Source organism: Dermacentor variabilis, chromosome 5 (assembly GCF_050947875.1).
Source record: "Dermacentor variabilis isolate Ectoservices chromosome 5, ASM5094787v1, whole genome shotgun sequence".
In the NCBI taxonomy this organism is placed as follows: domain Eukaryota; kingdom Metazoa; phylum Arthropoda; class Arachnida; order Ixodida; family Ixodidae; genus Dermacentor; species Dermacentor variabilis.
Window position 1 is genome coordinate 144,094,105 of NC_134572.1, and position 72,089 is coordinate 144,166,193.

A 72,089-nucleotide genomic window follows, 5' to 3' on the forward strand; every position below is an offset into this window, starting at 1 on the left:
GGCTGGCTGTAAGCGTATGTGCAAGTTACACAGATTTAATAAAGGTTTCCATCTGTGTATTTTAATATGTAGGAATGTCATACCAATGTGCAGCATTACTGTGCGCGGTTCATGGCACTTGTCGCAAGTTGGCGGGTCTTCTTTTCGCAGTAGAAAATTGTGTGTAAGATATCTGTGCCCAATTCGATGTCAACATAAGATCACGTCGTAGAACCGTTGCTGGTGAGTGCATGATTTCCACTCACCAAGCAAGGGTGTAGTTACGTACCTGTGACTAGGTTATTTATGCAACAGCCCATTTCACTTCGCGTGACAGACAGGCGAAGTAGGCGCAGCCGAAAGACTTTTGACCAATAACAAGGGCTAATGGCGAAAAGGCGTCGATTCGGAAATAATTATTTTTTCTTTTGCTCGATCTAGCCATGCATAACCAGTGTGTACACGTCATATCAGATTAACTATACGGTTTTCGTGATGTTTGTGACGCGAAAAGCTGAGACGCCTGCTGGCCTCTTCGCTCTCTTTCTTGCTCGGCCTTTCGGTTTGATGGAGTATGCACACGTGGGCGAACTCATAATTGATGTACGCCATGGATACATCTACCTACTGCTTCATTTCCTGGTGTCCGTAGATGACTTGGGAGCCAGCATAATCATATGGTTCTTCCCTATTTGTTATAAACCGCCATGTTTAAGATATCGCCGAGCAGTGGTTCACGCACAGAGTGTCAATTCAAAGCGCCGAGTGTACATAACCAATCGTTATAAATGACAGTATTGTTCTGTTTGTAGGTGACAATACTTTTTAGCCGGCGTCCATATCGAACAAACTTGGACGGTAAAGAGTGAAGCAAAAGCTGAGTCCGAATACTGTTTTCCCAATGTTTTGTTACGGTTCCCACACGCACGAATTTTTGTGTTTTGGAACCATCTGTGCAAAATTCTGTCTGATCGTTATATTCGTCTTGAATAGCCCGGAACTCTTCAATTATGAGTTCTTGTGGGGTGCCTTTTTTCTTTAGACGTGTTAGCGTCCAATCGCATAGCTGTGCAAGATCGCGCCATGGGGCCAGTCTTTGTGGCCTTTCAGCAACTTGCAGGACCTCACGAGGAGTATCATATATCTGACAGTATTCCTCGTGTCGTCAGACAAGTGGCCTAATCATGTTCGGCTTATTTGTGCAGTGTAACCGTGAGTTGTATTGTGCTACGATGCCGTAGCACATAAGTTGTGGTGATGGCTGAATCCTCAGTACATAGGAAATTGTAGCTGATGCCCTGCAGTGTTGTAAAGAAGGCTCAGTGCAGTCAACGTATAAGCTTTGCACAGGCGACGGCATTTAGGCATCGCTCGCCAATCGTAGGCCGATATTATGAACTGGACCAAGTCGTTTAATGTAAGATTGACTAGCTTTGCCATAAACTTCACTACCGTAGTCTAGAATGGTACGCATAAGGGTCCTGAATATACGCAGTAGACATGTTCTGTCTGATCCCTAGTGCTTGTGTGAAAACACCATTGAGAATGTTTAGTGCTTTATTTCCCTGAATGATTGCGTTGCTAATGTGGGCCAAGAAGTTCAGTTTTGTGTCAAAAGTAAAATCTAAAAATTGTAGTCCTGTTTCGCCGGTCCTGTTGCATTATTCAATTTCAGAATTGAATAGCAGTGTAACCCTCGCTCCTATTGTTAAAGGGACACTAAAGGCAAATACTAAGTCGATGTGGACTGTTTAAATACTTTCCAGAAACCTCGCGACACTTGTTTCATGACAAGAAAAGACTTAGTTTACGAGAAAATTGTATCTGAAAAGTCCGAATACCTTTTTCCAAATTTCCCGCCACCCAACCGGGGGAATTGTGACGTTGCATACGCCATAGCCGGCCTTTGCTGCCGTCGGTGAGTAAAGCGGCACCCGACAGACGGCGGCACCGAGCCAAGACAGAGCGGTGGATTTGCCGCTGCAACTGCTTTTTGGTCAAGTGACGCAGACCGTTCGGGCACCTCGCAACATCACGTGGAAGTTGAAATCTCTGCTACTTGTAGTTTGAGCGAGTTTCGCGAGGCAGCACAACCAGCGCAGCACTACGTGATCAGGAAAGTACTGAAACGCGAAAGCGTTTAGGCGGCGCAGAGACGAGTGAAAACGAAACCTTTCGACCACCCGCGTCGTTGTCAACGGTAATTCCAACGAGTTATTTTTTCTAAACATGAAATGGAACTGGACAAGTAGCATTTTATTTCATCTATTTCATAATACGACAATGTTTTTTTGCAAGGAGTAGCTGAGTACTAGTAACACGATTTAACTGAGGAGTGCTTTCGTCAACGGGCAAGTGTTTGTCCCGGGAGAGTCTCTAATCATGTCCTGCACTTAGCTCGATTTCCCGATTATTAAGGCTCTGTTCGCGATAGTATTGACACCACAGAGATTCTCGAGCACTAATCTATCACTTCAGCTCGCCTTAGCATTTGTCTTTAGTGTCCCTTTAAAGAAATTGATGGCTTACTGGAACATGGGCTTGAATTTTGGCGCGATAACGCCGGACAGTCGTCGGGTTTCTCGACCAATGAACCATCTAAGGCTTTCACTTTAATAAAGCTCAGCTTAGTGTGCAGTTACGTCTACACCAATACGCATCTACAGCAAAGCCAGTAGTTGTCAGGTCACAGTAAAATTCGACTACACGCTTCAGGAATGCAGCCTCACTTCGTTATCGTACATACCATGGAATCTTGGAAGTTGCCCATGCGGCCATCAAACTTCACCGCAATGCACCAGCGTAATTCAGTAGCCATAGGCAGCAGGTTAAAAATGACCATATTAAAAGGCCACCCAAATTCCCACAACTTTCAGTAAGGTCGAGAAGGAACGCCCTTCTAATAACATGTTTATTTAAGACACTTAATCGTATCTTTCTGCTTCGTTATAGCACTGTTTTCACACTGTTTTCGTAAAGCAGTAAACGCAGTGTGTTTTCATAACGCAATAAAGATGATACGACTAAGGGCCGTGCACAAACTGGTAATAAAAGCTCCTACCTTGTCAACGATGCTAACTGAAAGTTGGTGAAATTCAGGCGATCTCCTGAAATATTTCTTTAATGCTGCCCCATGAGTTACGCTGGCGCAGTGCGAAGAAGTTCGACATATAGCAGAAAAGATAATGCCCAAAATTCCTAGACATGCAACTGTCTCTCTTGCGACGACAGTTTTCATAGCAAACAAGTTGCCCTTAAAGCTAAATGCACTAGCAAACCTAAATCAAACCAAAGGTGTCCCACCCAGCCCCGATCCTTCTTTTCTTCGTCCTCCTACACATAATGATATTCCCGTATTAAAAAGTCACTGAACATATCGCTTCCTTCAGTTGTGTTTAAAATAGAATGAATCTTCAAAAGGCGTATACATACAAAAGCTCTAGCTGGCTATCTAATCCCCAGAGCAAACACGGGGGTTTCGCGCAGTCATAATATTATTGGTCGTTCGAAACATAAAGGAGCTTAAACGGAATTTCCCGACTTGTCGATTTGCGTTGTTCGCATTTTGCCCGGTTTCCGGCGAAAACCGTTGCGAAACAAGCTGCCCACTGCGGTAAAAGCAACGGCAAGACACGGGTAAGAGGGCTTCACCTTAAAGCTCCATTTCATGCAAGCCGCTCTCCCAAGAGCAAACATTATTTTCACCGCGACGTGGCGTTTAGGATGAAGCGGTCGCCCGCGGACGCTGTATTAGAACAACGCTCCATTAGAATCATTTCCCCCGGGTGTTTGTCGGCAGAACATGTCGCGATCGTACGTTACCCAACAACGCGCTTCACTGTCAATGTAAGGACAATATTAATGGCCACATTGTGTCTTTTTCTTATGCTTTTTCTTCTTTAGGAGGTGCGGGTGCGGGGGTCCGTACCTGGCACTCTGAACCAAAATGTAAAACAAAAATGGGAGAAGGTCCACCGAACATGTGGGAATCTAATTAGGAGGTTAATAAATCTATAGTGACTGAATTTTGAGGATGATGACCATGTTGACAATACCAAGTATTATGGATTAAGTAACATCAATACACCCTTCACCCTCAAGTGGACAAAAAATAGGCTGATGATGATGATAATTAGGTAATGGCATTTCCCTATGGGAACGCACACAGCTGGCATGCATACTTTAAATTTAAATATAGCTGCATAATAGCGTATGCCTCAGGAAATCAGTTGCGTCGGGGTCAGCACAGAAGCAGCATGCATACTGCAATGCCAAACGTTTCTTGTTTAAAAAAGTGTCTTTAGAACGCTCACTGGGGCGCGAATAAAATTATTATTATTATTATATTATTATTATTATTATTATTATTATTATTATTATTATTATTATTATTATTATTATTATTATTATTATTATTATTATTATTATTATTGGCAGTCGCCGGCAATTCTTTGCCACAATCTCACGTTTGTCTCTGTCCAGGCAACAGAAGGAAATTCGGAGAACCATGCGTCGTCCAGCCCGGTTCGTACAGCGATCGTCCGCCAGCTTCCAGATGCGATAACCGCGGTATCAAGCCTGCAAAAGCAAGATCGCGTCCCCTTCGACAAGCCAGGGCACCAGAGGGCTCCTAATCGTTTCAGTGTCACCTTTAAAACACGGATTGATTCACAGCCTTCTGCAGTGGGCGGCAATTATTTGCCACAATCAGACGCTTGTCTCTGTCCAGGTGAGCTAAGGCTCCTAACTGAATTGTTTACTTTCTACGTGCCGTCAATTGCTCTAGAGGGTTTGATATTTTGTGCATTAGAGTTTGTGTATGTTCTTTTGGCAGCGCTATGCCAATGTCGTCCTGTGCCGCTTGCTCTGATCCTCTTTCTGATGGTGGCCGTTTCATGTGTTGCAAAGAGTGTAAAGAAGATTTTCATTTAGGCCCCCTCATGTTCAGGAATCGCAGAATCAACATTCATTTCGATGGGTTCGTCCAAACGTGACACATGGAAATGCCGTCATTGTCGACAGGGAAAAAAACAGACCCGCGGTTACAGATGCATCTGTTACTGATGAACTTGATGTCCTGCAAAGCCAGATAGGAGATATAAATCAAAAGCTCGGCGGTCTTTCTTAGACTTCATATCAATTCAGTGTTACCACTTCCTGCTAAAATTTATCAGCTTTTGGTGTTGACGTGAATCGCCGATAAGCTCCAGTCTCCTGTGAGTGATATTCAGAATTCAATTACATTCATGTCAGGTAAATACGGCGATTTTCTGGCTATCATAGAAACAAGTGAAAAAGGAATCAAACGAGCCAACTCGGAGGTTTCGTCCCTCACGCTCAAAGTGCAGGAGCAAGAGATCGAGATCCAGGCTTTGAAAACTGAAATGAATAAACAGGAGCAGTACAGTCGCCGTTCAAACCTGGAAATCTACGGCCTTCCTGCTACACCTAATGAGGACTTGCGCGCTGTTGCGGCGAATCTTGCCAAAAAATTGAGCATCAAAGACTTCGACAGCTAAGGCATTCTTGCACCCCCCCCCCCATCTATCGCTTACCGAGCAAAAAAAAAAGATACAGTTCCAGTCATTCTCGTTAAGCTTGCCTCTGTATCCGTGTATCCCCCCCTCTGTATCCGGGGGGGCTCCGACTGTCAATATGGTTTTATTGAAAAAATAGGCACTCAGGGTTTATTATAAGAGTTGAGGGACCATTCACTTTCTTCACTTGAAAAAATCTTGTATGTTTGCACTATTTTTAGATGTGGCAAAAGCGTTTGACACGGCATGCCACTCGATTTTGCTAGATATTAGGTTTTCGAGGTCCTTTTTTTCCGGTTCTTACACAATTTCCCTACGGATCACTCCCAGATCGTCCATTTCAAACATTTGCACTTCCCGCGTTTTTCTGAAGGCCGGTGTGCCACAAGGTTCCATACTGTCTACCTTAGTTTTTACTTTATAGATTAAGGGCATGTGCAATGTGCTATTCATCTGCAAGTTATTTCATTAAGCAGACAATACTGCACTTTTAGCCACACATGTGAATTTCCCAAACGGATTCTCAATGCTTCAGAATGACGTTAGAATATTAATGGATTTGTTTGGTACAAATGTCATTGACACCAATCATTCTAAATCAAAGTTGGTTTGCCTCCATAGCCCACTCAAGAGTCTTTCATTTTCTTGTTCACTTTATCTGCACCACTCTCGATATATAGCATATGGTTTGATTCAAGCCTTCTCTTTTCTACTCACTTAGCTTACATATGTGCCAAACTTCGTAAAATCATCTGTTTACTGTGCCACGTTTACTGTTCCCGACAGACAAATTTTTGGTTCACTCGCTAGCCTACAGTGTGATCAGATATGGGATTACCACATTTCTTCAATGTTCTGCTAACTGGCATCAACGTGCAAATATGTTGCTAAAGTGTATGCTAAAAAGCGTTACTTATGGTGTATAAAGACCACAAGATGCGAACCTTTTTCATATGCTAAAAATGCCGAACCTGTGATCACTGTTTGTTCAAACAGTGGTACTGAAACATTTCTGGACAGATACCTTTAAAGTCCCCACTGTGCTTTGCCGTCCTTTACGTCATGCACCCGCTTTTTCAGTTCCTCCCACACGTACCAGATTTGGCAGATATACTCGCGCCTTGTTTCAGTCATGTTCAATGCCCTTCCCTCTGAAATTATTTTCTCTGAGTCTATACGCGATAATCACAAAAGTCTAAAGGAATTGTTCATGGAATGATTATAGGCGTCATATTTCCTTTCCTTTATCATTGTGAAATGTGTCTTCACTTTCTCGCAGTTTCTTATTTATTTATTTTTGCATTGTACTTTATCACTTTTTACCTTGGGTTTCAATGTCATTTTTGTTTATTATTTCCTAAACACGTCCGATTTTTGTGGCTGAGCCTTGTTGCTGACTGACGGGTTTCGCGTGACAAGCCGCTGTGATCGCTTAGGCGAACCTGATTTCTCTGTTTGTACTTGCAGGTTTGATAATAAATTATTATTATTATTATTTGCGTTTGATGTCAGTCACGCCATGTGGCTCCCAAAAATCTGCGAAACCGGTTTTTCCGTTCCTTTATTGTTCTTGCTGCACGACTACTTGCCAAATCGACAGTGCTATAACAGGGCCAACGGACGGTACTCAAGCACGTACGTAGCTACCAGTGGTGCGCCACAGGGTTCTGTCCTTGGACTGCTTCTTATTGTGTCTCCTTGTGAATGGTGCATCCAAAGCCATAAAAACTCAGCTTTCTTTCTTTCTTTCTTTCTTTCTTTCTTTCTTTCTTTCTTTCTTGATGCGGACAACATAAAGATATTCAAAGAAATTGGCAGCCTTCGAGATTGTACTCTACTTCAACAAGACATTTCCGCCTTTGCCATTTGGTGCGTGCAAAACAAACCAGTGATAAACGGTCAAAAGATTAATGTAATAGTTCCGTTTCCCTTACCTCCTGAGCAAAGACCCACTCGTTCTGAAGTGCCAAGTTAGCGACCTTGGAATCATCCTTCATTCCAAGCTCAGCTTCTTCCTGCTCACAAAATGTGCCACTAACCACGGCCTGCGCGCCCTGGCACAGAAAGTCAAACCTCGAGGGAGCTCAGAAGCACGGGTGTATTTCTCAAGCTGCGCACATCCCTCTGCCGACCTCTCCTGGAATACCGCTGTCGTTCGGTACAGTGGTTGCCGGTTTATTAAACATGAGTGGATAGAGTTCAAATGAAATTTATCTCTATACATCGATAACGGTGCTCCAGGCAGGTCGGCCGTGAACAACAGCCTCGCTTTGAGTGCTCGCTCGGTCTAGAAGACCTGGGCTGCAGACGCACGAAAGCTGACTTAACTTTCTTATTTAAAGTTGCAAGTGGTCTCATTGATCGTACAGAAATATTGGATAACGCTTGTAAAAGCATTCTGCGAAAAATGCCTAGGTTCTCTAGACCTTTTCATGCATTTACTTTTGGTGTCTCAAATAATCGTTTGGCCAGGATTCTGCGGGCCTGCAAACAACACCCACACAGAACTGACATGTTTAACGTACATTTTCCGACGTTCCAAGCATGACTCGGATCCATTCCACGGCCTATTTAGATAAATGTCAATGTTGTTTTAGTATGTGGTGGACCGTTGTTCAAGGACACGCATACTCTTCATTCCTGTTTCCTGGTGTGTACGGGCCCGCCTTGTTCCATGTGACGGTTACCGTGTGCTTCGTCTGCAGACTTCCAGGAATACCAATCAACAATTTGTTTAGATCTTATATCCTACAATTTGTTATGTCAATGCATGTTCTAGTATGCTATGTAGTGTTATTCCATGTTGCGTTACTTCAAATATGTTATATTTGTAAGAAGCAACCGCATAGAAAGTTCACTTGTTATTCCTGTTTGTTCATGTGTGCAATATATATATATATATATATATATATATATATATATATATATATATACATACATATATATATATATATATATATATATATATGTGTGTGTGTGTGTGTGTGTGTGTGTGTGTGTGTGTGTGTGTGTGTGTGTGTGTGTGTGTGTGTGTGTGTGTGTGTGTGTGTGTGTGTGTGTGTGTGTGTGTGTGTGTGTATGTCATCCCATTCCTCACGTGCGCCAGTACCAAGACCGCCCGGTTGTCCCTGAAAACGTTAATGAAGTTCACTGATTGATTGGTATATTAACATAACTGAGGGCAAGCATCCGTGCAGTCATTACCACGCCTGTGTTCTGATGGAAAAGGCTCTGCCGAAACTTTTTTTGCAATTGTTTTTTTATGATAAAAGCAATATTACCAATACTCAACAACAAATTGGAACATCAAGACCACGTGCCACCGCAAAAAAAGCCAAAGATTTTGAACGTGGCGCGAGAAGGAAACTGCGCCATCTTTGTAAAACAGGAGGAAGTCCTGGAATAGTAGTTCGAGTAATGGCAATAGATGGCGTGAGGTTCCGGAAGGCGCCATCAGCAAGGCCCGTTTAGAGAAGGAGAGCAGCACTGTCGGGCTAACATATTATTGATTTTCGCAAACATTGTCTTTTGCACATAACAAGACACAATATTCACCTACAAGAACGCAGACAATCAAACAAACAAGTTTTCTTTGCAAAAAAGAAAAGGGTAAACTACCCTTCTGCCGCCTATGCAGTAGCAGAAGAGTGTTTTAGGATGAGCTTTTAGGTCAGCAGCACTAGATGGCGCGCAGTAACGCGTCCCCATCATTTTGGTTTCTTATTTTCACTGTCTGGGCATTCACAAAGATGCCGATATTTCGTGCCATTCAGTCATTTGCTGCCTCGCATGCAACCTTCCTTCCTTCATTTGTATTACCTCTATACACACACACACACACACACACACACACAAACATATTTATTTATTTATTTATTTATTTACTCATTTATTTATTTATTGATACTGCGGTCCTGTTTCCAGGACCTTAGCAGGGTGCATACAAAGTGCAGTTGAAAAATATCTAAGTACAAAATACATCGATACATAACATCGGTCACTTGCGATGTGCAAATGCAAGAAGTTACTGAACCACACACAGTAAATCACTCGCTACATAAACATAGGTGCGACTCAAATAATGGCAGTGAGCATTGGGTTACAACGTCATCAGTAAGATTATTCCATTCAACAATAGTTCTAGGAAAAAGGCAAATAAGAAAAATTTGAAGCAGTTATTTTTAGTAATTAACGGTGTTAGTGTCTGTGAGTGTCGATGACGTGCAGCATAACCAGTAGAGAAAGTGATAAAGCGTGATGTATAAATGCTGTAGCGCCCTTTTATGAGCTGAAATAGAAATTTTAGACGGCATGTACGGCTCCTTTGTGTCACAAATGGCAATCCACTTCTCTTGAGAAGCTCTGTACCTAAAGTGCGGCCCTGTGAATTTATATATATATATATATATATATATATATATATATATATATATATATATATATATATCATCATTATATGACTACTTCATCTTCCTCATCTGTATATATTCATCAGCATGGCCAGCGTCATCGTCTTCAGCGCGCGACCTGCGAAATAGACAGTTGCGGCTTAACCGCTGTCTCGCAAGTGGTGGATGCTGCTCTCGATCTCTTGGTCCTCAACGCCTTCGAATTTCCGTGGAGCTTCGTTCAGGTCGCCGCTTGCTCCGCCTTTCCGCCAGGATGCCCCAGGAAGATCCTCCAGGAACCTCCGGCATCACCGTCTCTGCCCCACCGGCCGTTCCTTCATGGACCGTCAGCACGCAGTAGCGTGATCCCACCATGTTCGCCGGCCTTCGTAGTGATGATGTCAACGACTGGCTGAACAATTATGACCGCGTGAGTGAGTCTAATCGGTGGGATGATATGCACAAGCTTCGCAACGTCGCATTCTGCTTCAATGACGTTGACAGGACTTGGTTTCTCAACCACGAGAGTACCTTGCCTGGCTGGGCGGCATTCAAACACCAGCTTCAGCAGATTTTTGGCGCTCCCAACGTCCGCTCCGAGGTCGCTAAGAAAAAGCTTGATGGACGTACGCAACTTCCCGGGGAAACATACACTTCTTATATCGAGGACGTCCTCGCCCTTTGTCGCCGTGTTGACGCCACCATGACGGAATCTGACCGTGTTAGCCATATCCTAAAGGGCATTTCCCACGTTGCGTTCAACGCACTGGCGATCAAGAATCAAATACCGTTAACCATGTGATCGCGACTTGCCAACACCTGGACGCACTGCAGGCCATCCGTTTACAACCTGTAGCCAGTGACGCGCCTCCTTCCTCGGATACGGACCTGCATATGCTGATTCGGACTCTCATACGCGAAGAACTCCAAGCGTGTGGCCTGCTCAAACCTCCCGTTCTCCAGCCTCAACCTTCGGTTCCTGGCCTGCGCGACACCAACAAAGAGGAGCTGTCCTCCATGACCTGCGCTGCGAGCTGTGCCCCTCCTTCGCCATCCACCTCGTATGCCCAGATTGCAGCTATGCAACCAGCGTTCATTCGGACAGCGCCTCCTGCTCCTCCTACTGCCCCCAACTGGCGACTCTACCACCCCGTCCGCCTGCCACAGCATTTTACACTACCTGGCCTACGCCTCGTCCCATTTGTTAGTATAGCGGTATTCGCGGGCACATATCGCGTTTTTGCCGAAGACGACAACAGGACGAACGCCGCGGCTACGATATTTATGAGAGAGACCCGTTGCTTCCTCCGAGTCCTTACCAGCGCCGGCTCTTTCCCCGCTCACTTTCTCCACCTCCCAAAGCGCCTCGCAACTACCGTCCAGGGCGCCGCCACTCGCCTCCCCTCTGCAACGCTCGACATTACCCCTACAACCAGCCACGCGCACTCCTGACTACGGATCGGAAAACTAGATGGTGCAGTTTTTGGAGGGAAAGCTGCATGGCTCGCACAGACTACAATTCCTCCAGCGCGCCCGGCCAATACTGTATTCGTGTGTGTCGAAGGTGTACCAGTTCTAGCAATGATTGATACGGGAGCAGCTATTTCTATTAATCACGCTGGCTTCTGCTCTCGTCTACGCAAAGGTTCTACACCTTACAGTGGAACTCTTCTTCGTGGTGCAAATAATGTTGTGATTCGGCCATCGGCGCAATGCACCGTTAGAGTTTCGATCGACGGGATGCGCCAACATATCCAGTTCGCAGTGTTGACTTCCTGTGCTCACATGCTTATACTACGGTAGGACTTTCTCTCTTCGGCGTCTGCTTTTATCTCGTGCCGTCAACGCCTCGTTAACTTGACAGAGACCGACGATTCCGACGACGTGCACGAACTGCGCCTTCAATTACGAACTGCTCACAATTGTGCCCTGGCCGCGAACAACTCCTTGTAGTTAACTCTGACATCGCCGATGGTGATGTCAGATTGCAATGGCACCCAGCCTTGTTCGCTTCACTAACGGCACGGCCACTTCGGCTGTACTCAACACAAACACTGAGCCAGTCCTGCTTTATAAAGGCGCCGTTCTCATGTGCATCTTAGACACTCAGCCTGTCTCTGTGCTTACCTCGACTACTGCTGTTTCACAACCACCCACAGCTGCAGATCCAGTCCCTGCTGTTCTCGCTAGTACCCTCAGCGCCGATCTAACGCTACAGTAAACGAGAGAGTTACTGGCGTTGTTATCCAAGCATAAAGACCCCTTCGACGTCCACTCTCCTCTTCTGGGACAGACTTCTGCGACGGCTCACCGCATACACACAGATGGAACTTCCATGGTGCGCCGACGGCCATATTGCGTTTCTTCCGCTGAACGCCAGATCATCGATACTCACCTTGCCGACACGCTGAAACGTGGCATAATCCACCCATCCTCAAGCCCTTGGTCGTCACCTGTCATGTTTTGGGGCGTAAGAAGGACGGCTCAGTGCGATTTTGCGTAGACTACCGTCCCTTAAACAATATAACCCGCAAAGATATATATCCATTGCCCCGAATTGATGATGCGTTAGATTCATTACAAGGCGCGGAGCATTTCTCCAGCCTTCATCTACGCTCCGGATACTGGCAGATATGCACGAAGCAGACAAAGGAGAAAACCCTGGTAACAAACCCCTGGTAACAAACCAGCCATCGGACGTGTTTAATGCAATAAGCATTCTTCAGCTGCTTCACCCAGTTTTCGGTGGGTATGTCTAATAACCTCTGCCACGCCAAATTGGATCACTGGGTATATACACTGGGTATGTACCGTTCTGCAATTAACACAATTCATGCCAACTTGAGTCACTCCACATGTGCCACAGGACAAATGCCGCTCTTCAATAAGCTTTCTTGACGGAAACTTAGTAACCTGATATGTGTCACTGCGATTGGGCCGCTCTTCAATGAGAAAAGCCTTTGTAAAAAAAACCTAGTGATGAAATGGGTGCTCCAATCATAGAACATCGCCTAATACTCGAGTAAAGCTGTTACCGCCGTGGCAATGGCAAGCCGCTGAATGCGACACACCATTTGTAGATATTAGAAAACCTGCTGCATATGCGTACACACATATGCGCTTTCGAGAGTTACAATCGAAGTACAGCTGCCCAGTGTTTTGCACAGACACATCAAAGTCACAATCCGGCGTCTCTTACTAGGCTCTCAGGCCATCGTTTTCGGAATCCGACGTTCTAAATCCTGAAACCAGTATCTTCAGGGCAGAGGCCTATTCAATATTGCGGCTAATAAACACGCTAACAAATAAAAGCTCCAAAAGTCCATCATATTCACAGATACCTTGAGTGTCGTCAAAACTTTACAATTGTTAGGAAAACCGCAAAATCACTGTATTCATCTAACCAACAGGTTCAGTGGCGGGGCCAGAAATTTCGTTCGGGAGGGGGGCTCACTTTGCAGCTCGGCCTCCTCCTTATAGAAATTGTCGAGGGATCAAATACATTAAACATTAATAATAACTGCGCTGCCATTGCCAAAGATGCTGCAAACGAATTCTTGAACGCTACGCACTGTCAAGATAAATAATATAGCTAATTTTCATAAAACAATATACTCGTATGTCTCAAAATTGTGCCTGAAATAACTGATATCAATGCTCCCATGTTTTCTGTATATTTAATGAGTAAAACAAATATCACACGAACTTTAGAACTATATATAGCTGTAGAACTATAGAACTGTAGAACTATAGCTGACATTAAAAATGTAAACGCCACGAAATGAATAAGTTGAGGAGAACTATTTTAATAAACTTTGTTAGCCTCCCTGCCTTTCTCTCATTTGCATCTCTCTGTCATTCAAGAGCATTGTTCACATTTTTGTACATGTGCAACGACCAGGGAAAAATCTCAATGATGCTGTGCTTTGTTAGAATGTATTGCGTTGGAGCAGCCGTTCCTGGTCGTGTATTTTTAGTAATTGCTCCAATTCCAAAAAGTCGCAACAGAGAGCAGCATATAAAAAGAAGGATTTCTGCAAAATATACGAGGATGAGTCAAATGAACGTGAGCCAAGGCGAAAATATGACAAACGGGGTACTTTATTTAAAAGTAGTCTCCATGAGCGTTTAGACATTTGTCCCACTGACTAACGAGTCGCGTGATTCCCGTTGCATCAGTTGCAGCTTCAATGGGCTTTATCAATAGCAACTTTGAAGAGTTCAAGCAACAAATTGTAAACCTTCGACAAGAACATTCTCAGGTGCAGAAACAAAGCCTGATTTGTCAAACAGAAAACGAGCGGCTGGACAAAGAACTTAAAGAAACACGACGGCAACTGACTGAATTGAAACAGTACAGTCATGGAAATAATCTTGAATTGAAAAGTATCCCTTGCACTGAAAATGAAGTTCTTGACGAAACAATGCAAAAGATTGCAACATTCTTGAACGTTGATCTTGTAGATGGAGACATTGATGTCATTCATCGTGTGCGCACAAAGGGTGATGGACCAGCCAATGTCACTGCCAGGTTTAATGCGCGCCGAAAGCGCGACATGATCCTGCAAGCAGCAAGAAAAGAAATACCAACAGCAATGCTTGGCGCGGAAAAATCAACCGCTGTACGTGAATGAACATCTATGCCCCGAATATAAGGCGCTACTCGCCAAGGCCATCTAAGGGAAGCGAGAGCAAAAGTGGAAATTCACCTGGGTATCAGATGGCAAAGTACTTATGCGGAAGACAGAAAATTCTAGGGTCATCAGCCTTACAAGTGAAGAAGCTTTAGCCCAAATAGTGTGATTCCGTATATTTGGGTAGCCTGACAGATACAATCCTTAATCAAGATGGCTTACACATCAAAGCAAATAGATGACCTTTATTTAACAAAAATGCGACCATTTTTCATTGTGACATACGCAGTTTAAGAAAAAAACGTAAACCTGTAGACGTCATTTTTATCGGTGCATAATTTCCTGTATGACGTCATTGCAACAAGTGAAACTTGGCTTTTGAATGATGAAATCGTAGATATGCCAGGGTGCCGATTAATATCCCGCCCTCGTGTGTCATGTTATCGTGGGGCGGTGTCGCCATTTTTGTGAAAAATAATGTCGACTTTACAATACTGCCTTCGATTACATTCTCTTCCTGCGATAAAGAAGTACTGTTTGTGAAAATAGAAACCGGTTATATCGCAGGCGTGGTCTATCGACCTCCCAACGCGAGCCTTGGCAGTTTTCTTGACGAAATGGAATCAATTTTATCTTGCTTACGAAACTGCCAAGCTACGCAGGTTGTAATCGTTGGTGACGTGAACATTGATATAGTTAATCCAATACACAACGATTATTCTTATCTCCTTAAATCATTTAATTTCCGAAATTTGATATGTCAACCGACGCGTGTAACAAGCACTATGGCTACTCTAATAGATCACGTATTGACGAACATCGAGTCTGGAATTCATAGTGGAGTGTACAGTCTACCTCTTTCAGACCATTTGCCTATCTTCACAGCATTTAACAGCCAAAGTGTAAAGAATAAGGATGGCGGGAGGCTTATAACCAGAGTAGATTATAGAAAGCTCAGAGATAAAATCCATGAGGCCGACTTGCAACAAGTGTACAATGATAATGCACACATAGAGTTTTCCAATTTTACTAGCTTAATTAGCCATTTGATAAATGAGTGTAGCAGTACATATGCTCGAAATTCTTATAATCAGCCTATCTGTCCATGGATGACGACACAAATATTAGAAATACTTAAAACAAAATAATATTGGTATAACAAATGGAGGCATAATAGGAGTAATGCTTACTACTTAGGTCAGTACAGGACATTTCGCAACAAAGCGGTCTCAATGATGCGAGTCCGAAAGAGATATTTTAATTGGAAACGTATCAGTCAAGCTGCCGGCGATTCCAAACAACTGTGGCGAATAGTAAACGAGGTTACTGGTAAAAACACAAAAAAGTGTGTTTATCCTCCCACTGTCGATGCAGACACTGTCGAAGACTTAAACACATATTTTACTACTGTAGGTCCAGCACTAGCCGCTCAACTACCACAGCTAAATAGTGAAGCTCCTCCCTCTCCTAATCCAGTAGTAAATTCGTTTATTCTAGAAGAGATAGAGCTCAGTGACATCGTTTCAAACGTATTAAATACACCAAACAATAAAGCGTCAGGACCCGACGGCATTTCTGTAAGGGTTTTAAAGGAAAATATTGATATATTAGGCCCAGTTTTGTGTCGAATGTTCAATCACTCTATTACTCAAGCAATATATCCAAATTCTCTAAAAATTGCCAAAGTCATTCCGATCCATAAAGAAGGTGATCCGTCTGACCCTTCAAATTATAGGCCAATCTCTGTTTTAAGCATAATCAATACTGTTTTTCAAAAATTTTTATCGAATTCGATGAAAATATTCATTGATAAGTAGAATGTGCTCTGCCATCAGCAAGATGGCATCAGACCTCCTTTCTCAACAGCTACTGCAGTCTTCACGTTAACGCAAAAGATAAATATGGCTTTACAATTAAATAAACTAGTAGCTGTCGTCTTTTTAGATTTAAAGAAAGCATTCGATACAGCGAATCATTCCATCTTATTGGACAAACTTGCACATTGTGGGTTTCAAGGCAAAGTATTAGACTTTTTATCAGGTTATATGCACGATCGATTTCCAGGTCGTGAAAATCAATAACATAACTTCTTCAAAACAAGATATTGTTACTGGAGTCCCTCAAGGCTCCGTATGGTATGGTATGGTATGGTATTCCTTATGCGATGGCGCACACCCACTGTGGGGGATTGGCCAAGATTTGGATGAAATTAGGCTATCTTTATTAAAAAACTGAAAATGGTAAAGCTAACTGGAGGAAATGAACAAAAATAAAATGTTTAAGAATTCAAGACAATCTCTTTGTAGCAATTATAAAATCCTCCACGGTTGAGCAAATATCCCTGTGGCTCCGTATTAGGTCTGCTTCTTTTTTCTTTGTATATAAATGACCTGCAACAAATTATAGACTCTGCAGAAATATTGATGTACGCAGACGACACATGTATTATAGTAACTGCGGATAATATTGCAGAACTCAGCCATAAGGTAAATGTAGAGTTAAATAGAATTTCCGACTGGTTCTTGGCTAACAAATTAACAATTAATACAAAGAAAACAAAATATATTGTTTTTCAGTCACGCTTCAAAACTGTAAATACTACACCTTTAAACAAACATATAAATAGCATCCCTTTGGATCAGACAAGTTCTTACAGATACCTTGGGGTAATTTTTGATAAGCACCTGCAATGGGAAGATCACATAAACAGTGTCTGCTCTAGATTGTCATCTGGTTGCTACAGCTTAATTCTAGCCCGCGAGTACTTTGACACCTCAGTTTTAGGACTTATGTATTTTGCTTTTATTGAAAGTCACTTAAGGTATTGCATTCACTCGTGGGGATGGGTGTACAAAACCATATTAAATCCGATTATTAGGCTCCAAAAACGCACAATTACAGTTATGAATCATTCGAAGAATTACGATCACACGGCCCCATTATTCCACGAATATCTCATATTACCATTTGACCATTTACGTCAGCAGAGCATTTCGTTGTGTGTTTATAGGGTTGTTAGATTCAACCACCCATTTAGCTCATCCATATTTTACTCGTCTTCGCGATGTACAAGAAATGTAACTGCAGGTCATTTTAATCTCGCACCGTGTAGCAATATATACGGAGAGCGTATGCTACAGTTCACAGGCAGTAAAACCTGGAACAGACTCGAATTCCTCGAACTTCCCTAGTGCCCTGAAACAATATTCTTTTCTTTCTTAAAGACAGAGTAAATAATCTATTTCTTGATAGATTTGTACAAAGCAAGAATAATTATATTTTTTAGACTATTTTCTGATTATTCCATGTAATTAGTATGACGCGATTGTGTTGTTTTGTTACGCATTGAAATGTCTTATTGCTCTCGTTTTTTTTAAGTACGTACTGAATTTCATCAATTGTATGCTTTATGAACCAGTTCAGTACTAATCGCTATTGCCTGCAATTTTTTGTGGGATGCGAAAAAGAAATTAACATCATAGTACACATCTTTACATTGCGATATGTAGTCTCCTGTATTTGAACTGTGCCCCTTACACTGTTATTTGTTACTCTGCTGTATTCACTTCCTTTTAGTTGACTTATGAATCAACAACCAACACCTTTGTATACACAGTTACTGTTGCTCTTTTTTTATTCCTGCTATGCTAGAATTTCCATTATATTCCTTTTTATCGGACCTTCAACTAGCTTTCGGCTACAGGTTCGACAAGTGATTGTTACTTGTGTATAATATCCTGGAAAAAAAATAAACAAAAAAAGGAAACTCCGCTGTGAAATCTGTGAAAAGCCACGAAAAGCTTGAACTGTTCAGCTAAGTTAAATTCAAATGAGCACTTATTAAAGTAGTGCGCTTCAAAGCAATAATGCCAGCATAACCCGATAGTGATGCAACGCTGTGGCCCTCAATCGTCATCAAAGGTTTTTATGGCCTCAAAGGAACGCGAAAATGCGGTGATAAACATACTTCGCTGCCGTCATTGTATCTGGTCACTGACTAAGATTTCGCGCAGTTGTTCGCACCAAAAATTATTATGAACGACATTTCCAGCAATGACAGCGTGTGCCACGTCACGCAACGTCAAAATGCCTTCGACGAAAACTGTCATTGTCAAAACTTTCACTGTCATTGACTGACTAGTTATGGGTATTGATTTGTACACTTACCGCGCCCGCATTTGCTGTTTCGTTCAACCTAGAAGAATTGCGGAGCCATGTAGCCTTGTGTGGCTCCGGTCGTGTTCCTTTGGTAGGCGCTACTTCGTGGGTGGACGCCTAGTACTTTACTTTTATGCGAAGCATATTACTAGAGCTCAACCCAGCTCCTCAGGCGCGGCGGTGTCGCCTTCAATACCACGTGACACCGTGACGTCACGACAGAGGAGAAACGGGGCTCCAACTCGCGCCGTCGCTCGTGGCGTCGCCCCCCGCATCGGACGCGGTGAGCGTCGAACAACGCAGCGTTCGGCGCGACAACGAAATGTGCGCCTGAGCAAGCGCCGCACGCCTGAGCCGACGCCGACGACACCGGCTTTTCTGCGACACGAGCTCCTTAACGCTGTCGCGTTAAAATAAAGGCTAGTATGCTTCGCATCCTGGGCTTAACCTTAGCTAAGCCACAGCCATTTTTTGCTCTTGTTCATTTACTGATCTGTGCGGGAGATGTTGAGGTTAATCCGGGTCCGGATAAGACTGACCAACTTGTGACACTAATGAAGCAACTTACAGTGTCAAACGAGCGATTTCACAAGGATGTGACCAATAAACGTAAAGATATCCACACTACTGTGACAGACGTCAAAAGGCGACTCTCGAAAATTGAAGAGCGACTTGAGACTGTTGACAACTTGAGTGAAAGCGTTACGACTGTCTGTTCTGTTCTTCAAGAATCTAAAGTGCAGTTGAAGAACATAGAGCAGAAACAGATTCAACAAGACACATCGTTGTGGATGATTTGAATAATCGAATGAGGCGGAATAATCTCGTATTTAAGGGTATTCCCGAACAAGCTGCTGAAAAGTGGAGCGATACGGAAAAGCTTATTTCTGAATTTGTCACGGCAAACCTGCGTATCCAAGCAGCTGCACAAATGTGTTTTTGTGCAAATACATTGCACAAAAACGCGGTTTTGAGCACTAACATTCTATACTAGAGCTGCGAAGCACAAGGAAAATAATTTCGTTGAAAGGTGTTCACACCTCGACGTCACTGTTCTTCGTCTTGGTAAAAGAACGATTTTCAAGACTTCCGTGAATTTCGAAAAACGTGACCTGTCAGCAGCTAACCATATAGCCGACATGGTTGGTAATGGCGGCCTCGCAGCCGCCATTGTATGCCCTCTTTCAAACTTCAGTTATCTGTAACAATAGACAGAACTTCTTAAGCGCTGCTTTTAAACGATATCAATTGCAATGCAATTCAGAGGTTTTAGTCGCGCTCGCAAAGTTCACCTGCTACTAAGTGCTCTTCTCGCGTGTTGCGTTGTTTGCTTGTCAACCAACGTTCGCCCGATCGCCAACGTCAACAATCGTCAACGCCGCGACCTGCGCGCGAGTTCGCGGCGATCCCGCCCGCACGTGCGGCAGGACCGCGACCGGCTAGCCCAGGGCCAGTCATCTCGATCGCAGGTCCGCCCAGGCCGGCCTCGATGACCGCCAGGCGTCCCTGCAACTCAGCGGCCTCGCGACGCGCCTCGATAAGCTGGAACGATGAAGTAGAGGCGCTCTCCTCAGTCTCGGAGAAAACGGCTGTGGCGGCGGCGCTTCCCGGCGACCTTGGGGGCCGGGTGGAGCGGCGATTGATGCGTCGTTGATGGCGCGCGCGCTCGTGCAAGTGCCTGGCAGCCTGTCTCCCTCGGCCTCCTGTTTATCGGCGAAAGGTCAGTAATTTCTGATTTCTGGCGTCTGGCGTCAAATTTCTATCAGGGGTTATTTTTGAACATCTGGGGATCGCATTCGACGCGTTGGATTGGGCTAAAAGGGGCTAATTTTCTATATTTTTCGACCTTTCGCCGTGGCCGGCTGCCGGCCTACGAGCCAATGGCTCATACCCGCTAGAGGGGCATGGCGGAGAGCGTAAACCCCGCTACTGATCTTCCCCCTGGAGCGACTCTGCCTCGACAGGCAGCTCGCCGCGCTCAGACGCGTCAGTATTTTCTACTGATGGAGATCGCATCCTAGCGGATGTTAACCTCGGCCCGTCCGAGAATGGTGTACCCGCGCCTCCGGGGCGGACGGCTGCCGATCGCCGGCCGGGAGACCGGGGGCATGCGGACTCGTGTTCTGAGCGCGGGGCCGTTGATGCCGCGCTTTCGGCCTCCTCTCAGCGTGCTATTGACTACCATAAACAAATAACGGACCTCATGTTCGAGAACAATTGCAAGATAACAAACAACTACCGGTCACAGATCTTGGGCCTTTTGAGAGGGATGTTACAGGAGTGTGCTGACCTGCGTGCGGTCGCGGCCCGGCAATGCGGAAGGGCTGACGAGTTGCGGCACCAACTGGCACGGGCGGGAGCGGCTGGTTTGGCGCTGTGCCCAGCCGCTGTTCCTTCGGCGACCCAAGCACGATCCTATGCCGCTGTGGCCCGAGTTGGAGGTTCGGTGCCGCATGTGGGCGCGCCTGGCATGCCCGCTCCTGTCGCCTTCGGCCCAGCGCCTTCGGCCGTCGATGTCGCCGCGGAGGACGAGTTGCCAAGGCGAGAACACGCCCACGTCATGTTCCTGTCGCCGCTCACCCCTACTAGCACTCCCGCGAAAGATCTCTCCCATATCCTAAAAACTAACATCGACCCGGCTAAAGAAAACATAAGCGACATTACTATACGAAAGACGTCTCGCGGCCTCACTGTCCTCACCAACGACTTAACATCTGTCCAAAGACTCAAAGAGGCGATACAACAAAACGTCATCACAAAAACGACGATGTCGGTGTGACTCGTTGACCGGCGCAAACCCCAGGTTAAGATCACAGGCGTTGATCCCGATGCCCCGGCATGCAACATCGTTGCGCAGATCAACGCGCGCAATCCCGATGTAAAACTTGACCCTTCAACTTGCGAGGTGCGAGTATCATTTCGTGAGCGGTCAGGCAACTTCACCCATGTGCTTGCGGTGAACCCCGCAGCGTTCCAGGCGCTCATGAGCCGCGGCCGCGTCACGGTGGTATGGACGTCTGCCACCGTGGTGGAGGACCTCCACGTCCCCACGTGCACGTTCTGTGTCCTCTACGGCGCCCGTGTCCTCTACGCGACCAACCGGAGCGGGCGGTTTGCACCAGATGCGCCGGCCAACATCTCGGCGAGCAGTGCACCGTGCGCATGGGTGATGCGACGGTGTGCTGTAGTGAGTGCCGTCGGGCAGGGCGGCCGAGTTCGCACTCGACGGGCGATAGGAGGTGCCCTCTTCTGATGGCTCGGATAGCCCGCCTGCGGTTGCGAACAGATTATGGCTAACTTCAATACTATGGCCCGTCTGTCGCAGCGCGGTGGCTCCGCCTCGTCCGCGGAAGTCGGCGGCTTTTACGTGCGCGGGAGACAGCGTACGTGGCCGGCGGGGGCGGGGCCGCCGTGCCTTCGTCACTCATTCAAGTATGTTGCATCCCCTTTCCCTAGTCTTCCTTTCGTCCCTCCATTCGATCTCGTGTCCTGCGTCTTCCTACACGTTTCCACGTCCCTATTTCATCTATGTCCCTGTCTACATTGTTTTGCGTGCTTACTTCTTTCACACCACCACCTTTTCGAAAGCGTTCTATGTCGGAGGGTTGCAGGATCAGGGCAGAATTGTGCTCTTAGTCGGTTTTGGGCCGGTAACCTATGGCTGTGGGTCATGCCCTCGTTTGGTGGGTCGCGACCATTCGCGGACTTGGCTTCGTGCACGCGGTCTTGGTGCCATCGCCGGCGCTCTTCCTGGCTCCTGCCGTGTTCGCGTAATGATCTTGCTGACACCTATGTGCTCACCCGCCATGGATAGAGAAACACCAGTCAAATTTATCCAGGCAAATCTTGCCGGTACGCGCGATGCCACCAAGCTGCTTGTGGAGCGCATGATCGTGGGGGAATTCAGTTTCGCGTTAGTGTCTGACCCGCACACGCGCGACAACCGCATGCAGAATCTGCCCTGGTCCATCGTTTCATATCACGCTTCAGAGCACCCACGCGTCGTCTTGCTGGCGCGGGCCCCAGACTTCGACATATTTCCTGTACACTGCTCCCAGTTGGTCGTTGCGATCCGCTGCGAACGTGCTGGGAAGGCATTCCTCGTCGTAGCTGTCTACGCGCCACCTCATCGCCCGTTAGACCCTATTCTGGATGAACTGAGCCAGGTGGTCTCCCAACATCTCACACACAGCTTTATTCTGGGCGGTGATTTCAACGCTAAACATGCGCTCTGGGGGCCCGAGGCGAGCGATGTGCGAGGAGCTCAACTTGTACAGTTCGCGTGCGGAAATGAATTGCAAATATTGAACAATTGTCACTCACTCCCCACCTTCGAGACACTATACGCTCGATCATGGATCGATGTCTCGTTAGCTTCATTCTCCTTGACAGAGCAGGGATATAGCTGGTCGGTATGCGAGGAAGAGACGCTGTCGGACCACCGCTACATTGAATTTACACTTTTCGCGGCCACGACGACAACTGCCCGTCGTCTTACAAACTTCGCACGCGGCCAAATCCTAGAATGTCTCCGGGACCATAACTGGTTCCGCGGCGTCTCCAGATGTCTGTATTCAACATCTGCAATGCTCGACATCGTGATAGAGGGGTTCTACACCACCTACAACACCCTCTGTAGGCGCTACATTCGAAGGGTTCGTCCGCGCAGCGACGGGGCAAAGACTTGGTGGTCGCCTCTATTGCAGGAGGAGCGTGCCAGGGTGCGCGCGATGAGACGCCGTTTTCAGCGCGTGCGCGACCCCGCCATGCGTGAGACCTTTCGAGCCCAATATGCTGCCGCCTACGCTATCTGTGGCAGGCCAAGGCTGCGGCTGATCCGGCGGCGTGCCAAGACCTTACGGCACGGGCACTCTTTGGTGTGCCTTTCAGGACCGCCTTTGAAAAATCTCCACCTATGATATCTCTTCCTCCGCTACAAGGTCCGAACGGTACTCACATCACGTCCGTCTTAGACTCGGCGGCCCTCTTATTACGGACGCATGTCGCTTCGGATGACCCAACCGCTGACAGCGACTACCACCGTCGCATCCGGGCTGTGGTACAGAGTCCGTATCCTGCGGTACGGGATGATTATCCATTCACTGAGGCGGAGATTGAACGAGCAGTTTACCGGGGCAATCCGCAGTCGGCGCCGGGACTAGACGGGCTTACCGCCATGTTCATTCGTAACCTGTACCGGCTACATCCACGTTTCTTTTTTAACATCTTCAATGCCTCTCACCGTTTGAGCCACTTCCCCTCCGTGTGGAAAGTCGGCCGGATCATCTTCATCCCAAAACCCGGTCGCCCCCCTTCGCTCCCTTCCGCATATCGGCCCATAGTAATGAACTCTATATTCGGCAAGATATTAGAACGGTTGCTAAATTCTCGCCTGTATTATTTCCTCCACACACACAACCTCCTTCATGCTCAACAATTCGGTTTTACACATGCGCGGAGCGCCCCTCTGGCTCTGTATGCCCTACAACGTCGCCTCAGTGCGCTGACGGCTGACAAGATACCAATGGTGTTGATCTCCATAGACTTCACAGGCGCGTTTGACAGTGTGTGGCACGATTCTGTGTTGTTCTTTCTGCGCCAACACCGCTGCCCCGCCAATATTTACCATCTACTGAAATCGTTCCTGACGGACCGCCAAGTAGTCTTTCGGGCAAACGCGGGAGACGCATCGGCGCGTCCGTCTATTGGAAGTCCTCAGGGCTCACCAATTAGCCCCTTACTGTGGAATTTGGTCATTTATTAGACCTTCCACTTCCACAGTGGGTACACATCCAGGCATATGCAGACGACACCATTATACTCGTTTCCGGTCCGTCGCGCTTGCAGTTGCAGGCTCTTGCAGAATCTGTACTCACCTTGGTTTGCAATTGGGCTCGGCAAAACAAGGTTAAAATTAGTCACGAAAAGCCCTATTTCGTCTTTTTCAACAATGGGCACATTGGCACCTCTAAGCGGCGTCCTTCCATTAGATTGGACGGCACTTATCTAAAAACCAAAGACCACATTAAAATTCTCGGCGTGGTCTTTGATGACAAACTTAATTTCCACGCCCATGTTGATTTTCTAAAAACCAAAGCCGAGGTATTGGTTGCGAGATCTCTTAAATTTTTACGCATGCACTTTTCGCTGCGTCCCGTGCTTATACGGCGTCTATACAGACAGGTTCTGCTTCCTGCGATTGCTTACGCGTCTCCGGTGTGGTGGCCGGCTTTTCCATCATCATTCTTAACCACCCGAGTACTGTCTGTCCAGCGCTCTATTCTTGTGGCCCTTACCGGTGCATACCATACCACGCGCACCACGGCACTGCATATCCTGGCCAACTGTCCACCTTTGAATGTGGAGTTGGACAGGTTGGGGGCAGTGTTCTCCATCCTAACTCTCCGCCAAATCACGCATTATGGCCAGGTCACTTTCCACCCGACCTCCATAGCGCGTCCATTCGATGGCTGGTCGCATCACCCGCGCGCGGCCTGTCGCTTTTCGTTCACTCGTTTGACACCCTCCCAGGCAGCCTTACTTTCCTCCTTGCCGGCATATCACGTATACACGGACAGCGCCTTCACGACAGTCTCGGCAGGAGCGGCGTACGTGGTATTCGACCCGCGCGGCCGCCTTCTTGCGTAGCGCAAGTATAAGATCCAGAATGCCACTAGCGCATACAGTGCTGAAGCCATTGCTTTTGAAGAGGCCCTCCAGTTCATAATGAACGTGCGTGGAGCTCGCATAATCCGCCTATATACAGACTGCCTGTCTCTTTTGACGGCGATTTCCAGCCTTCACCCTACGGATGAACGTATCTGGAAATTTCAACAAGTGCTGCGCCAGCTCCAACTCGTGGGTCACACCATACGCCTCTTCCACGTCCCTGGCCACCGGGGCGTGGTAGATAACGAACTAGCAGACGAGGCCGCGTCATCGGCGATACGCAGTGGTTTACTTCGTTCTTGTCCCACCTCAGTTCGGTCGGTCAAAAAGACACTATTTAGCGCATCATTAGAGCAATGGCACTTGTACTGGCAGCGCGAGGGAAAAGGCACCAGCCTTTATAGATGGGTCGGGAGTGTACATGCCATTCCAGCTTGGTTCCCCCCGCCTCGTCTGTTCACGCATTTCTTCACCGGACACGGCCACTTTCCATATTACCTTTATCGTTTCCGCCTTATTGCCTCTGATCGGAGCGCGTGTGGTACCCCTAATGTAGATGACCTTCACTAAATCACCTCATGCCCGCGCACCGAAGTTGTTGCTTCGCGGTTGCGCCGCCTTCTTAATACCGATGCCCTTTCTCACGACATGTACCCCGCAATCATAAAAACCACACGATCCCGCGCCCTGCTCCTGCAACTCATACGGCTTGTAACCCTCTCCGTTCCTTGCCCTTCTGTTACTCTGTCTCCTTCGCTTCCCGATGCCCACTAATTCCGTCCTTCTTATGACTCTCGGTTCACCATTTCATATTACTCTCGCATGACTGTTCTTGGCCATCCACACTGCATAAGCCAACTATGGCGGGGCTTCCCCGTGTTGGATGGCCCTAACCGCATGCTACATACCCATTTCTCTCCATTTCATCTTTCCTATTTTCCCTTCCCCATTTGTATACTCTTATACAAATTGTGCAGCTGTTTAGCCAGAAGAACGTTGACGTCACCGTCGATATGACCTTTATCCGGCCCATTCAAGTCGACTCAGTGCTACAAGATCACGCGGCAAGAGCACAACCACGAAGAAGCACTGATGCTTTGGTTCTTATCTACAATAAAACAGCTGCGCGTCACTACGTGGGCATTGATGGTTTGCCCTGGGGAGGGTGTGGGTTTGGGTGCATGCGCAGTTTGCAGACCTATTTCTTAGGAGGCAGTTTACACTTTACTGCTCCCCTCCTCTCTCTCAGTGACATTGTTTTATACAACACCTTGGCCTAATTGTAAGCTTGCCTCCGCCTTCTTTTCTTTTTATCAATTGGTTTTTCTCTAAAACCGATTTGGGCTGCCTTGGCGGCCCCTTTTTATTTATTTTATATTAGGTTTTATACCCGTTATACCTTACCGGTGGTGCAAGTTTGCCCCTACTTTATTTTTCAATTCTTTTTCGACCAAGGGGCCACATAAAGCTACGGACTGGACTCGAGCCGGCTCCAGACACTGCTGGTCCGTTGGCTGCATTGCTTCTCGGAGATCCCGTCTAAAAGGTCGGTTCCATCGCTCCTTATTGCAACCTTCCCTATTCAGGCTCTCCTTAAAGGCATCGTGCCTTCTCTAGACGCGACAGCTGGGCAAAAGAGGCCTTTAATTTGTATTTCTGGCCCTTCGTAGCGGTTGGCAGTTCGGGCCCTTCGGCCCATGGCTCATACCCACTAACGGTCTATGGCTGACACGAAGGTGCCCGGCGCGGTATTACCGCCCGGAAATCGCGATGACACATCGTCCACAGGCGACTCGACGCAGTACGATGTTTTTGTATTTGACGCGGATGAAGATCGCTTAATCGCAGATCTCCATATCAGTTCGCAGGATGCCGGGGCTCCTGCGGCAGTGGGGCGCGGGCCAGCAGCTGGCTCTGGCTGATTGCAGGGCGCGGCGGCACCAAGTTCGGAGCGCGGCTTGGTCGACGCCGCGCTCACGGCTGCCTACCACCGCGCGGTGGGATTTGTCAAACGTCCTGTTTGACACTAATTGTAAAGTGACCAATTGCCACAGGTCGCACATCCTGAGCCTGCTGAGGCAGTTGATGCAAGAATGCGCCGATAAGGAAGCAGTAGCGGCGCGGCAGTGCGACCGCGCTGACGAGCTCAGCGACCAGCTGGACCGGATGCGCGGTGCCGGCCCGGTGATGCGCCCGGAGGCTGACTCCCTGATGACGCCGGGGCTGACTTACGCGGCGATTGCCCGGACCGGTGCGCTGACTAGTGCCCTGGCGACCGGTGCAGGCACGTCAGGGCTCGTCCGTGTGGGGCGGGCCTCTGCCCCGGCCATCGTTTCTGAGATGGTTCCATCGGCAGCTCCAGCAAACAAACGTGAGCATGCTCACATCATGTTTTTAACACCGCTGGTGCCGTCGCCCACTGCTGCGCAGGACGTATTCCGTCTACTTAAAAGCAATATTGACCCTGTTCAGGCTAACCTAACTGATTTGACGTTCCGCAGAACACCTCACGGAGTCATGGTATTGTCAGACGACCTTGCTACCATGCAGCGTCTACAACAGGCTATAGAGAATAACACCATAACCAAAATGGCTATGTCTGTTCGCCTGATTAATCGACGCTAGCTACAAGTAAAACTTACAGGGGTGGACTCCGACGTTCAGACTAACGCGCTTATTGATCAACTCAACCTGCGCAACACATACCTTAACCTTGACGGTGCGGGTTTCGTTCCGTGAGCGTTCGGGGAATTGCTCCCACGTAATCACGGTAGACCCACCGGCGTTTCGGACGCTAATGAGCCGCGGGCGTGTCGCTGTAGGATGGACTTCTCCGAACGTGGTGGGAGACCTTCACGTGCCCACGTGCACCTTTTGCTCCACCTACGGTCATCCCCGGCGTGCATGTCCCGTTCGATCACAGCCTGAGCGCGCGGTATGCACGCGATGCGCGGGGCCGCACCTCGGCGAGCGGTGCACCGTTCGCTTGGGGGATGCGGCCGTCTGCTGCAGCGAGTGTAAGCGCGCGGTACGACCGAGCGCTCACCCTGCTTGCTCCCAGGCCTGCCCCATTCTACAGGGCAGGATAGCCCGCTTGCGGGCCCGCACCGACTATGGATAACCGACCTTTCTCCATCTCTGCGTCCCAGTTCGGCGGTCCACTGTCGCTCGCGGTCGCCGACGGCACTTGGAGCTGCGCGCCCTGTTGCAACGTGCAGCCTTCGGCGTGGCGAGCTGGCGGGGGATCGCCGTGCGGCTTTCGACGGCCTTCCTTGCTTCTTTCTATGCTTTTCCATCTCCTTGATCACAGTATCTTTCTTTGCAGCCTCGTTATATTTTCCTTTTTCCTGTTCACCATGTCTGCGAGCGTCCCGCTGCCTGCGGGGGTGCGGGAGGTCCTGTGGTACGCCTGGCGTCCGTCTCTGTGCGGTGACATTAGGCCACCGTGTCCTGGCGTCATCGGCGTGAGCTGGCCTTTGGTTGCGCGTACGATATGTGGACTGGACTTACCGTGTCCCAGACGTTGGATACGTCTGGCTAGTCTGTGCCTGTTCCTCCCCCACTCCTGTATTGGACATGGCTGATCTACATCCGTTCAAATTTATTCAGGCTAACCTTGCCAGCAGAAGGACGCCACAAAGGTTTTAATTCACCGCATGCTCGAGCAGGACATATCGTTTGCTATGATATGCGACCCGCACACGCGCGACCACACATTGACCAATGTGCCCCATGCACTCCACACTTTCCATGCCAACGAACATCCACGAGTGGTCCGCACGGGCTCCGTGCCTACAGTATTTCCCCATTTACGTATGGCAATTGGTTGTGGCGGTACATTGCGAGGGTGCGGGCGTTTCTCTTGTGGTCGTTGCTGTGTATGCACCGCCCCATCGTCCCCTTGGGCCCATACTAGACGAACTCAACCAAGTATTCACGCGATATACATCCTCCAGCTTTGTCTTGGGCGGGGATCTCAACGCGAAGCACGCGTTATGGGGACCCGTCTCAGCGGATGAGCGCGGTGCGCAGCTAGTTCAATTTGCGTGCGGTAACAACCTGTACATACAATCTCCCCGACTCCCTCCCAACATTTGAGACGCCCTATGCCCGCTCGTGGATAGACGTGACTTTGGCGTCTGTCTCAATTGTAAGCGGTGGGTACCGTTGGTCCGTTTTGGACGAGGACACCTTATCGGACCACCGATACATTGAGTTTACGCTGAGCGATGCCGCGAGCGCGCCCGAGAGGCGGCTCACCAACTACGCTCGGGCGCAGATCTTGGAGATTCTCAGCCGCGATCCCTGGTTCCATCGTATATGTCACTGCCGCTTCTCGTCGGCTTGGATGCTCGACGCCGCGGTTGACCGATTCTATAGCACATATAACACCTTATGCAAGCGGTACGCCCGCAAGCCACGGCCCCGTAGTGAGGGTGCCAAGACGTGGTGGACGCCTCAGTTGACTGCGGAACGGTCGCGAGTGCGCGCGATGCACAGGGGTTATCAGCGCGTACGTGACCCCGCCTTGCGCGAGGTGTTTCGTTTACAGTGCGCACAGGCGTTCGCGGTATATAAGCGCAGCCTCCGTAGCGCGAACGATGCCGCCGACCGAGCGCTGTGCTCTGATATCACACCGCGCAACCTCTTCGGCCGGCCTTCCCAGTCGGCGTTTGCCAAGCTGCGCCCTACAACCTGCATTCCCATGCTTGAGTCCTCGGACGGCGCCCTTACCACCTCGATCCAGGCGTCAGCAGCGCTTTTATTGAGCACGCACGTTGCGGTTGACGATCCCGCGGCGGACAACGACTACCACAGCCGCATTCGCGCGATCGCGGGCTCTCCTTATCCAGAGGTGCCCAACGATAATCCTTGCACCCTACCGGAGATCGAGCACTCCCTACTTCTGGGCAACCTGTGCGCGGCGCCGGAGCTAGATGGGCTGACGGGCATGTTTGTGCAACATCTCTTTCAGATCCACCCTCACTTCTTCTTACACATCTTTAACGCCGCTCTTCGATTAGGACACTTTCCCTCTAACTGGAAGACGGGTCGAATAATTTTTATTCTCAAGCCTGGCCGCCCTCCACCCCCCCTTCTTCTGTCGGCCTATCGTCCGCTAGTAATGAATTCACTTTTCGGTAAAATTGTGGAACGCCTACTTAATTCTCGCCTCTAATATTTTCTTCACTCTCGTCGCCTCATCCACGAAAACCAATTTGGCTTTACCCATGCCCGGAGTGCACCGCTGGCCCTATACGCCCTATAGCACCGGCTCAGCGCACTTAAGGCCGCCAAGACGCCCACAGTGTTAATTTCACTGGATTTTACGGGCGCCTTTCACAGTGACTGGCACGATGCCATGTTGTTTTTTCTGCGCAAGCACCGTTGCCCGACGAACTTATATGGCTTGCTCCAGTGATTTCTTACCGATCGGACGGTCGTCCTCCGGAGTAAGGCTAGGGACATCTCGGCTCGCCCTTCCATCGGCAGTCCGCAGGGATCGCCTCTTAGCCCTCTGCCATGGAATTTGATAATTCATTCCTTACTAAGCCTCCCGCTACCAGAGGGCGTGCATATACAGGCCTACGCTGATGACACCGTCGTATTACTCTCTGGCTCGTCGCGATTGCAATTTCAGGCTTTAGCAGAATCGGTCTTAACCTTGATTTGGGATTGCGCCAGGCAAAACAAGGTCAAAATTAGCGGATCAAAATCTTTCTTTGTCTTTTTCAAGAACGGGCACGTTGGTACATCTAAGCGCCGTCCGTCTATCCGATTGGATCGCGCTTTTCTAAAACATCAGGACCACATTAAACTCCTCGGCGTGGTCTTCGACGACAAGCTGAACTTTCACGCCCACGTTGATATTCTTAAGACTAAAGCCGAGATATTGGTTACTCGATTGCTAAATTTCATTCGCATGCGTTTTGTGCTGCGCCCAGTACTTCTACGTCGTTTATATAGACAGGTTCTGCTGCCTGCGATTTGAATACGCGTCCCCAGTATGGTGGCCACCTTTCCCGACGACGCACATCCAGACGCGCGTCCTGTCGGTGCAGCGGTCGTTATCGATCGCGTTAACAGGCGCATACCACAAAACCAGGACTTCCGCCCTACAGATATTGGCCCACTGTCCGTCTCTTACGGTAGACTTAGAACGCCTCAACGCGGAGTTCTCCTTGTTTACGCTCCGTCAGATCACGCACTACGGGTCCGACACGTTTCACCCTAGCGACATTCCATTTAATCGATGGTCCCACCACCCGCACGAAACATGTCGTTACATGTTCACGCGCCTCACCCCAGCAGACGCTGCTAGAATCGCTGCCCGCTCAGCTTTCCATGTATATACTGACGGCGCGTTCACGAGTGTCTTGGCGGGTGCGGCATTTGTTGCGTTTAACCCGAACGGACGCTTGACAGATGTATGAAAATTCAGGGTAATCAACGCCACAAGCGCGTATAGCGTCGAGGCTGTCGTCTTCGCCGAGGCGCTCGGGTACATAGCTTCGTTGCCGGCCAGAGCTCCCGTCCATATTTACACGGACTGCCTCTCTCTACTGTCCGCAATATCGTATCTTCGCGACACAGACTCCCGAGTATGGAGGTGCAAACAAGCGCTTACCTTGCTCGCTCGAGAGGGCCGGCGGACATAGCTGCACCACGTCCCTGGGTACAGGGGCGTGGTGGGTAACGAGTTGGCAGACGCCGCTGCAGCGTCGGTAGCTCGAACGGGCCTCCTTCGCACTGCAGCGGCGTCCATGAAAACGGTACGCGCGCGCTTTCATCGCATCGCGCGAAACCAGTGGAGTGGCTATTGGCAGCGAGAGGGTTCCAACACACACCTCTGCCACTGGTTTCCAAGTGTACACAATATACCCGATTGGCTTCCGCCAAATAAACTTCTCGGACACTTATTTACCGGGCACGGACATTTTGTATCATACCTACACAGGTTTAACCTCCGCGATTCAAACCTGTGCTGTGCACGTGTGGCGCTGTGTGCGATGACGTGTCGCACTATCTTACCACCTGCCCCCACACTGCGCACGTCGTTCGAGAATTATGTGACGAAGCCCACGTGTAGACATTGACTCCGGACAAATACGCTGGTCTTCTAAATTCTAGACGCTCGCGAGCCTTACCTCTGCGAGTAGCGCGACTTGCCGTCCTTTCTGTATCCCCTTCCTCTCCTCCTTCCCGCATTCCAGAGGCTTCATAACTAGACTATATCATTCCTATACTCTCTTCATTCTTATAATTCATGATACTTTTGCATGTTTGCTTGTGCCAAATGCACTGCTTTAGCCTACCACTGGCGGGGCTTCCTCGTGTCAGCTGGCCCTAGCTGCATGCGCCATCATTCATTTTGCTCACTTACTTATCTTCCGCCGCTACGCCCTATCTCCTTCCCTGCCTGCGTGGCCATCCCTTGCTCCTTGTATGGTCTCTGGCCATTCTCACTATATGTCCTTAGCCACATGTGCAGACAATGGCATCGGCTCCACCTGCCTGGCCATCTTTATTGGACGCCTGGGGTGATCTTGAGCTTTGCTGACATCAACTGCATACCTTTGGCTCACCCGAGCCCAAGGCATCGGGTGACGCCTGGTGTTACAGTCTTGCTGCATCAACTGCCTCCCACTCGGCGTCATCGACATCACCACAGCATGAACATCAAGTTTCAAAGAGAACTCTACGTCTCTAACTTGACTGGGGTGCAGCCCAGGCCATTGGCTTCACCTGCTTGGCCTCCTGGTCCCGACGCCTAGTGTGGCCGTCTTGCTGGGTCAGGCTAGGACCAACTGGCTACCCCTGGCCTACCCCGAGGAGCGACCGCTAAGACCTGCAGCATCTCCGACCAGGATTGTACGCTACACTGGCCTACCATGGGACAGGCATACAGAAGAGTACTTTGCCCACTCGACATGATCTAAATCAATTAAATTCGCCCGTGCTGCGGATGGCAGCCGGAACGGTTCGTGGGTGGTTGGGGGGGGGGGGGTGTTTGCTGGATTTCTTCATAAGGAGCACATTATACAAAACGCGCTCAAATACTTGTCCTATTCATGATACTCACTTTTTTTCTTTTCATAACTTATACAGGCTTGCCTCCGATTTTTTATTTAACTAATTGGATTTTATATAAATTTTATTTCGGATAGCATAGGCTTCCCCATTTCATTTATTTTTTATTGGTTTACGCCTGCTATACTTAACTGGTGGTGCGGGCTTCCCCACTTTATTTTTATTTATTTTTATTTTGGGGGGACACACAAAGCCATGGACTGGACTGGAGCACAAGCGCTCGTGCAAGTGCCTGGCAGCCTGTCTCTCTCGGCCTCCTGTTTATCGGCGAAAGGTCAGTAATTTCTGATTCCTGGCTCCAAATTTTTATCAGGGGTTATTTTCGAACATCTGGGGATCGCATTCCACGCGCTGGTTCGGGCTAAAAGGGGCTATTTGTTTATATTTTCCACATTTGTCTATATTTTCGACCTTTCGCCGTGGCCGGCTGCTGGCCTACGAGCCACATGGCTCATACCCGCTAGAGGGGCATGGCGGAGAGCGTAAACTCCGCTACTGATCTTCCGCCTGGGAACGGCTCTGCCTCGACAGGCAGCTCGCCGCGCTCAAACGCCTCAGTATTTTCTGCTGATGGCGATCGCATCCTAGCGGATGTTAACATCGGCTCGTCTGAGAACGGTGTGCCCGGGCCTCCGGGGCAGGTGGCTGCCGATCGCCGGCCGGGTGGACGGGGGCCTGCAGACTCGTGCAACGAGCGCGGGGCCGTTGATGCCGCTCTTTCGGCCTCGCTTTACCGCGCCATTCACTATCATAAACAGATAACGCACATCACGTTCGATAATAATTGCAAAATAAGTAACAACTACCGGTCGCAGATCTTGAGCCTTTTGAGGGGGATGTTGCGGGAGTGTGCTGACCTGCGTGCGGTCGCGGCCCGGCAATGCGGAAGGGCTGACGAGTTGCGGAACCAACTGGCGCGGGCGGGAGCGGCTTGTCCGGCGCTGTGCCCGGCCGCTGCTCCTTCGGCGACCCCAGCACGATTCTATGCCGCTGTCGCCCGTATCGGAGGATCGGTGCCAAATGTGGGCGCGCCTGGCATGCCCGCTCCTGTCGCCTACGGCCCGGCGCCTTCGGCCGTCGATGTCACCGCGGAAGACGAGTTGCCAAAGCGAGAACACGCCCACGTTAGGTTTTTGTCGCCGCTCGCCCCTGCCAACACTCCTGCGAAAGATCTATCACACATCCTAAAAGCTAACATCGGCCCGGCAAAAGAAAAAAATAAGGGACATAACTATACGAAACACGTCCCGCGGCCTCACTGTCCTCACGAACGACCTAACATCTGTCGGAAGACTCAAAGTGGCGATCGAACAGAACGTAATCACAAAAACGACTATGTCGGTGCGGCTTGTTGACCGACGCAAACCCCAGGTCAAGATCACCGGCGTTGATGCCGATGTCCCGGCATCAAACATTGTTGCGCAGATCAACGCACGAAATCCCGACGTAAACCTCGACCCTTCGACTTCTGAGGTGCGAGTCTCATTTCGTGAGCGGTCAGGCAACTTTACCCATGTGCTTGCGGCGAGCCCAGCCGCGTTCCGGGCGCTCACGAGCCGCGACCGCGTCACGGTGGGATGGACGTCTGCCACCGTGGTGGAGGACCTACACGTCCCTATGTGCATGTTCGGCGCCACGTACTGCCAGCCCCGGCGTGCGTGTCCTCTGCGCGGCCAACCGGAACGGGCAGTTTGCACCAGATGCGCCGGCCAACATCTCGCTCTCGTAGAACCTCTACTCACCTCGGTTTGCAACTGGGCTCGGCAAAACAAGGTTAAAATTAGTCACGAAAAGTCATATTTCGTCTTTTTCAACAATGGGCACATTGGCACCTCTAAGCGGCGTCCATCCATTAGATTGGATGGCGCTTATCTGAAAACCAAAGACGACATTAAAATTCTCCCCGTGGTCTTTGATGACAAACTTAATTTCCATGCGCATGTTGACTTTATTAAGACCAAAGCCGAGGCATTGGTTCCGAGATTTCTTAAATTTTTACGCATGCACTTCTCGCTGCATCGCGTGCTTATGCGGCGTCTATATAGACAGGTTCTGCTTCCTGCGATTGCATACTCGTCTCCGGTGTGGTGGCCGGCTTTTCCATCATCATTTTTAACCAACCGAGTGTTGTCTGTCCAGCGCTCCATTCTCGTGGCTCTGACTGGTGCATATCATACCACGCGCACCTCGGCACTGCATATCCTGGCCAACTGTCCACCTTTGAATGTGGAGTTGGACAGGTTGGGGGCAGTGTTCTCCATCCTAACTCTCCGCCAAATCACGCATTATGGCCAGGTCACTTTCCACCCGACCTCCATAGCGCGTCCATTCGACGAGTGGTCGCATCACCCGCGTGCGGCTTGTCGTTTTTTGTTCACGCGTTTAACACCCTCCCGGGCAGCCATACTTTCCACCTTGACGGCATAACACGTGTACACGGACGGCGCCTTCACGACAGTCGCGGCGGGAGCGGCGTACGTGGCATTCGACCCGCGCGGCCGCCTTGTCGCGGTGCGCAAACATAGGATCAAGAATGCCACTAGCGCATACAGTGCGGAATTCATTGCTTTTGAAGAAGCCCTCAAGTTCCTAATGAACGTGCGTGGAGCTAGGAGAATCCACTTATATAGACTACCTGTCTCTTTTGACGGCTATTTCCGGCCTTCACACTAAGGATGAACGTGTCTCAAAATTTCAACAAGTGCTGCGCCGGCTCGAACTCGTAGGTCGCACCATCCGCCTCTTCCACGTCCCTGGCCACCGGGGGGTGGTAGGCACGTGGTGGTAGGTAATGAACTCGCCGACGCGGCCGCGTCGTCGGCGATTCGCAGAGGTCTTGTTCGTTCTTGCCCCACCTCATTACGGTCGGTCAAGAAGTAATAATTTACCGCCTCATTGCAACAATGGCATTCCAACTGGCAGCGCGAGGGCAAAGATACCAGCCTTTACCGATTATTATTATTTATTATTTATTAGTACCTCAAAGGCCCCATTGAAGGGGTATTACATGAGGGGTATTACAGATGGGTCAGGAGTGCATATGCCATTCCATATTGGTTCCCCCCGACTCGTTTGTTCACCCATTTTTTCACCGGACACGGCCACTTTTCGTACTACCTCCATCGCTTCCGTCTCAGTCCCTCCGATCGGTGCGCGTGTAGTACCCCTAATGTAGATGAGACTCACTATTTGACTTCATGGCCGCGTACCGCAGTTGTTGCTTCGTGGTTGCACCGGCTCTTGAATATCGATGCCCTTTCGCCACACGTGTATTCCGCAATCATAAAAACCAAACAATTCCGAGCCCTGCTCCTGCAATTAATACGCATCATCACCACCTCCGTTCCTTCCCCTTCTGTTCCTGTCTCTCCTTCGCTTCCCTATGCTCACTAATTCCCTCCTCCTTATCATTTTCGTTTCACCATTTCATATTACTCTCGCATGACTGTTCTTGGCCATCCCAACTGCATAAGCCAACTATGGCGGGGCTTCTCCATGTTGGATGGCATTAACCGCATGCTACATTCCCATTTTTCTCCACTTCCTCTTTCCCACTTTCCCTTCCCCATGTGTCTGCTATTGTGCAAACTTTGCAGCTGTTTACACTGACGAACGCTGACGTCACCATCAAGAGGAACTCTACCCGGACCACTCAAGTCGACTCGGCGCGACAAAATCACGCGGCCAGAGTACGACCACGAAGAAGCACTGACGCCTTGGTCCTGTTCTGCAATAAAACAGCTGTGCGTCACTGCGTGAGCGTTGGTGGGTTGCCCTGGGGGCGATGTGTGTTTGGGAGCGTGCGCAGTTTAGGACCCCTTTCTATTAGGAGGCAGTTTACTATTTACTGCTCCCCTCCTCTTCCTCATTGCCATTGTGCTATACACCACCTTTGCCCAATTCTAAGCTTGCTTCCGCCTCCTTTTCTTTTAGAGCGCAGCTCTTTGGCGTCCGTTCCTGGGTTTCGCGTCGTCGTCGGCGTTGTCGTCGGCCTCGTAACCAGCTCCGCCCCCCTTTCATCCCCCCAGCGCTAGCAGCGACCGACTGATACCGCTGGATGCCGCTGACGCCGCTAGAGAGTCAAGATAACGTGACTGCATAGAACACCGTCGCCGCCATGCAGAAAGAGGAGGAAAGGGTCCCCCCCCCTGTTCTTGTGTGGCGGATAGGGTGCGCTTCAGTTGCCGACGCGCCGGTTATTTCACGTAGGCCCCGGCACGTCGACGAATACGTGACCACCTTCCCACGGCTAGACCTGGTTCTTAGCGCTGCGGAAGCGAGGGTATCATATTGTTTGTGTCGGCATCGGCGGCGTTGTCCCTGAAACCAACTCCGCAGCTGGGGTTGACTCACTATCGGCGTCAGCGGCATCAGTCAGTCGCTGCTATCTCTTCCCTCCTCCCTTTATCGTGTTGTCCGCTTGCTGCGCGCGCTTCTGCCCCCATCGTTTGCCGCTGGGTGTACACGCCGCCCCCCTCCCCCCTCTTCCTGCGAGTCTCCGGTTGTCAAAGCGCCGGCTCGAACTTAATTCCTTTCTTCGCTCCTCCTCCAATGCAACCCCTGTGCGGTGGCAATCAGAGAGCCAGATCGGTGGCGGCGGATCTGTATATGTGCACCGCCCGAGCCGAAATTGCCGCTGCCGTTCGCCCTGTGCGGTGGCAATCAGAGAGCCAGATCGGTGGCGGCGGATCTGTATATGTGCACCGCCCGAGCCGAAATTGCCGCTGCCGTTCGCCACTGCGAAATTATCTGCCAGTTCTTTCTGAGCCATGAGCGAGACGACCGATGGAAGTCCTCCGTCTGCTGCTGCTGCTGCTGCTGCTAAACGAGCTGCCAGAGCAGAGGCCCAGCGCCGTCGCCGTCAGAATCCAGAGGTGCGTGCCGCCGAAGCAGAAGCTTACCTAGTGGAGTCTTTGTTAAAGGAATACGTGTGAAAAATAAAAAAAAATTTCTGTGATAGCGCATACATGTGTTGCTCGATTTCTTTGCCTCAATCTATCGAAAAGGTGAAACAGCTTATTTGCTGCGCTCAAATTTCGCATTAGGAAGTAACGTAATCGTCGGTAATTTTTTATCAATTGGTTTTTCTCCAAAACCGCTTCGGCCTGCCTTGGCGGCCCGTTTTCATTTATTTTATATTGGCTTTTATACCCGTTGTACCCGTTGTGAACGGTGGTGCGGGTTTGCCCCTACTTTAATTTTTGTTCTTAAACGTGGCCGCCCCCCTCATCTTCCGTCAGCCTATCATCCACTGGTCATGAATTCACTTTGTGGCAAAATTCTTGAACGCCTGCTTAATTCTCGCCTTTATTATTTACTTCACTCCCATCACCTCATCCACGATAAGTAGTTTGGATTTACTCATGCCCGGAGTGCCCCGCTGGCCCTCTACGCCCTCAAGCACTGCTCAGTGTGCTTAAGGCCGCCAAGACGCGCGCGGTGTTAATTTCACTGGATTTCACAGCCGCCTTCGATAGTGTCTGGCACGATGCCGTGTTTTTCCTGCGCAAACACCTTTGCCCGGCGAACTTGTATCGCCTCCTCCAGTCATTTCTCACCGCTCGCACGGTGGTTCTCCGGAGTAAGATTAGAGACACCTCGGCTCGAACTTCCATTGGCAGTCCGCAGGGATCACCTCTTAGGCCTCTGCTATGGAACTTGATAATCCACTCTTCACTAAAGCCTTCCAGTATCAGAGGGCGTGCATATACAGGCCTATGCTCATCCCTCATGCTCATCCCTCATGATACTTAAGAGACATAAGTAAGAGGCGATTGGAGGACTGGCGGACGAAAAGTAGGGAAACCACAAAAAACGCAGACGTACAAAAGCACAGTTAGCAATAGGGGATCAGAAAATTTGGGTGTGGTAGTTCATAGCGCTTATTTTTTATTGTTTAATTTAGGTAGTACATTTGGCATTATAATAGCAAGAGCTTGGTGATGCAACCCACCGCCCCGTTCCAAAGGGAACGTTCATAATATCCATCCATTACCATAGTATTACTTTCTCGTTCGTCGCGATTGCCATCGCAGGCTTTAGCAGAATCGGTCTTAACATTGATTTGCGATTGGGCCAGGCAAAACAAGATCAAAATCAGCCAATCCAAATAAGCGCCGTCCGTCAATTCGATTGGATGGCGCTTTTCTAAAACATCAAGACAACATTGAACTCCTCGGCGTGGTCTTCGATGACAAACTCAATGTGGGCGTTCACGCCCACATTGACTTTCTTAAGACTAAAGCCGAGATATTGGTCACTCGTTTGCTAAATATCATTCGCATGCATTTTACGCTGCGTCCAGTACTTTTACGTAGTTTATATAGACAGGTTCTGCGTCCTGCGATTGCATACGCGTCGCCGGTATGGTATACCCTTCGCCGAGGCGCTCGGGTATATAGCTTCGCTGCATGCGAGAGCTCCCCTCCACACCTACACGGACTGCCTATCTCTGCTGTCCGCAATTTCACATCTTCGCGACACAGACTCCCGAGTGTGGAGGTATAAACGAGCGCTCACCTTGCTCGCTGGCGAGGGTCCACGGATATGCGTGCATCGCGTTCCTTGGCACAGGGGCGCCGTGGGTAATGAGTTGGCCGACACCGCCGCAGCGTCGACGGCTCGAACGGGCCTGCTCCGCACTACCACTGCGTCTATCAAGACAGTACGCGCGTGCTATTACCGCATCGCGCGAAACCATTGGAGCGGCTATTGGCAGCGAGAGAGTTCCGACACACGCCTCTATCAATGGGTCCCCAGTGTCCACACTTTCCCCGATTGGTTTCCTCCAAATAAACTGCTTGGCCATTTATCCACAGGGCACGGACATTTTGTGTCATACCTTCATAGGTTCAACCTCCGCGCTTCTAACTTCTGCACGTGTGGTGGCGCTGTGTGCGACGATTTGTCGCACTATCTCACCATCTGCCCCCACACGTCGCACGTTGTTCGAGAACTGTGGGACGAAGCCCATGTGCAGTCTTTGACTCCTGAGAGGTACGCTGGTCTCCTTAATTCTAGACGCTCGCGGGCCTTGCTCCTGCGGCTTGCGCGTCTCGCCGTCCTTTCTGTATCTCCTTCCTCTCCTCCTTCATTACTTCTCGACGTCTCATAACTACACTCTATCAATCCTTTATCCTATTCATTATTTTAACTCACGTTACTTATGCATGTTTGCTTGTGTCAAATGCACTGTTTCAGCCTACCATTGGTGGGCCTTCCCCGTGTCAGCTGGCCCAAGCTGCATGCTTCATCATTTTTCTTTTCTCACCTCCTTACTTCTTTCTTCCGGGGTTATGTCCTATCTCTTTCCCTCTCTGTGTGGCCATCCCTTGGTCCTTGTCTGCTCTCTGGCCGTTTCTCATTGTATGCCTTTAGCCACGTGTGCAGCCCATGACATCGGCACCACCTGCCCAGCCATCTTTTGAACGCCTGTGCTGACTTTCTTCCCGGGCTCTGCTGGCATCAACTGCCTACCTCTGGCCTACTCGAAGTGCGATCGACGCCTTCGACCTCAACATTACATGAATATGCTAAGCTTCGAAGAGCACTCTGCGCCCTTGACTCGATCTGGGTGCAGCACAACCCATCGGCTCCACCGGCCTGGCCGCCTCTTCTCGACGCCTGGTGTGGCCGTCTTGCTGGGCTATGCTGACATCAACTAGCTACCACTGGCCTACCTCGAGGAGCGATCGCCGTCTACGACCTGAGGCATCCATGACCTGCCACGTTGGCGACACTGGCCTACCCTGGGACCGGCACAAGGAAGAGCGCTTTAAAAAAATTATAGGGTTTTACGTGCCAAAACCACTTTCTGATTATGAGGCACGCCGTAGTGGAGGACTCCGGAAATTTCGACCACCTGGGGTTCTTTAACGTGCACCTAAATCTAAGTACATGGGTGTTTTCGCATTTCGCCCCCATCGGAATGCGGCCGCCGTGGCCGTGATTCGATCCCGCGACCTCGTGCTCAGCAGCCTAACACCATAGCCACTGAGCAACCAGGGCGGGTGAAGAGCGCTTTGCGCCCTCGAATTGCTGTGATTTAATAAACTTCGCCAGTGCTGCGGTTGGCAGCCGGAGCGGTAGGTCTTTAGAAGCACACATATACACGACGCATTGAAATATACCTTTTCTTTCTACGATACCCACTTTTCTTTTTCTTTTTATTACTTACTACTTTAACTAATTGGCTTTTCTGTAAATTTTACTTGGTATAGCACCGGCTTCCCCTGTTCATTTATTTTTATTGGTGTTCATGTCTGCTATACCTTACTGGTGGTACGGGCTTCCCCACTTTATATTTATTTTTACTTTTGGGGACACACAAACCAATGGACTTGCCCGAGCCTCCCACGCAAGTGCCTGGCTGCCTGTGTCTCTCGGCCTCCTGTTTATCGGCGAAAGGTCAGTAATTTCTGATTCCTGGCTCCGAATTTTTATCAGGGGTTATTTTTGAACATCTGGAGATCGCGCTCGACGCGTCGGCTGGGGCTAAAAGGGGCTATTTATCTCTATTTTCGACCTTTCACCGTGGCTGGCTGCCGCCCTACGCGCTACATGGCTCATGCCCGCTAGAGGGGCATGGCGGGCAGCGTAAACCCCGCTGCTGATGTTCCGCCTGGAAACGACTCTGCTTCGACAGGCAGCTCGCCGCGCTCAGACGCCTCAGTATTTTCTGCTGATGGCGATCGCATCCTAGCGAATGTCAACCTCGGCCTGTCTGAGAACGGCTTGCCCGCGCCTCCGGGGCCGGTAGCTGATGATCGGTGGCCGGGAGGACGGAAGCCTGCGGACTCGTGCTACGAGCCCGTTTTGGAGGATCGGTGCCGCATGTGGGGGCGCCTCGCATGCCCGCTCCTGTCGCCTTCGGCCTGGCGTCTTCGGCCGTCTATGTCGCCGCGGAGGATGACTTCCTTCCTTCTACGCTCTCACATTTCTACGCATGCACGTCTCGCTGCGTCCCGTGCTTATACGACGACTGTATAGACAGGTTCTGCTTCCTGGGATTGCATACGCGCCTCCTGTGTGGTGGCCGGCTTTTCCATCGTCATATTTGACCACCCGAGAATTATCTGTGCAGCTCTCCATCCTCGTGGCTCTGACCGGCGCGTATCAGACCAAGCTCACCACGGCACTACATGTCCTGGCCAACTTTCCACCTTTGAATGTGGAGTTGGACAGGTTGGGAGCGGAATTCTCCATCTTAACGCTCCGAAAAATCACTCGTTATGGCAAGGACACCTTCCATCCGGCCTCCACAGCGCGTCCGTTCGACCAGTGGTCGCATCACCCGCGCCTGGCTTGTCGTTTTTCGTTCACGCGCTTGACGCCCACCCACGCAGCCATACTTTTCACCTTGCCGGCATACCACGTGTACAGGGACGACTTCTTCACGACAGTCGCAGCGGGTGCGCCGTACGTGGCATTCGACCCGCGCGGCCGCCTTCTCGCAGTGCGCAAGTTTCGAATCGAGAAGGCCACCAGTGCGTAGAGTGGCGAGTCCATTGCTTGTGCGCAAGCTCTGGAATTCATTACGAACGTGCGCGGAGCTATCATGATACACTTATATAGAGACTCCTGTCTCTTACCAGAAGACTCGAAATCGCCTGTCACTTTTGACGGCGATTTCGAGTCTTCTGGTAAGAGATGAACGCACATGGAATTCCCAGCACGTACTGTGCTTGCTACAACTCGCGGGCCGAAGGATCCGCCTCTTCCACATCCCTGGCTACCGGGGCGTGATGGGCAATGAACTCGCCGACGCGGCCGCGTCGTCAGCGATGAACACCGGTCTCGTTCGTTCTTGTGTCACCTCCATACGATCGGCCAGGAAAACATTATTTAACACCTCACTGCACCAATGGCATTGCTACTGGCAGCGAGAGGGCAAAGACAGCAGCCTTTATATATGGGTCAGTAGTGTCTATGTCATTCCATCTTCGTTCCCCCCGACTCGTCTGTTAAACCATTTTTTTTCACTGAAAATTGCCACTTGCCCTATTACCTTCATCGTTTCCATCTCAGCACCTCCGATCGGTGCGCGTGTGGGGCACCCAGTGTCGATGAGACACACTACATGACAGCAAGCACACGTTCCGCACACGTTGCGTCGCGGCTGCGAACGCTTTTGCCCCTCAATGCTCTTTCACCGGACGTCTATCCCTCACTGATAAAAACAAAACAATCCCAAGCCCTGCTCCTGCAACTAATACACATCATAACCCTTTCCGTTCCCTCCTCTTCCGTTCCTGTCTATCCAATGCTTCCTGATGCTCACTAGCGCCCTTTTCCTTATCACTCTTGTTTCATCCCTTCATATTAATTTTGCATGATGACTGTTCTTTGCCATCCGCACTCTACAAGCCAACTATGGCGGGGCTTCCCCGTGCTGGATGGCACTAACCGCATGCTACATTCTCATTCTTCTCCACTTTCTCTTCCCCATGTGTAAGCTACCATTGCGCAGACTTCTGCAGTACCCCACCCTGACGAACCTCGACGTCACCATCAAGATGTATACCGGACCCTGTATACTGGACCACTGAGCTAGATTCGACGCGGCAAGAGTCCGGCCAAGAGGAAAGAAGCACCGACGCCTTCGGTCTTTTCTCTTTTTCACAATAAGACAGCTGCGGGTCCCTGCGCGGGCGTCGGCGGGTTGTCCAGGGGCGCGGTGTGGCCTTGAGTGCGGGTGCTGTTTGCAGACTAATTTCTTTGGAGGCAGTTAACCCTCTACTGCTCTCATCCTCCTCATAATGAACCTTGTTTACCACTTAATCCTTTGACAATTACAAAATTGGCTCCGCCTAATTTTTCATCAATTGAAGTTTTCTCTAAAACCATCTTGGACTGCTTTGGCCGCCCCTTTTCATTTATTTTCCATTCGACTTTACACCCGTTGTACCTTAACGGTGGTGCAGGTTTGCCCCAAATTTATTTTTCTTTTTTTTAACCGAGGGTGCACACAAAGCAATGGACAGCCGCTGGATTGGGAGCAGTCCCCCTTCCGTGGGATCTTCCCCGCGCGCGAACAATTCTGTTTTTCCTTCGGACGCGGATGGCGTGATTCGCGATGTGGTCTTAGTCTCGCGGAGGAAGGTCCCCTTGCTGCCATCGCTGCTCACGGTGCGCTGCCGGGCGGTCCCGGAGTACCCTGAACAGAGCCGAGTAGACGGCGCGCTGACCGCGTAGTTTCATCGCGCCGTCGTGCGGCAGGAACAAATCACGGATATTCTATTTGACACGCAATGCAAAGTGATCAATGTCAATCGATCTCAAATTCTTGGACATTTGAGACAGATGTTACAGGAATGTGGCGATACGAGAGCGGTGGCGGCGCGGCAGTGCGGCCGTGAGGACGAACTCCGTGAACAGCTGACCCAGCCTCGGGTGAGTGCCGCGCTGTGCCTCAGGGCCGACGCCCGGGCAGCGCCTGTGCCATCCTATGCTGCAGTTGCCCAGGGGTCTGCGCCTACAGTTCCAAGGCCGCCTGTCGGTGATTGACCCGTCGACGCTACGGTGGTCGCGGCGCCCATCTCGGCCGAGGAGGCCGTCGACGCTCCCGTCAGGCGAGATCACGCACATATGTTTCTAATTCCTCTCGTACCCACCTCCAACGCCGCACAGGGCCTAAACATCGTAATAAAAGCCAACATCGATCCCGTAAAAAAAACTTAGGCTATACACCACATGGATTGACAATTCTATCGAACGAGAAAACCTCAATAGACAGGCTCAAAGTTGCTCTTGAAAGTAACCCCATGACTAACACCACCATTTCCATCCGACTAGCACAAAAACGGAAGCCTCATGTTAAGTTAATGGCGGAACATTCGAAATCCTGTTTTAAATTTAGATGTTTCCCTGTGCTCCGTGCGCGTGTCCTTTAAGGAGCGCTCGGGCAACTTCTCCCACGTGTTGGAAGTCAATCCCCCGGCGTTCCGCTCCCTCCTGAGCCGCGGCCGAGTCATGGTGGGCTGGACATCAACAGCTGTGGTAGAGGATCTTCCATGTCCCCACCTGCACGTTTTGCGCGACGTATGGCCTCCCTAGTCGCGCTTGTCCAGTGCGACAGCAGGAGGCTATGGCTGCGCGCGCTTCACGGGCCCGCACCTCGGCGTACAAAGCAATGTCCGCATGGGCGGCGCGGCAGTGCGCTGCAATGAGTGCCGCAACGTTGGTCGAACGAGCTCACACTCCACTGAGGACCGCCTCTGCCCTCTTTTGGCCAGCCGGATAGCCCGCATGCGGGCTAAGACTGATGGGTAACGCTCTGCTCCTGGAGCGGTGCGCGACAGTCAGCGCGGTGGATGGTGGATCCCGCGCTCGCGCGCTTCGGTGGATGCGTCCACTGGGCTCGAGTGTGCGACTGGGGCCGTCGCGCGCCCCCCTCCGTCTTGGACGAGATCATTTATTTTTTTCTACATGTTTCTTATTTTGCCGCCTCGTACGCTACTTCTTCTTGCTTGCTTCTCCTCACTCGCTCTTCCTCACTCCTCTTTCCTTCCACTCTTCTGCCTAAGGTCGTGCTCGATGCCATTCTGCGGCTTCTGTCTGTCTTACCCTCTTCTTTGGCTTTCTGTCGTGATTTCTGCAGCCTCCTCAATGGGGCATATGCGAATGGCCGAACGGACTCATGGCTCTTTAGCGCGGCCTGTTGGCTCTCGTGCATGAGCTCGCGAACGGGGTTCTGGCGGCCAGATTTTCCTTCCCGGCATGAGTATCTTTCAATCGATCGTGGCTAGGACACATGCCTTCATATTTCTACAAGCCTACATCGACCACACCCGCGATGCGACCAAGTAGTTGGCTGACCACACGGATCGATGCGCCTTTTCATTCGCCATCGTCTCAGAGCCGCACATCCGAGATGGAAGGATTGCCAACTTGCCGCAGACCCTAACCCCTTTCAACGACCTGGTGAATCCGCGCATAATGTTGCTGGCACAGGCTGCCGGCTTCGACCTGTTCCCGGTCTATACCTCGCAGCACGTCGTAGCGCTCAGCTGCGTCTGCCCGGGGCAGGAATTAATCCTTGTGGCGACCTATGCCCATCCGCACCGACCTATACACCCCATACTAGACGAGTCCTGGCAATGTTTTTCGCGCCATTCCTCCCAGAACTTTGTTCTGCGAGGCGATTTTAACGCCAAGAGTGAACTCTGGGGCCCTGTTGCTGGCGACGTGCGGGACGTCCAGCTGGCAGGTTTTGCCAGTGGCAACGGTCTGCACTTATTGAACGACACTACATCAGCCCCTACTTTCGACACACCCTACGCCAGCTCGTGGATTGATGTCACGATGCTGTCCATACCATTGGCGCAGAAGGGGTATCCTTGGGCAGTATCGGACGCGGACACGCTCTCGCGCCACAGATATATGGAATTCTCTCTCTGCGCAGCTCCCAGCATAACCGTCAAGCGTTTGACCACTTTCCCGTGATGTCAGATATTGCACGTCTTGCAGAACTCCGCTTGGTTTGCACGGGTAAATCGCTGTGCGTCTCCACGATCCTGTCGCTGGATATGATGCTCGCGCAATTTTACCGTCTTTACGATGCCCTCTCTCGCAAGTGCATGCGTGTAATACGAAAACGAGGTGAGCGGGTGAACGCGTGGTGGACTCCGCAATGGGGTGAGAAGCGGGCAAGGGTGCGCGCTATATGCCGCCGGGCTCAGCGAGCACGGGAACCCTCGCTCCTAGAGGTTTTCAGGCGGCAATATGCTAGCGCCTTCGCGGTTTACAAACGCAATATCCGAATCGCCAAGGACAGCTTTGAAAAGACCCTCTGTCGAGACCTTACCGTGAAACACCTCTTCGGCAAATCTTTTAAGCTGGCTTTCAGCAACTACGTCGCACCGACACCACTTCCCCCGCTCGCTGTCTCTACTGAAGAATCGACAGTCTCCGTTCTTGACTCCGACGCGTTGCTCTTGCGACAGCATGTGGCGACCTACGACCCAACCACTGACAACGAGTTCCATCAACGCCTTAGTCAGCTCACCACATGCCCGCACCCTTGGCACCACAAGGACCGCATACCGAAGCCCGGTCGTCCCCTTCACCTACGCTCAGCATACAGGCCCCTTGTAATGAACTCACCTCTCGGGAAGGTTCTCGAACGTTTGCTAAATTCCCGGCCATATTATTTCTTGCACTCTTGCAATCTTCTTCATCCTCGCCAATTCGGCTTCACACATGCTGGCGATGCCCTTCAGGCGCTCTATGCGCTGCGTCAGAGGCTGTGCGCCCTGAAATCTACCTAGACTCCATCCTGATCTCGTTGGATTTCACAGGGGCCTTCCTCAGCGTGTGGCACGACGCGGTTCTCCTCTTTTTCCGAGAACACCGTTGCCCTATCAACCTGTACAACCTGCTTCGGTCATTTCTCACGGAACAAACGGTTGTCTTTCGCTCGCACGCGGGAGAGGTTTCAGCACGCCCTTTCAATTGGCCCCCCTCAGGGATCAGCCATGAGCCCGCTCCTATGGAGTGTAGTCATTCATTCGCTGCTCGATCTCGACCTTCCTGAGGGAGTACACATGCAGGCCTATGCCGACGACACCGTTCTCCTCATTACTAGCACTTCGTGTTTGGAACTGCAGGCCTTGGCGGAATCGGTCCTTACCTTGGTCTGTAATTGATCTCGACAGAAGAAGGTGCAAATCAGTCACCCAAAATCGGTTTTTGTATTTTTTACAAACGGCCACATTGGAACGTCAAAATGGCGGCCGTCTATCCGATTGGATGGAGCTTTCTCGCAGTGCAAAGATCGCATCAAACTACTTGCTGTGGTCTTTGCCGATAAACTTAACTTCTTTGCCCACGTTGAATATACTAAATCTAACCATGTGGTATTTATTGGCTGTTCGATTATTAAATTTTATCCGCTTACATCGCACTGTCGCTCCTGCAAATATTCGCGGGCTGTAGAGACAGGTTTTTCGACCTGCAGTTGCATACGCGTCCCCGGTTTGGTGGTCTCCCTTCCCCTCCGTCCACCTTACCACGCGTGTCCGCTCTGCCCAGCGGTCCCTTCTCGTCGCCATGACGGGCGCTTACGACACGACGCGCACGTCGGCACTTTGTGTTTTAGCCAATTGTCCTCCCCTAACTGTGGAGCTGGATCGCTTGGCGCAGAGTTCTCTTTATTTACACTTCGCCAGGTGACACATTATGGCATTGAAACTTTCCCTCCCCACCTACTCGACTTCGCCTGAAGCCCGTGCAAGGAGCACTCTGGCGAGGAAGTCCGGTTTCCCTTCACGCACCTCACCCCCGAACAGGCTAATATGCTTTCCCGGGTTACCGTTCATCATGTATGTACGGAGGGTGCATTCACTACCACTGCAGCGGGCGCCGCGTTTGTAGCATTGGATCGGTGTGCTCGCATCGTCCGTGTGAGCAAATACAAAGTTGTTAATGCCTCTAGTGCGTTCGGCACTGAGATTCGTGCACTTAGGAGGCCCTAGCATATATAGCTACTCTGCACCAGTACACCTATACACCGACTGTCTATCGTTGATGGTGGCTTTGTCGCGGCTGCGCGGTGCGGGGGAGCAGACGTGGTGGGTCAGGGATGCGCTACATTCCCTGGCAAGAAACGGATCTGGTGTCCTACTATTTCGCGTACCAGGGCACCGGGGCGTGCAGGGTAAAGAGCTTGCTGACAGCGCCGCTTCGTATGCATGCACTACTGGTGCTATTCGGACAGGCGCTCACTCCGCTCTGTCGATTAAAAAGCGCTTTGTTGAGATCGCCACGAACCAGTGGCATCAATACTGGCAGCGGGAGGGGCAGGGCACCTGCCTCTACGCTTGGGTGCGCAGTGTCAACTCTATTCCTGGCTGGTTCCTTCCGAACCGCCTACTTGTTCATCTCTTTACAGGACATGGGCACTTCGCATATTACTTACATCGATTCCATCTCAGTGCCACGAATCTGTGTGCGTGCGTTGCGGACTGCCAGGGAGCGGAGCATCATTTTACCGCGAGCGCGCGCACTGCGCCGATAGTGGCTCAACTGTGCGCTGACTCTCGGATTGAACATCTTGCTATGCTTTAAACTAAACGGCAGCGAGCATTTCTTTTACAGTTAGCTCACGTCATCGTGAGTTCTGTACCTATGCAACCAACCACTATCACTTTTCGAATAGCTCTTAACTGCTCCTGCTCTCCCATGGCTTCTGTCTCCCCAAGCTGTTTCATGCTTTCATATTAGTTTTGCATGTCTGTTCGCTGTCATCTGCACTGACACACATGCCTACCGTGGTGGGGTCTCTACCCCGTGGCTTATGGTGCTAACTGCATGCTACATCTACATTACCTTCCCTTTCTTGCCCCCTCTTCACTGCCATCTTTCTATCCCTCTGTTGCTGCATGCCACACTGTTCCCAGATCCATGCTGGCACGCATCATTGATCTCCGCCTCCTCTGCGGATACCCCGGCCATTTGTAATATTAGCACTTTCAGGTAAATCACCAGTCCATGCTGCTCCCGGCCTGGTCATCCTACCACGGAGCTATGTGATGTACTCGGACCCCCTGCTGAGTGAAGTGCGCACAATGCTCTGCTCTCAGGACAAAAGATGGACGATCGCCTTCTCCTCTCTGGAGGGAAGCTGACCGGCCTAATTTTAAGTATCCCATCATATCTGCAATAAACTTGCAGCATCTCAATGAATGTGCATCACAGCTGGAGATTAACATTTAATATTATACAGGAGCACGCTACTTGTTGGATCTGCACTGATAGTTTTAATGTCCAACTCCTTACTGCTACCCTGCACAGCCTTATACCTTTGGCTTCAGCTCCGCGAACCTCTTTTCTTATCTTATTGGCTTTTGTACCTAAATTTCTTATCGATTGTCATTCTTGATGATCGCTTCATCATTTATATTTTGATTGGCTTTCTGAGCCCGCTGTACTTTCGAGTGGTGCGGCATTACCCCCTCATTTCTATTTATGTTATTCGGTTTTTTAACTGAGGGGAACAAGTAAGCAATGGGCAGCGCCATCGCCACTGCATGTTTGTTGACCGCTTAGCTCCTCGCTGATTTCATCCAAAATCGGTCCATTTCGTTTCCCCTTGCAAACTTTTGCATTAGGGATATCTTTAAAGGTATCGTGCCTTCACTAGACTTGTCAGTTGGCCTAAATGGGCCTCTATTTTTATTTTCTGGGCGTTTGGCCCTCCTTTGGCCCATGGCTCATACCTACCAGCGGGGTATGGCTGAGGCGAAGGTGCCCGGTGCGGGATTACCCCCGGGCAGTGACGCTAATTCCGCAGGCGATTCCACGCGGTCGGACGTTTCAGTTTTCAATGCGGACGGGGACAGACTGCTTGCAGATCTTCAAGTCGGTTCGCAGGAAGCCGGGGCTCCTGCGGCAGTGGGACGCGGACCAACTGCGGGCTCTAACAGGTCGCAGGGCGCGGCGGCGCCTCGCTCGGAGCGCCGTAGTCGATGCCGCGCTAACAGCCGCCTATCACCGCGCGGAGGGATTCCAACAAGAGATTACTTACGTCCTGTTTGATTCCAGCTGTAAAGTGACTAACTGCCACAGGTCGAGCATTCTCGGTCTCCTGAGACAACTGATGCAGGAGTGCGTCGACATGCGGGCGGTTGCGGCGCGGCAATGCGGCCGCGCTGATGAGCTGAATGACCAGCCGGAGCGGATTCGTGGTGCCGGCCCTGTGATGCGCCTGGGGGATACTTCCCTGGTGACGCCGGGGCTGTCTTATGCCACCGTCGCTCGGACCGGTGCGCTGCCTGGTGCTCTGCCAGATTGATGGGGGTGCGTCTGACCTTGGCCGTGTGGGGCCTGCATCGGCTCCGGCGCTCGTTCCTGCGGTGGCCGTTTCCGAGGCTCCGGCTACCAAACGCGAGCACGCTCACATTATGTTCTTGGCACCGCTAGTGCCGTCACCCACTGCCGCGCAGGACGTCTTCCGCCTGCCTAAATCTAACACCGACCCTGTACAGGCCAACCTTACTGATCTAACGCTCCGCAAAACACCCCACGGAGTCACGATCTTCTCGGATGATCTCGCGTCCATGCAGCGCCTACAGAAGGTGATCGAAAATAATACTATTACCAAAATGGCCATGTCCGTTCCCCTGGTTAACCAGCGGAAGCCACAAATTAAACTCACAGGGGTCGATCCCGACGTTCCGGCGAACACCCTTATCGACCCACTCAACCTCCGTAATACCGACCTTGACCCCGCGTCATTTGAGGGGGGGAGGGGGGTATCGTTCCGCGAGTGATCGGGGAATTTTTCCCTGATCAACGCGGTGGATCCGTCGGCGTTCCGTACGCTGATGAGCCGCGGACGTGTCGCCGTAAGGTCGACGTCTGCGAGCGTGGTGGAGGATCTTTAGGTGTCTATGTGCACCTTCTGCTCCACCTACGGCTACCCCCGGCGCGCCTGTCCCGTTCGTTGGCAGCCTGAGCGCGCTATATGCACGCCATGCATGGGGCCACACCTCGGCGAGCGGTGCACCGTTCGATTGGAGGATGCGGCCGTGTGCAGCAGCGACTGTCGACGCGTGGGACGACCGAGTGCGCACCCCACGGGTTCTCAGGCTTGCCCCATCCTGCAGAGCAGGATAGCCCGCTTGCGGGCCCGTACCGATTATGGATAGTCGCGCTTTCCCTGCCTCTCTTCACCCCAGTACGGAAGTCTCCTGTCGCTCGCGGTCGCTGTTGGTGATCTCAGGTGCGCGCCCTGTTGGAGCGCGTGGCCTTCCCCGCGGCGGGCTGGCGGGGGATCGTCGTGTGGCTTTCTATACAGTCTCGTTTGTTTCTTTCCTTCTTTCTTCTTCTCCTTGTTTCTCGTCTCTTAATTTTGAACCTCTTCGTGTTTTATTTTTCTCCTTCTTCTATGACTACAATTTACGCGAACGCGCGGCTGTCTACGGGAGCGGGGGAGGTCCTGCAGTCGGGTTGGCGTTTGCACCGTATGCCTTTCTGCGGTGGCGTTGTGCCGCCGTGGTGTAGCGTGATCGGCTCGGGCTGGCCTTCGGTTGTGCGAGCGGTGCGTGGACTAGGCTTGTCGTATCGTGGGGTTTGACAAGCCTGGCTAGCCTGTGTTTGTTGCGTCACTACTCCTGCATTGGTCATGGCTGCTTTGCACCCTTTTAAATTTATCCAGGCCAAACCTCACCAGCAACGTTACGCCAGAAGAAGGTGACGGTGACACCAGGGAAGGTGACACCTGGGAAGAGGACGAAGTGAAGCAAATGCCTGTGTAGAGCCTTCATCGAACACAGTTTTCTACTGACGTTAGGTTAGCAAGAAATCTTTTGGATGAACAAATCCAGAAAGTACAGGAGTTATTTGAAGTGTATGCAGACATCTTTTTTTGACCTACCTGGGAAAACTGCGCTCTTCGAGTGTTCGCTTCGCCTGACCTCCGATAAACCAGTGCACGTTCCACGGTAAGCTATACCCCTAGCTTTGCAGGAAAGTGTCGAAAAAGAACTACAAGAGATGTTGAAAATGGGTGTCATTGAGAGATCAAAGTCGCCGTACCACGCGCCAATTGTAGTCGTAAAGAAACCGAACAACACTATTCGACTGTGCGTCGTCTTCAGGGAACTAAACGAGATACTCATCCCGGATTGCGAGCCAATACCACGTATTGATGTAGTACTTGCGTTTGTAGGTCAAAAGAAGTTTTTCTCAAAATTTGGCTTCGTTAAGGGATATTGGCAAGTACCCATGTTTACCGAAAGTCGAGAAAAAACTGCTTTCTCCAGCACGTCTGGTCTCTACCATTTCATCTACATGCCGTTTGGCATTAAAATGGCCCCTGCAGTATTTGCGCGACGCGCCTCATGAGATCCGTACTGGGAGGCTTGGCGAACGTCCATCATTATTTCGATGACGCTGTCGTTGCCACCGATACATGGCAAGAACACATCGACACCCTCAGACAAGTCTGAGAAAATCAAACAAGCCAACCTCACAATCAAGCCAAGTAAATGTGAAATAGTAGAGAGCGGCATAGGACTCATGGGTCATCGGATTGGGAAGTCTAAAGTTGAACCACTTCTCAAAACACTAGACAAGATTCTGGCTACTAAGCGTCGTACCAACAAGAAAAAAAGCAGTGCAGTCATTCCTTGGCCTGACCGGCTACTACAGGAAGTTTATCCCGAACTACGCCGAACTGACGAAGCCGTTGACAAGGAAAGGACAAAGCAGTACTGTTGTGTGGGGCGCAACTTAAGAAGCGTTTACGACACTAAAGAGCAAGCTCAGTGAGGCTCCCATCCTCCTTGCTCCCAACCTTTCGAAAGAGTTCGTACTGCGCACCTCCAACACAAGCCTGGGCGCAGTATTGCTCCAGATGGGAGACGACCAGGTGCTGCACCATGTTGCTTACGCATGTCGTAAAACCCAGTATTCGACAATTGAACGGGAATGTTTAGCACTCGTTTGGACTGTACAAGAACTTCACATTTACCTATATGGCAAGCCTTTTGCTGTTCAGTCAGATCACCAACCCTTACAGTACTTAAATTCCGCCAAGCACGTCAACAACAGAATGTTGCGTTGGAGTCTCCTTTTGCAGGAGTATTCTTTTACTGTTCACTACATGAAAGGTTGTGACAATGTCGGAGCTGACTCCATGACTCGCGCGTAATCACATGTTCATATAACAAAATGCGACTAGACAATGCGACCACTCAAGTGCTCAGTCTTATTTGAAAGCGAACAGACTTGTGCGTTCGTACTTTATCTGGGCGCAAGGCCCTGTGAACAATGTGTCGTGTGCTCATATGAACAATCGGACAAACGTACATGACAATTTTCCTTTTTCTGTTTCTCATCCCTCGTCCTTGTGTTAGAATAGTTGCGAACAACTTTCCCGAAAAGGGGGGTATTGTGATAATATATGGTACGCGGGAGTTGGAAGCATAAACATATGAAGACAGTGCGCCGTGCGGTGGCGAAGCGGACCATCATCATCATCGACACCGATTTGGGAGCGTCGGCAGTGGCGCCTCAAGAAGCGTGGCACGAGACAGTGTGGCCCGTGGTGTGAGCGGTGCGCGAGGTTCGGCGTTCGACAGAAAAGAGCTTCTTCGCTGTGCGTCCGGCCCATAGGAACTATGCCGCCCACGTCACTACACCAAACCCGAGTCAACGCTGTCGGCCGCTGAGAGGCTACCTCGCCCCGCTCTTCCGCTGGACAACTGGTCCAGGAGGACTGGCGGTCCTGATTTGGGGTGATCGAGCGTTCGGGTGAGCGGCCACAGACAGGGCTACCCCGCCAGCTGTGGACGGGACCCACTGACTGCGCCCGTGGGCTCCCGAGCGCAAACCCAGCCAGAGGGAAACCGGGAACGCGAAGGCTCCAGTATATCCACTGTTGCGCAGGGCATCTGATCCCCGCGAGGCGGTCCGACCTTGCTGTCCGACCCTGTTGTCCGACCCTGCTGTCCGACCCGGCTGTCCGACCCGGCCGTCCGACACTGCTTTCCGACCCTGCTGGCCGACATCGGTTCCGCGAGGTCTCCGACACGGCGGCACGCGCTTCCGCCTGAACTGTACGCCAATTATAATTCACGGATACATATATATAGCTGCGTGTCGTCTACGAGGTATTTTGGGGAACTGTCGCGAGTGTGTGGCGTTTTTTTATGTGTTATGTGCGTCAATTCAAGTTTGATGTGTGTTTGTGCTTCTGCGTGCTGCTTCTGCCTCTTTCTAGAGTGATCCTGCCCCCAATCATATCGCAATCGGCTCCACCTGCCTGGCCGTTTCTTCTGGACGCCTGGTGTCACATTCTTGCTGGGCTCTGCTGGCGTCAAATGCCGACCCTAAGCTACCCCCGAAGAGCGATCGGCGCCTACGACTTGACGCCTTCATGCAAGGCTACGCTGGCGACACTGGCCTACACTTGGCCATGTACAAGCTTCAAAGAGCGCTTTGCGCGCTCCGCTCGGTTTCTTCTTAATAAACTTCGGCCGTGCTGCGGAGCAGCACGGGCGAAGGGTGGGCGGTTTTGGGGTTCTTAAATAGCATCACGCCTTTCCACTATGCGAAAAAGTTCTATGTTTCATTTCGGCGAACCCATTTTTTTCCTGACCACCTATTCAGGCTAGCATCCGTTTTCTTTTTTCTTTTAATCATTGCCTTTGACGTAAATTTCACTTGGGATAGCTCAGGATTCCCCTATTCATTCAGTTTTTATTGGCTTTTACGCCTGCTATACGTCACTGGTGGTGCGGCCTTCCCCACTTTATTTTGTTCTTACTTTTGGGCACACACAAAGCAACTAATGCAATTCGCGTGCGCGAATTAATGAAGCATCCTCAATCATTCCGATTCGCTCCCCACTTTCGACACGCCTTATGCTCGATCGTGGATTCGCGTTTCGCTCGCATCCTTTCCCTTAACGGAGAGGAGATATCGTAGGTCTGTATCCGAGGAGGAGACGTTGTCGGATCCCAGACATATAGAATTCACCCTTTTCGCTGCCACGACGGCCCCGTCACGTCGTCTAACGAATTTTGCGCGTGGACAAATGTAGAGTGTCTCCGGGACATCACTGGTTCCACGGAGTCTCCCGCTGTCGCCATTCATCACCTGCCATGCTCGAAATGGTGTTAGAGGGTTTCTGCTCTCTATGTAGCATCTTATGCAGGTGCCACCTTAGAAGGGTCCGTCTGCGCGGCAAGGGAGCGAGGTCTTGGTGGCCACCTCAATTGCGGGACGAGCGTGTCAGGGTGCGCGCGATGACACGCCGGTTCCAGCGCACGTGTGATCCCGCCATGCGCGAGACCTTTCGCGTCCACTATGCCACCGCCAAGCAAAGCTTGCGGCAGATCGGGCGATGTGCCAAGACCTCACGGCACGGACACTCTTTGGGGCAGCATTCAGGATTACCTTTGAAGAACTACCATCCACGTTAACTCTTCCTGCACTAAAGGGCCCACACGGCACTTGCACCTCGACCGTCTTAGACTTGGCGGCCCTTTTATTAAGAACACATGTAGCCGCGGTGACCCTAAAGCTGACAGCGGCTACCATCGTCGCATTCGGCCTGTACGGTGTCGCTATCCTGAGGTGCGGGATGACTACCCCTTTAAAGAGGCACAGGCGCGCGGTGCACTGGGGGAATCCGCAGACGGCGCCAGGGTTGTATAGGCTCACCGCCATGTTCGTGCGAAATTTGTACCGCTTGCATCCACGTTTCTTTTTGGACGTCTTTATTGCTGCCCTTCGTTTGGGCCAGTTTCCCTCCATGTGGTCGGTCGAATCACTTTCATTCCCAAACCCAGTCGTCCCACTTACCTACGTTCTGCCTATCGCGCCATAGTCACGAACCCTTTCTGTGGCAAGATATTAGAACGCCTTCTAAATTCCCGACTGTATTCTTTTTTAAATTCACACCACTTACTTCACGCCTTGGTTTGCAATTGGGCCTGGCAAAACAAAGTCTAAATTAGTCATCAAAAGTCTTATTTTGTCTTCTTCAACAATGGGCACATTGGCACTTGTATGCGCCGTCCATCCATTCGTTTCGACAGCGCTTACCTAAAGAAAGAAAGACCATATTAACATTCTCGGCGTGGTCTTTCACGATGAACTCAGTTTCCATGCCCATGTCGCCTTTATTAAGACCAAAGCCGAGGTATTGGTTGCGCGATCCCTCAAGTCTCTACGCATCCACTTCTCGCTGCGTGCCGTGCTTATACGGCGTCTGTATAGACAGGTTCTGCTTCCTGCGAGTGCACACGCAACTGGTACATAAGAAGCCGATCGAAGAGTTAGCGGTAAGACGGAAAATAGAGGAATTCCAGATTAAGCTACACAACAGGTATTCTGCTTTAACTCAGGAAGAGGACCTTAGTGTTCAAGCAATTAACGACAATCTTGCGGGCATCATTAAGGAGCGCCCAATACAAGTCGGTGGTAACTCCGTTAGACAAGATACCAGTAAGCTATCGCAGGAGACGAAAGATCTGATCAAGAAACACCAATGTATGCCTCTAACCATACAGCTAGAATAGAACTGGCAGAACTTTCGAAGTTAATCAACAAGCGTAAGACAGCTGACATAAGGAAGTATAATATGGATAGAATTGAATATGCTCTCAGGAACGGAGGAAGCCTAAAAGCAATGAAGAAGAAACTAGGAATTGGCAAGAATCAGATGTAGGCGTTAAGAGACAAAGCCGGCAATATCATTACTAATATGGATAAGATAGTTCAAGGGGCTAAGGAGTTCTATAGATATTTATACAGTAACAGTGGCACCCACGACGATAATGGAAGAGAGAACGGTCTAGACGAATTCGAAATCCCACAGGTAACGCCGGAATAAGTAAAGAAAGCCTTGGGAGCTATGCAAAGGGGGAAGGTAGCTGGGGAGGATCAGGTAACAGCAGATTTGTTGAAGGATAGTGGGCAGATTGTTCTAGAGAAACTGGCCACCCTGTATACGCAATGCCTCATGACGTCGAGCGCACCGGAATCTTGGAAGAACGCTACCATAATCCTAATCCATAAGAAAGGGGACGCCAAAGACTTGGAAAATTATAGACCGATCAGCTTACTGTCAGTTGCCTACAAACTATTTACTAAGGTAATCGCAAATAGAATCAGGAACACCTTAGACTTCTGTCAAGCAAAGGACCAGGCAGGATTCCGTAAAGGCTACTCAACAATAGATCATATTCACACTATCAATCAGGTGATAGAGAAATGTGCGGAATATAACCAACCCTTATATATAGCTTTCATTGATTACGAGAAAGCGTTTGATTCTGTCGAAACCTCAGCAGTCATAGAGGCATTACGGAATCAGGGTGTAGACGAGCCGTATGTAAAAATACTGAAAGATATCTATAGCAGCTCCACAGCCACCGTAGTCCTCCATAAAGAAAGCAACAAAATACCAATAAAGAAAGGCGTCAGGCAGGGAGATACGATCTCTCCAATGCTATTCACAGCGTGTTTATAGGAGGTATTCAGAGACCTGGATTGGGAAGAATTGGGGATAAAGTTAATAGAGAATGCCTTAGTAACTTGAGATTCGCTGATGATATTGCCTTGCTTAGTAACTCAGGGGACCAACTGCAATACATGCTCACTGACCTGGAGAGGCAAAGCAGAAGAGTGGGTCTAAAAATTAATCCGCAGAAAAAGAACTAAAGTAATGTTTCACAGTCTCGGAAGAGAACAGCAATTTACAATAGGTAGCGAGGCACTGGAAGTGGTAAGGGAATACATCTACTTAGGGCAGGTAGCGCGGCAGATCCGTATCATGAGACGGAAATAATCAGAAGAATAAGAATGGGCTGGGGTGCGTTTGGCAGGCATTCTCAGATCATGAACAGCAGGTTGCCATTATGGAGGCTTACGAAAAGGGCTCTACTTAAATTTACAACGCAACGAGCTATGGAAAGAAGAATGATGGGTGTAACGTTAAGGGATAAGAAAAGAGCAGATTGGGTGAGGGAACAAACACGATTTAATGACGTCTTAGTTGAAATCAAGAAAAAGAAATGGGAATAGGCAGGACATGTAATGAGGAGGGAAGATAACCGATGGTCATTAACGGTTACGGACTGGATTCCAAGGGAAGGGAAGCGTAGCAGGGGGCGGCAGAAAGTTAGGTGGGTGGATGAGATTAAGAAGTTTACAGTTGGAGAAGTATGGGAGAGGCCTTTGCCTTGTAGTGGGCGTAACCAGGATGATGATGATGATGATGATGATGATGATGATGATGATGATTTCTGCATACGCGTCGCCGGTGTAGTGGCCGGCTTTTCCATCGTCATACTTGACCACCCGAGCGTTACCTTTACAGCGTTCCATCCTCGTGGCTTTGACCCGCGCCTGTCACGCCACGCGCACCACGGCTTTGCGTGTTCTAGCGAATTGTCCACCTTTGAATGTGGAGTTGGATAGGTTGGCGGCGGAATTCTCCATCTTTACACTCCGCGAAATAATTCATTATGGCCAGGACACCTTCCACCCGACCTCTATAGCGCGATCCTTTGACCAGTGGTCGCATCACCCGGGCACGGCTTGTCGCTTTTCGTTCCCGCGCTTGAAGCCGGCGGCGCCCACACGGGCGTCGCGGCGCGTGCGGCGTATGTGTCATTCGACCCGCGGGGCCGGCTCCTCGCAGTGTGCAAGTTTAGGGCCGAGAATGCCACCAGCGCGTACAGTGCCGAGTTCATCGCTTTTGCGGAAGCTCTGAATTTTATTGCGAACTTGCGCGGAGCTGTTGTGGTACACCTATATACACATTGTCTGTCCATTTTGACAGGATTTCGCGCATTCGCGTACGGGATGAGCACACCTGGAAGTTCCAGCAAGTACTGTGCTCCCAAAAACTCGCGGCTCGAAGGATCCTTCTCTTCCACGTCCCTGACCACCGGGGCATGGTAGGCAATGAACTGGCAGACGCGGCCACGTCATCAGCGGTGACCGCCAGTCTCGTTCGCTCCTGCATCGCTTCCAGACGATCGGTCAGCATTAGGTTGTTTAACACCTCACTGCATTAATGGCGCTGCTACTGTCAGCGCGAGGGCAAAGACACCAGCCTCTATAACTGGGTCCGTAGTGTATGTGTCATCCCGTCCTAGTTCCCCCCGAACCGCCTGTTAACTCATTTGTTCATGGGGCATGCACATTTTCCATACTATCTTCATCGTTTCCATCTCAGCGCTTCTGATCTGTGCGCGTGCAGGGCTCCCTGTGTTGATGAGACACATCACCTGACCTCCTGCATGCGTACCGCGCACGTTGCGTCGCAGGTACGAGCGCTCCTGCACCTCGATTCTCTTTCTCCGGATGTATATCCCGCACTGATAAAATCCAAACAATCGCGCGCCCTGCTCTTCCAACTAGTACAGATCATCACTCTTTCCGTTCCTTCCTATTCCGTTGCTCTCTCTCCAATGCTTCCCGATGCCCACTAGCACCCTCCTCCGTATCACTCTTGTTTCGTTCCTTCATATTATTTTTCATGACTCTTATTTGCCATCCTCACTGTATAAGCTTACCATAGAGGGGTTTCCCCGTGCTGGATGGCTCTACCGCATGCTTCATTCTCATTTTTCTCCGCTTCCTCTTCACCTTTTTGTTATCCTTCCCCTTGTGTCACCGATCACTGCGCAGACTTTTGCAATCCTACATCCTGATGTGCCTCAACGTCACCTTCAACAACGAATTACACCTTGTCTACCTGACCTCTGGCGTCGATTCAACGCAGCAAGAGTCAGGCCAAGAGGTCGGACGCCTTCGTCTTTTGCAATAACACAAGCATATTTTGCGGGTCCCTGCGCGAGCATCGGCGGGTTGCCCTGAAGGGGTGGTATGGGCCTGAGTCTGTTTTTGTGTTTTTGGGTGCAGCGTATGTGGTATTCGACCCGCGCGGCCGGCTCTTCGCAGTGCGGAAGCTTAGGGTGGAAAACGCCTCAAGCGCGCACAGTGCTGAGGCCATCGCTTTTGCAGAGACTCTGGCCTTCATCACGAAATTGCGCGGAAAGCTTGCGGCGCACATCTCTATACTGAGTGCCTGCCTATTTTGACGGCGCTTTCGCTCCTTTCTGTCACGGATGAGCGCATTTGGCAATTTAAAAGAATCCTGCGTTCCCAAAAACTCGCAGGTCGTCGGGTCCTTCTCTACCACGTCCCTGGCCACCGGGGCGTGGTGAGAAATGAGCTGGCAGACGCGGCAACGTCGTCCGCGGCGATCGCCGGCCTCGTTCGCTAGTGTCTTGTTCCCGTGCGACGGCTCCGGACTCGATTATTTAAACGTCTCAACATCATCTGCACTGCTACTGGCAGCGCGAGGGCACACGCACTAGTCTCTATAGCTGGGTCCGTAGTGTGTACGCGATTCCGCACTGGTTCCCCCCCCCCCCGACCGGTCTTAACCCATTTCTTCACTGGGCTTGGTTATTTCCTCACAAAAATGACTTTAGACTGTGTATAGAAAGTTTATAGACTTTTTAGAGACGACCTTGCCTTTCTGTAGATTTGGACTTTTGTTGATACGAAGTCTGTAGACTGTCTATAGAGTAAGGTCGATAAAGTTTCAATTCCTTTTGGCTATTCGCAGTCTATAGCTGTCTATAAAAAAGAGTTGATAACGTGTTTGTTTATTTTCCGCCTACTTCCCCTCTATAGACTACCTATAGACGAAAGTCCATACAGTCACTATTTAATTTTGTCTATTATTTGTCTATAGACTTTCTATAGACGAAAGTCGATAAGATTTGTTTCTTTTTGTCTATTCGCAGTCTATAGACGGTCTATAGGAAAAAGTCGACAAGGTGTTTCTTTTGGTCTACTTCCCCTCTATAGACTACCTATAGACAAAAGTCGTACAGTCTCTATGTATTGTTTATTCTTCGTCTTTAGACTGTCTATAGACGAGAGTCGATAAGGTGTATATTTCTTCTTGTCAGTTCCCACTCTAATACATAGCTACGTAGCATTTGCATATTTTAAAGTCTCGCTCAAATTAAGTGAAACACCCGTTATACTCCTGTGCAATTCGAATTATTTTCCACGGTTTCCTATATCACCGCCGGTGAAAACCATAGGGTGAGAACTCACCAAAGGTCATGTTAACTTGCGCGAACAGCCCGTATACCGATTGTGGTAAGCCGTGAGATGAAGTAGAAAACAGCCGATACTGTAAAATTCTTATTGCTTCAGGTTTACATGCCGTCTATAGATTGACAATAGACAAAAGTCGTTAATCTGGGCCCAACCCGTGTACGCTGTAACCAAGCGCAGGTACCGGTGGATAACACGGAGCTGCGTTTGACATAAGCCATTGAAGTTGTATACTGCTGAGATTGCTGTAGAGCCTATTTGCAGGCTTTAGTATACACATAGTGTATACCTCCGTATTTGTTGACCACATGATATGATCTACGTGGTCGCTCTCGGCAATCCCAAGACAGTCTTTACCGTTGTGATATCATGATTTTTGCGGCAGTAGAATAAGGAAAGCAAAACGCCGATCCAATTGTGATATGTTATGAACGCCAACTTTAGCTACAAGTGTATTCCAAAGAGGCATCAAGCCAACAGCACTGAGACTTGTAACGTTTGTAGCTGACAACGCAGACTTTGTGAGTGTGCGATGAACCGATGTCGCGCATGTGGTGTGCGCGTTGTGTGTCGTCCGATTCTCAGATGATTTTCACATTGTCTTCATATCTCGGCTGCATCACTAACGTCGGGTGGTTTTTCGTTGACTGATATCCTGCACTATAAACTCATGAAAGTTTCTCATTAACTTAAAATATGTGCCAAATTCCCTGAGCCAACACAGTACTTCGCACGCGGCATGCCTGCGCGGCCACGCCTATGAGTACCTCATTGCTGTACTGATTGCTTTGACCTATCATCGGAATAGAAAATTTGCAGTAACATACGTGTCGGCATCACATTTGGCGGTACGCTGGAAGATATGCTACAAATGCGCTGTATTACTCATGGTTGCTGGCGATAATGCAAGCGCCTGAAGGGCCCTGTAACGGCTTTTACAAACAGTGCATTCATCCATGTGTGCGTTCCAGCCTCATACGGTAGCCCACAGAGTTTGTAATACAACCTGCCAGCGCATTTCCTTCGTCCATGAAATAAAGATGAAAAATGGAAAAGAAAAGCAACCCGTTTCGGCGCGCATGGCGCGCAGAGAGAGAAAGAGAAAGAGACAAAAAGAAAAAAGGCGGCCAGACCCCTCGGAGCGCGCCCGCCCTGGCGCGCGGAGCTCCTGCGCATGCGCGGTGGTGCGCTATCTGTCCGCGTCAATTTGAATTCTCAAATAGTGCGCCAGGCACTTAAAGGCTTGTAGCGGTGTGTCTGTGTGTGCGCGTATTCTTTGTGGTATCACACGTCAACTACACTAAACGGTAAGCTTTAGCAAAGATGTTCTGCGTCAATGGCTCATGATTAGGTGAGCGCATTTTCTTGCGCGAACAGGCTGCATGTAGCGCAGGCGACTCGGGCATAGTATCGGTTTGTCGTTTTCATTTGATAACGCGCTCTTGTTCTCACTTCTACTATACGGAATGTTTTACGGCAAGCGATCGCTCACGCTTGTTGATTTTAGCGTCATATTTGATGTGCGTAAAAAAGGAAGTACACCATGTTTTAACTTGATAATGAGCTGCCACTAAGCGGATTGTGTGTGTTTGTCAGCCAGTGGTATGAGAGACAAAATACATTGCAGACTGTTCTAAGCCTAAATAAATTGCAATTCTTAACGTGATTGTTCAAAACTAGTCACTATGCTGAGCATGTTCGTTCGGCACGGGCATATTGCATTAACACCTGAAAATGCGCACAGTCCAGCTGGGTATCTTTGTTTCAACAATTATTATTATAGGAATCGTTCGGGATTCTCGCATTTCTAAAATTTTTATAAGTACACTGTGTGTCACATGAACCTGTCTTGAAACGAAACGTACCGTTGCTGGCATCGGCGACCATTACGGTTGTCTAACTGCTCATCATACTGTAACATAACGAAACATCATAATGGTACTGATTCATATTGCCATGTAGTCTTTAGTCAGAGGTAAACAAAGTTAACTAGAGGCATAAGTGATGAGAGCAAATTGTATAGAATACTATTGAACTGTAAAAATAACTGATTGAATCGTTTTCCCTCCATTGTTGCATTTGATTTATGTGTGTGTCTCTGTGTCCTTGTCTTCCGTGCTGTACTCGTATGGCCATCAATTACGAACTTGCCCAAGCCCTTGCCAGCTTTGTTAAACAAGGGATTCAATTGAGTTGAATCTAATACTGCATGTCAAGTGACTGACGTGTTATTCGTTTTGTTTAAATATTATGGACTGGCAGTACTTGGCAAGCATTAAACCACAATATTTTTTATTGCACTTTAGCTGCGGGCGTCATAGGTTGCCAGAAAATTTTTATGAAAACAGCCAGGGAAGGCTTGGAAAAAAATCGGGGAATTTTAAAATGACCGCATAGTTATGCTATCTTGTTACATGTCATACGAATTTTCCAGAGGACCTCTCTGTTAAATATATTTTTAATACATTGCACCTTATAAAAAGTTGAGGGAAAGTGGTCCGATTTATTGAAAAAAAGTGAAAGACAAGCACACTGACATAGCATTTCTTACTCAGTTTGTTTTGTTTTTATTTTTTTTTTTGCGTTAACTAAATCGAAACTCTAGAAAAAATTTTCATCTTTGAAAGCACCTTAAATAATTTACTGTGATAGAATTCATTCGAACTATAGTATCAGTTTTGTTTCCTAGGAGGTGCATATCTGTCGCGCCATCACACAAAGTGCTCGCGTGGTATTTCGGGTGCTCATGTGGTATGTGACCCTATCAACACAATCAATCCATCTACCTTCTGTTGAAGTTATTGCCAATGACCCATTGATTTAAGAGTATGAGAAAGACATTTAAATCTGTACTAAGCAAAATAAATTACAATCTTTGGCATGATACTGTGAATACTCCAGTCACGTCATCTGAGCGTATCTCTCTGCAAAGGCATATTTAACTACCAGCCAAAAAAATGTAGACAGTCCAACTGGGTAACGTTTCAGCAATAAATATAGAGATAATTTGGGATAAGTACATTAGTTCATCATATATGAACTTGTCATAAAAAGGAACATACTGTTGCTCGCACGAGCAGCAGTTGTGACTGTTTAATTGTTCACCATACCATAAAGTAAAGCATTGTATAATGATACTGATTTGTATTGACAAGCAGCCATTAGTCATAGTTAAACCGCGTTACGTATTGACTTAGATGGATTGAGCAAATATATTAAGCTGCTTAATGAACATACAAATAATACACACTTGTTATTTTTCCCTCATATTGCTGCATCTACTTATTTGCAGCATACACCTGCATCACCTTTGGGACTAATGACATAAAAGTCAAGGCCAGCCTGGCGACCATGCTTGCCAAGAGGAAGTAGTGTAAATATTAAGCCTCTTTCCATAATAGCATCAGACATATTAAGAAATTCATTTGTCATATCGTGCAATAAAAACAGTTAATTGAATGCTGGTGCACTTTTCTTTTTTGCACTCCATGATTCAGCACTTCAATTCTTTGTTTATGGAACATATATGAGAGTACAGCTGGTTCAGGAGCATTATTAATCTTCTAACGTTAATGCATAAGTGCAGATGAAAAGCAACAGGTGCATATGCATAAATACATTTAAAATGTTTTGCTACCATATGTAAACATTAATGTAAACTAACTTCTATATAGCAGATAGATATGAACTTATGGCCTTATACACTCTTTGTTGACTTGTCTATAAAATGTCTTTGTATATAGACTGTCTATAGATTAACGAAAATTCATGCTTGTTGACAAATGTCTGCAGAATGTCATAGAAAAAAGTGTATAGGATTATATAGTCCTGTTTTTGAACACTGAAGTCTACAGAATGCCTATGGACACATGTCTATAGATAGTCTATAAACATTTGTCTATAGAAATTCTATAGACTTCAGTCTACAAAAATTGAACTTTATAATCCTATACACTTTTGTCTATAAACATTCTGTGGACATTTGTCTACAAACGTGAATTTTCGTTAAGCTATAGACAGTCTATCGACTCAGACTTTTTATAGACTAGTCTAAATAAAGTGTATGTTTATAAGCCTATAAACTGCTCTGTAGAAATAGTCTATAAATAGTCTATAGGCATTGCTTTATAGACATTCTATAGACTTCAGTCTTCAAAAGAAGAACAATAAGCCTATACATTTGTCTACAGACATTCTGCAGACAATTGTCTACAAACATGAACTTTCATTAATCTATAGACAGTCTGTAGGCTCAGACTTTTTTATAGGCTAGTCTATAAAAAGTGTATGGGCATATGTCTATAGACAGTCTATCGACTCAGACATTTTATAGACTAGTCTACAAGAAGTCTATGGCCATATGTCTATAGACTGTCTATTGACTAGTCTAAAGAAATGTCTACAGACAGTCGATAGGCTTCATAGACAAATGTCTATAGACTTTCTATAAAAACATTTTTGTAAAATTTATCCATACTACCTCCATCGCTTCCATCTTAGCACCTCTGATCGGTGCGCGTGCGGTGCTCCTTGTGGGGATGAGACCCATTACTTGACCTCCACCACGCCTACCGCGCACGTTGCGTCGCAAGTGCGAACCCTCTTGCGCCTCGAAAATATTTGGCCTGACTTTTATCCCGCCTTGAACACAATCAAAACGATCCCGCGCCCTGTTCCTGCTACTGGTACACCTCATCACTCTTTCTGTTTCTTCCTCTTCCGCTCCTGCCTCTTCCACTCTTCCCGATGCGCACTAGCCCCCTCCTCCGTCTCACTCATGCTTCACTGTTTCATATTACTTTTGCATGACTGTTCTTTGCCATCCGCACTGTATAAGCCAACTATGGCGGGAGCTTTCCCGTGCTGGATGGCTCTAACCGCATCCTTCATTCCCATTATTATCCGCCTTCCTCTTCACCTCTGTTATCAATCTCCTTGTGTAACCCACCATTGTGTCAGAACTTTGCAATGCTTGTGAAGCACACACGCATTCCGTTCTCACGTACAGACACAAACGCCCTACTTCTTCTCGTAAACCGCAACTCTACGTTAGAACACTGGACCCAACCAGATCGACGACACAAGCGATTACACAAATGGGACCAAGGAATGAAATTTCGTAAGCCTCACAAGCTCAAAAGAAGCCACACGAGCGTGGTGCACCGGATTCGCCTTGGTGTCGCATTCACCAACCGTTATAGACATATGATAGGTGCGAGTGGTACTAGCCCAAATTGTGAATGCTGTGAGGTGCCAGAAATACTTGAACATATGTTTTGCGTGTGTCTCGCCTACGCGCAAGAACGACAACAACTTGTCTCTTCCATTGCAAAGATCCATGAGAGACCGCTATCGGACGAGTTTCTTTTAGGTCCTTGGCCTAATGCAGACAGCGCAGCCCTGATAACAAGAGCCGCTATAGCTTTTGTCCAAGCCACAGGGCTGGACGCACGGCTTTAGAGCGGCCACAAATCTGCGAATTTGTATATACTCATCTCTTTCTTATGCCATCATCATTCATCAGCCCTTTCCCTCCTCGTCTCTCTTCCCCAGTGTAGAGTAGCAGGCCAGAGCAAGTTATAGCTCAGGCCGACCTCTCTGCCTTTCTGTAAATAAATTTATCTCTCTCTCTCTCTCTCTTGCAGAGCACCACCCTGATGGGCCTCATGGTCACCTTCTACTACGCACTACCATGCTTACCAGACCACTGGCATCGAGTCGAGGCAGCAGGCGTCCGACTGAGAGGAAGGAGACACAGGCGCATTTGAAATAATGCAATAAAACACACAAGTTTGCGGGTACCTGCGTGGGCGTCGGCGGGTGGCCCTGGGGAGCGGTCTGGGTCTTGGTGTGGGCGCTCCTTGCAGACATTAATTTGTTTCTTTCCGGGGGTAGTATTCAGAGAGTCTTCTGATAATGCCTTTTCCACCCACTAACTTGCTTGTTTAGGTGTTCATTTCTGATATTTCCAAGCTTATCTCCGCCTTGTTATTATATATTGGTTTCTTTCTCTAAATTCATCTTGGGTTGCCTCTTCAGCCCCTTTTCATTTACTTCTAATTCGCCTTTTTGCTGCTGGTCCTTTCTAGTGGTGCGGGCTTCCCCATTTTCTTTTAATTTATTTTTATTGTTCGGGGACATACAAAAGGAATGGACTGAGCGGCGCCTGTTCGAGTGCCATGACCCTCTCTTGGAAGGAGGCCTGTCAAAGGCACTGGACGTGTGGTTCGTCTACGCCTCCAGTTCAACGCTAAGTACAGCCGGCCGTTGAGGCTGGCAGCATCAACGTGCCGTACGGCAAGAACCGTGCCTCCGGTGCCTCAACTCGCCTGCATCAGAGCCAAGGTAAATATACCTGGTAGCGAAGCTTCCATAGGAGCCCATACGTTCAAAACATGGCGGTTCATCGACGGTTGATGGGGCTTGGCGCCATCTGTATGTGGAGGGAACACTTCTGGCGGAAGGAAGGAAGGAAATCAACTTTATTCAGGTCCTGCAGGCCACGAGAGCTATGGGCTCTCATGGAGTGGGCGTCTCCCACGACGGAACCGGGAGGTTGAGTTTCCTGGCGGCGTCGTGGACCTAATGTGACGCCATATCCGTTAAAAACAGAAGTGACGTCATTTTATCTTCAAAAGCGCGAATTGTTTTGTTAGCCTGCCTTTAGAGCTATATATTAATATGCCCAGCCATTCGACTTGATGGGCGTTTCGAGCTCCAGTGCGGAAAGCGATGCAGGAAAAGGCCAGCCGTGCGGTTGTCGAAATGGCACCCCTGCACAGAACATACTTTCTTTGGAGGCCGACGAAAGCTTTAGGTCTAAAGTGCTGATCCTATCGTCGGACGCCAAGCCCGTCGCCCAGCGCAGTCACACGAAAACAACTACACAATTATCGGACGGTTGTAACTCCCTACTTTTGACTGAACAGGTTAAGAAGCGATGAAACTACCCGCGTCACGAAATTCAGACAAACTTCGACAAGCAAAAAAGCACAAAACGTGAGGGGGGGGCGAACTTCAACAGGGGAACTTTACGAGCGCGCCTTTCCGCACATTTCAAGGGGTGCATTGCAATGCGAATGATAACGGCGTCAACGCCCCCTGTAATGATGGGCGCTGAAAAGAAATTTATTTGTTAATATCAAAATTAAATAAACTTGTATTTTCTTAACTCGTCAAGAAGATATAAAGTTGACCAGGAATTTTCTCTTTCTCTTTCCCATTGTTTGTGCCCTCCAAACATAGTCGCGCTTCAATCGCTGCTCCCATAACCACCCTTGCTGATGTCGGTGACAATTTGTACTGAACCGCTTTTCGCCCGATGCTTCGCGACCTATTTGGATCGACCTTGTCAGAGCCACAAAGCGACAACTACCAGCTCGCCTCCCTTCGAACAACAGCGAGCCGTAGGACGACCGCTCAGTCTTTCTTTAACTTTACGCGTTCAGGACATTTATATTACGTACAATTTCTCCCTTTTTCTGAATTTAGCTTCGCGCCTTGACTATCGTGTTAAACTATCTCTGATGTGTTGCGACCATTTGCGTCCTCGTTGTCCCGTACCTCATGAGATGTTTCTTTTTTGCTAGTGCTTTTGACGAATGCTTTCTCATTTCTTTCCACAAAAATAAGTGCTGAATGTCGCAATCACCAAGCCAAGGCAGGAATAAATCACAATTCCTACCAGCCAGAAATATTTCGGAGGCCCGTACGAGCGGCAGCTGCTCAGCCTCGCGAAACGCCAAGCCTGCGTGTTCGAGATCACACCGATGTGCTGTTCGCCCGGGTCGACGCGTTTACGTACCTTCGTGATGTGGGCCTGCCCCAGCGAGCGTCAAGGCTGAAAGCGTGTGTCATGAATTATCCTTTCAAGTAGAGTGCCAAAGCAAGGGGCAAGTGGCTGTCACAACGGTAGGCAAGAGGAAAAACGACAACGAAGGAATGGATACTGTGTTTGCTTTATTTGTTCTTTCGATATTCTTCCTCCCACTCTCTTTGCACGCGACTTATTTGAATTCTTCTCCGCCTCTATAGTGTCTGAAAAGTCTACGAACTCAAGCGGTTTGATGCGCACATATCCGAAGAAACGGCGCTTTTGAACGGACCCGCAGCAGACGACAAACAGGAGCGCTGCTAAGCTTTCAGTATACAAGTAAACATTGTGGTTAATTATATTTAGTGTCATGCGTGAGAACAGACCGATCAAACTAGAATAGCGACATTAATTCCACTGGCTCTTACTTCCATCCAACTGGGTTTGCAGCGGCACGCAGCCCTCTCGCGATAGAGCCAAAAAACGTCTGCCCCAGTCGAACATGCTAGCAGCTCCCAAAGCCATCTGATTAGCCACGTGATCGATTTCGTGTCAGTATTCGGTCGCGCTCCCACATTGAAGGCGGTAGCGCCTCCAAGCGATCTGAGCTGGAGAACGGTGCTTTGAATAAACCAGATGAATGTGTTCAAATCGCTAATATTTGACCAGTCGAATGTTAACCGCACAGCGTGAGCGTTCGAAAGCGAACAGTCGGATGTACCGTCAGTTTCGCGCAGGCGAGATCAAGGAGATCCATGTGTCGGTGGTCAGCAGAAACAGAGGCCTAGGGATACACAGCGGAAGAAAACAAGACCCATGAGGTCATTCCCCGTGAAATGCAAAATACTGAAGACAGTAGGGACTCACCCACGGGAACCGCTCAATTGGCAGTTTTACTTGGAAATTGCGTTGAGTTCGAAAACCAATTAGGAATTCGTTTAGGCTAACTTACATTCCACGAAAGTGGCGACAACAGCGCATACTCGCACTTTGGATTCGCACCACAGAAGCAGGAATAGACCTTGTCATATCATTAGTACACACAATTGCGATTGGCATTGGGACAATGGTTGCTCTGCGAAAAATTTACGCCTGCGCGAGAAGCGCGCAACCAGAAATCGTTTGAAATGCAGACTGCAGGGTACACAAATCAATAAATACTTATATTGTATAAATATTTATGTACTATATTATGTATTATTGTTACGTTATGTCTTATTATGTAGTAGTCTATGTATTATGTATTACAGGCTGAATCTTCTGCCAATTGCCTACGAGAAGACGCACCGTTTTCTAGGCGCAATAATAGATCGAAACCTCTCCTGGAGTCCTCGCGTCTCTTACCTAAAAAGGAAAGTAGTGATGATAACAGACGTGTTCAGATTTCTTGCAGGAAAGTCATGGGGTGCGTCTGGGAGTGCAATGCTCCAACTCTATAACGCACTGTTCTTGGGTCTCCTACGCTACAGCTTACCTGTACTAGGTGGGACCGGTAAGACCAGCCTCCGAGCCCTCCAATCTGTACAAGCTCAAGCTCTGGGAATTTGTCTTGGCCTTCCGAGGTGTGCATCAGCAGCAACAACAATAGCCATCGCGCATGACCATCCTATCTATACGTATATTCACGCCGACTCCTTACGGGTGCACATCAGGCACTTTGCCCGACTTCCATCGCATCATCTCGCCTCCCTTCCTGCCGCTCGACCTCGTTCAGCGTTTAGCAGAATTATTGCCGCCAACCACGGAAGTTTCCCGTCAAACTTCACACATGCAGCATGGCTATCTCTACCGCTGTGGTGCCTGCATCCACACCAGGCCCTTCTTGTTATTCCCGGCATCAAAAAGAAAACGGAAATGTCATCTATCGCCCTCAAACAAACCGTCCTTTCATTCTTACATGAAAAACACAACGAACGCACTCACGTTTACACGGACGGTTCTGTCTCCTGTAATAGCTCGGCTGGAGCAGTGGTGCTTCCCGCTCAATCTGTCACTATCAAATTCAAGACGTCTCACGTTACATCATCGACAGCTGCAGAACTCGCAGCTATCCGTGCTGCTGTGGAGTTTATAAGTCCCAATTCACCACATTCATGGTCCATCTTTTGTGATTCAAAGGCAGCTCTCCAGTGTCTGCTGTCCCCTTTCAACCACGGACCAAATGTACAATTAGTCGCAGACATCCGACTACTCCACCATTACGCAATCGACAAGGGACACG